The following is a 72,089-nucleotide window of genomic DNA, read 5'->3' on the forward strand; positions in this document are numbered from 1 at the left end:
TCTGGAGATCACTTGATTATGCTAAAGACATGGTTTGGATACTTGGTTTTGGTATTTTGGTTATTGGTCTAGGTTATGGACTGGCATGCATTATCTATTCTAGATCAGCATGACACATTATGGAGATGATTTATTGATTAGATATTGTTGTAAAAGTATTTAGCCAACATGTTGTATCACATCAAGACTTATTTGTAATTAATTTAATTGTAATATTCTTAGTGAGCTGACCTACACATTTGGTCTTAGGTTTTTGTATAAATGATTGTAAGATCTCATTTGTGAGAAAAAGTGTGGTATGATCATGGTGTGTGGGAATATTGAAGATCATATGAATAGATCATAGAGCGAATCAAGCAGACATCATTTGAAGGTTAAAGGAAGGTTTGAAGGTGTTTATCAGAGCTTAATCGGTATTGAATCCAACATTGGTGATGCTATTTTGAGTAGTACATTATTCTAGGATTTAACCATCCTGTTGTAGTCATTGCGACTCCCATTTGAGCAGTGTGCTCTAGGAGGTTGGCCTATCTGCATGTGTAGACCCCATTTGTATACACATACTATCTGCAATAGTATCATCTGATTGTGGGTAAGGTTTCCCACCATGGTTTTTCCTATTACAGGGTTTCCACATCAAAATATTTGTGTTGTGTTATGGATGTTGTTTCTCTTTCTGTTTCATGCATTAAGTTTCACCGGTATTGATATTAACTGCTAATTTGTTAACTGGCATTAAGTTTGGTTTACCAGTATTAAGTATTAAGTTTGATTAAGTTATAATTGGGTTGAAATTCATTGAAAATTGATTCACCCCCTCCCCCTCTCAGTTGTCCTTCAAGTTCCTAACACATTGGTCAAATCAATGATATCAGATCCCGAAAGATCTAAACAATGACTAGTTATGCACTCTATCTAATTATGTGCTTAGCCATGTATTAGTTGATCCCAATATGCATAAAAAAGGGAAAACCTGATCAACAATTATCAAATGCATGTTTTGTCTAACTTGTTGGCTTCATTGTGTAGATATAGAAAAAGTAGTTACAACATGTGGGGTAAAATATGGCTCCCACAAGGGTTGAGCCCAACATGCTACTAGTAATAGAGTACAATACTAAAAGTATTCATTTGTTTTATTTTGATAAAGAAAAGATTCATATATCTCAACAGTTATGAGATAAATCACCCTCATCACAAATGTCACAGAGAATGACAAAGATCTCATACAAAGAAGGAGTGTCTTATAAAAAAATTCATTCATATAAGTCAACAAGAACAACCTTATGAGCCAAAAATTAGATATGAGCCCATACCTAAAGATATAGTGTAGTTATCAAAGCATACATGAGCATCATCTTCAATAAAGTCATTAAAGGCAATATGAGTTCATGCACAATTGTTAGCCAATTCATAGTTCTAAATATATTTCCCAAACAGTGAATTAGTAGACCTCTCAAAACAATGTCAATGAAGGTACAAGTCTCTATCAATTTCAAAATAGTAATCATGGCTATTGTCCATGGAGTCAAGCATAAAGGAGCAATCATTGCCTTTTGATAGTCCAAGATTAACCAATGCAAGAAACATGGTCATCTTTTCATATTTATCAAAGCATCCTTTCATATGTAGAGATGACAGTAAAAGAATGGGTAGGGTCAAACTCATGATGCACAATACATTCAAACATCTTCATATTTACTAAGCATCAAATGCATTCATGAAATGGCAGGTCATCACAATTAAAAAATTCTTAGTGTTCTTCAAGCAACACTCGTATCAAATACAAAGCCTTAGGTACCAATGAGAAAGGCTACAAACATGTGTACTTACTATCCAAAGAAAGAATAGTACCTCTAAGAACTGTCCTCTTAGCATTGATTAGTAACCTGTGTCAGCAAGCAGGTTTATGCAATAACAGTTGTAAGAATGAAAGAGTTCAACATTAGCAGCCATTGATAATAGTATATATGAAGTCCTATGAATATTCAGAAAGTAAGAAGGATGAATGAAGGAAGGCATGATTCTGGAATAGTGTTCATGAAGCTTCCATGGAATCTTCAAGAGAAAGGTTTGAATGCAAAGATGGTATCACTATAAAGCCAGTCTTCAATAGCAGTATGTATGACCAGAGAAACTAACATATCATATTCACTAGAATGTCTTTTATCACTGAAATCAGTCAAAAGAGTGAATCACAAATGCATTACACAATAGGTTGATAGCATCTTTCAGTACCAAAAGCTTCAAGAAAAATAGTCATATAGTATTGATGACAGTTTTGATACATCAAGAATCCAATCACAAACAAATTATAGTGGAAGTAGGCCAAAGGGACTGTGATGGTAATAAGGGAAACATCTCTCTAACTTGTAAGCCTATAGAAGCTAATCACAATCAATAGAGTCACTTATCCAACCCTTAAACAATAGTATTTGTTGTAACAAAAATGACTGTTATAAAGAGCTTGATAGCAGTCTATAATAAAAGAGCAGAATTGTTGTCTATATTTTCAAAGCAATCTTCAATCACAATGTAACATTCATGTTTGTATCAGTATCTTCAAGCATCAAGGACCTTGGAAATAGACCTGGCATCAATATACAATGATGAGATCAAAAGCAATAAGCCTTCATTGTGACATGGAAGAAATGCACTAAAATCTCTTCATTATTTAAGGGTTCCTTTCATACTCATAAGATAGTTAACAAGTCATGGGCTCCAAACTCATTAAAGAGATTGTCACTGTCATAGTTTATTTGTCTTAGTTGAGGGGCATGGTCCTAGGCAATAGCATTTTGAGTAGTTTGAACAATCAATATATAGTGGCTATCTTTAAAAGCAATAATGAATTCAAATCTAAATCCATATTTACAGTCAAGATAGAAAGCAAGTGCAGTGATAATAGAAAAGATGACAGAGTAATGTACTCTTTGAGCATCTAAGACAACAAGCTCACAAAATGTAGTAGCATTCATGGAGGTCAAATATCAATAAATATGGCCACTATGAGAGTATTTCTGATCAATATAGGGGAAAAACCCTCAAGACAAAGGTACAAGTGAAGACAATCTTTGCAAATCTAGGTTGTCAAAACCTTACCCACTATTCAGAACAAAGGAGCAACATGGATACAACATACAAAAGGTGGAAGATACAGTGACTAAGGATTAAATACCAACAATATAGTAGAAAATAGAGAGCCCTCATGTTCAAACCCTAGTCCCTTCATTGCAACAACTTCCTCACATAAAACCTTCAATAATGCAATGAGAATCGTAGGGATTTTCAAAGAACCAATGACAAATTCATGAAAAAAGTATTCATCATTAAATGAACTACAGAGCACCAATGCTGAAGATCAAGTACAGTGACCAAGAAAAGGGCAATTATTACTTCATAGTAGAGAGGTCATTGCCATGAAAGTAGCATTTACAGTGAAAAGACCAAAGGATGGAACTCTTGATTATAAAGGAAAAACCTATAGCAGCATTGAACATTGAAGGTACAAAATCAATGCATAAGAGTCTTCAAGAAAGAGAAAATAAAGAGCAGTTTGGGCACAAGAAATGTACTTACCTCATAATTTCCTTGAAGAAAAATCTCTACAAGTAAGCATAGTAGCAACTCAATGGATTTCCTTAGGCTCAAACCTAGGGTTTCCTTATGGTGGGCGCTCTCAATAGAGTGGAGATGCAAATAGATAAAGATGAAATGTTTTCATCTTTTGATTTCTGAGTAGGGTTTAGAAACCCTAGGAAGCCTGATAAAACTAAAGCTTTCTTTTGAGTTTTAATAAAAGATTCTTTCATATTATATGTCGTGGCCTTTTAGGTTTTTTTTTTGTAATTATCTTTAAATGTTTGGCCTTTGTAAACTCCTTTGCATTTTTATAAACTTGTAAACATTTTATTTTAAAGTAATGGTTATAAATTCCTTTAAATAAAAGATCTTTTTGAAATGTAAAGTGAGCATTGAGTGGTTGTGTGAGATAAGTCAAAGGAAAGAGCTAGTCACCTTTTGAGTTTGGCATAAGTCTAGGAGATACTGGAGTTCTTTGGTCAACATGTGGAGATAAAATAGGTGATTTTTCACCTAATTGTGAGTTTAACTCCAATTAAAGAGTCCTAATGTGTAAGAGTTGAATCAAAGGAGTGTTTTTAGGGGTCTAACTTCTTGATACTTGCAGGTTCATCCCTAATTTTTAGGGATTTTTAGTTGCATCCACCCAAGGAGATTGTTTTCAATTTGGCTACTCCTTATGCAATTTTGGAGGAGTTTCTCTTTCAATTAAGTACCTTATTTTGAAGAGGGACTTGGGGGTTGTTGACATCACATTCATTTTGAGAGCCAAAACTCAAATTTAAATTTTGAGAGGCTTATTGTATAAGTGACTTTTGTCACTTAGTTTTCTTTAGGGGGTGAGAGTTCTAGAGTGAATACTTGTATAGCAACAAAGATACTTTCTTTTGTAACTCATTACTTATGAGTATTTTTCATATTTCTCATGAGTAATATTCAGATTTTTGTAAGCAGCTCTACAGATTTGGAATACAAATAGCTCCTGATTCTCAATAAAGAAGTTGTCTTCCTTCTCATTATTCTTGGTTTTCAAGTGTTGTTTGTGAATTTTATGGTAAAATATTGATTCATCATTTATTTCATCAGATTCCTTCAATGTTGAGTGCTAAGAATGTTTTGTCATAGTGCAGGTCTATGTTAGTGTTTTCGTTTCTTTTGCATCAAAACTATGAGAACTTCATTGTTCTCCTTTTTGTATACATCAGAGAGTCAGAGCCTTTTATAAGAATCATTTTTACAGGCATAAGTAGTAGAGTTATGAGATTGCATAGCTTCAATACTTGAGCATTTTTGTGAGTTTGTAAGAATTTTAGATCATTTTAGTCATTGGTGGATCAACTTTTTAGCAATAGTTTTATTTTATGCATATCCTTCTATCCCTTTTTCCAAGTTAGTTTTAAGTTAGTATTATGTGATCAAATAGGAAGCCGACCTATAATCCGGAGGTCTGCTCTCATAATAGGATACCCATAGCCTGAGAGCAGTCTAATGTGTCATGGGATTGCAGGAAATTAAAGATTTCCTCGGGTGCAAATCCTCATGAAAACAAAAACATCAATGGAAAACATTTTTAGACTAATCAAATCCACTTTTGAGAGACAACTAGATTGTAAACAAACAACAATCACTAACCAATTCAGCTACAACACCAAGAACCTAAAAAGATAGTAGTGCAACATCCACAAAGCATAAACATCATGTTCAAATCTTTGAGACCAAATCCTCATTTGTAGAGAAATGTGGAACATTCTTCCAACAAGACTCTATTTATATTCTTTTCTGCATATCACATCTCATCATATTATAAACATTCTCGAAACAACATTACCATGAACAAGAGTATCAGGGCCAAAGAAAACACATCCTAATCATCATCATCATCATCATCATCATCATGATGCTACAAATTCACAACTTATTATCATTAGCATCAACACCTCATACTAAATGTAGACATCAGACACCAAGAAAGGTGGAGATCCACAACCCAAAGCATCTACAACCATCAACCATCAGTATTGTATAAGATCTTCCTCAACAAATGATTATGGCACAACAATTATCCATCATTAGACAATACATATTGTTAGACATCAGGTTGACATCAATGACAACACATATTGCCAACAAAAATGACTTTTGCACCTTATGCTTCGAATTTTCTTGAAAGTTTTATGTTTCCAGCCTTGGGTTTGGACTAGAAAATGTAATGAATATAAAATATAATTTGTAGGATTGCAACACTTGAAGTAAGATTTCCAACGAGTATAATATTGAATATATTCTATTTGATTATTAAATTTCTTCCCTAATTTTTAGTGAAGATGAGATATTTTAACAATTGTGAAGGTCTTTTCTCCAAGCACATAAAAAAATATTAATATAGATTTAAAAATATGAAAAACAATCATCCTCTAGGTATTGATGTTCTTATTTCAACAAAAACAATTTCAAACAAATACAAAAAAAATTATGATACTCGAATGAACCTATGTTCGGAAATTATAACTAATCTCACTTCAAAAAGTTATAAAGTGAAATTATGCAAGACAAATTATTAAAAAAGATCCATACCCTATATATTTGTATTATGAATCTATGTTTAAAAACTATAATTTTATCATTCACACAAATAAATTTATGTTATATCATAGAAACATCAGTTTTTAAAATATCGTTAACTATAATTTAAAATAAATCAAAAGTTATGCAAAGAAATTACAAATTATTTCTTAAATTTTAATACATATATTTATAATTCACAAATAAAATATAAAAAAAAACTAGTTCATGTTGGCTTTAAATTCTTAATGGTTTAGTTTCTATAAGTGTCAAAAGGTGAATATTTGCTAAAATATGTTGATTTTAATGTCCCACTATGACCAAAAAGTGGGGTACACTATAATGGGATCACCTCCCACCAAGAGCATATAATTCCTTCTAATTTAGGGCATCACTTTGGTCTTATATACCTGGTGCATGACATCCATTGTTATATTAAATAGCTCTAGGTTACTAAACTCAAAGTCAACCTAGTGCATCATCATCCTAATCATGTTTATTTCATATATTCTATCAATCAAATCATCACAACCCTTTCCTAAATTGTCATTTCTTACCCAGCTAGGCAATATCATCATTTTATTCATCTTCTCTAATTTTTCTTTTTTCATATTTTCTAATTTTTCTCAACTACTTTATCTCATTTCAAACTTTTCCTCAAAGAGAAAAAAAAATGTAGACACTAAAATTAGTTCACCTAATTGTCAACCTTTAATTATCATTATATCACCTCATCTATTAATTATACTATCTATCACTTAATCTACCATTTAATATAGTTTATTAAAAACCATTTTCATTTATCCATTTAATTAAATATTTTTTTATTATATACTTGAATGGAAGCTAATTATCTATTTTCAAATTAGAAAAATATAATTTTGTCTCATTAGTTAATTCCTACCATAAATTGAATCAACCTCATTTTAGAAATTTCTTCAAATTAACTTTGTTTTCATTAAGAAGTTTCTTTGTCAGTCATCAGTCAGCTCTTGCCTTCAAATGAAAACTTGATTTCATTTATTCAATTATAAAATTAGATAATTCATTATTATCTTATCCTTAGTACAAAATAGAAAAAAAAGATAATTTTTTTGATTAACTTGGGTCTTTTATCTCATCCTCATATTCTAGTTTTTTTTTTCCTTGAAACGTCTAGATATTTATTCATTTCTTTCATCAATTTCATGATATCAATCTCAAGTCTTTATTAAATACTACTTTATTGAAATTGACATCAATCAAATCAAAGTGTTGTTAGGTCCAACTAGGAAAGCTAATGTACTAAGAGGGGAGGGGTGAATTAGTACTTCAAAACTTTTCTTCAACAATAATTTTACTGTTAAACATAAACTGAATACTGCTGATCTTATAATATATAATGCTGAAACATAATCACAGAAATAACATTCATACAAATTTTACTCCATAACACAAAGATTTTGGTTATGCAGAAACTCTTGGTTAGAGAGAAAAACTATGGTGGGGATGGCACCCACAACTTCACTACTGCAATAATCAAGATTACTCGGTTAGAGCTACATGTTTAGCTATTTCTGATAGCTTACCCTATTAGGAGTACAAAGATCTTTAGATCTACTTTGCTAAAGGATTTTACAAACACTTTTACAAAAATGTTGTACCTAGTTAAAGGCTTTACAATTTATATACTTTGTTAGAGTCTTTTACCCTGTTAAAGGTTTCTAACTTAACTCAAAATAATTCAATCAAAATCTCTACAAAATATCTGTAACTTTACATCTGAAATGTTATAGCAGACTCTATGTGCTCAATATGAAATTATCTTGCTCATAGCATACCTCGGTAATTGATAAATCAACTCGGTGACCACTTCTATATACTCTGTCACTTCAACTGTTCTCTGAAAAACCTTCTCGGTGACCTCTGAATATCTCTGTTAATCTTCACATCTTATCTTCTCTCAAGATTTTCATATTCAACTCATCATTTTTCCTCATAATTAGATACTCAAATCATTCTATATATATAGATCTTTGAGATGGTGATCTTTTTCATGCATCGATCATACAAACATGTTTTATCGAATGAATAAACATAGAAATTATTTCATTGGATAAACTCCCTCAAAATCATACAAAATCTTTAAATGCAATTTCCTATGTAATAACATTTTCATGTTCTCGAATCTTGTAGCACGTTTCACATGTGTGTCCAGGTTCATTGAATCTGGTAACATGTTTTCACTAGGTTCGGATTGACTCGGTATACCTTCTTTGCTGCTTGATAGACATAGAACTTAACTCGGTAGACAACTCGGTTTGTCTCATCTTGGTGACTAGCCTTTCTCTGTAACCAACACCTTAGTAATTATCGACTAGACATTTCGGTGGTATTTGTAGCATCCTAAAATTGCGACACTTGCAATTTCGACTGCATTTGGGTCTTCACGATGGTGATGCAACACAGAACTTGAATGGAGACCCCGAAACTTGTTCATGACATCAAAAACTGCATTTTTCAGCACCCTGGCCTGATCCTCCTTGCACCCTACTGTCCCTGGAGGTGGGACCATGGCGCCCAGTGCCCTGATCCTTCAGGACTAGGGCGCCCAGCGCCCTAGTCCCTGGCCCTATTTTTGGGCCTGGTCTCTTTTGGGTCTCGGGTCTTTATATTTGCAAATTGGAAAATAACATTTCCTGGTCGGCCTAAGGTCGGGAAAATCAGTCTATCAGCCCTAATTGACAAGTATATAAACTACATTTCCTCTCCCATTTTGGTAAGATGGAAAAAAGGCGGAAATGATATTTAAGCATTCAAGCATTCAAGCATTCAAGCATTCCTTCAAGCAATTGATCATTCTAAGTCTCCATTCAAGGCTAACTATTGCATTCAAGACAAGGATTCAACCATTGAAGAGGAGATCACATACAACACATTACATACTACATACATTACACCTTCGCATGTAAGAATACAAACATTCTTACAACAAGGTATCAGTACTTGTTTACATTACAAACATTTACATTTACAGCATTCTCATTTCTTGGTTAATTCCAAAATCGGGGTTTGACCTAAAGGCAAACCCCTCATCCCTAACCCCCCAATCGTCCTCTCTTTTCTGTGTGTAGGTTGCAGGTACGTATAATTGAAGATCTGGAATCCTTGTGCAGAGACGAATAGATCCCCCTTCATTTCGCAGATTTTTCGGAGGACCGTGTGCACGCCGGGCGCCATTGTCCCATCAACTTTCGCTCAAATTTGCAGAATAGCACCGTCTCGACATTTTACTGCTAATTCTAGGTCCGCAGCTTCATCCCATATCCCTATCTCTGTTTATAAGCGAATCTTTCCCACTTTACATTCCTAGTTCAATCTTTCTATCCACATTTCTTTACAAAAGAGGGTATCCTTGATGTCTTAACCCTTGAAACTCATTTAGAATCCAATCTTGCATTGCATGGGATTGGATCTGGTGGGTTTCAACCCCTCTTTTGAATGTAAAGTCCTTCCTAAGTGAAAACCATCAACCCTAGTGACTCTCCCTTCTCTCTCCTCGGAGTTGGGGAGGGGAGAATGACTAGGGTTCGATTTTTTCGCTTTACAGTATTAACCGACTAGAGTATATAGAATGACTTTGGGCATACAACTAATGACAACTTAGTAAATAGCAACAATCTCCCCTTTTGACATTAGTTTGGTATGTTTGACAAAACTCCTTTCAAAGTCATAATACAAAATCTATATACTTTACAAAATAAACTGAAATGACAGTATATACATTTGTTCAAATACATACTCAATTACATACTCCCCTTATCAATATGCTGAACAACTTGATGATCTATACTTTGTATTTCATTCTCTTGATGATCTATGCTCCCCCTGTCAATTTCAACTGTACACTCAGTATATATATATTATTAACTCTGTACACTCAGATACTCTGTATACTCGGTACATACTCGGTACACTCCCCCTTTTTGACAAACATCAAAACTAGTTACCATTTGGTGGGGGCAACTAGTCAAAAATAGATTTATACTTTGTACGAGCGTCTTTGAGAGCGGTGGTAAGTGCATCCTTGACACTTTCCATTAGAGAATTCTGAGTGGTGATATCAACGGACAGTGAGATCAAACCATCTAAAGTGCTTCCCTCTACTTGAGTGGACAATTAGGTAGCTCGGTTGATCTGCTCTTGAACTGATGATAAATGGGGACTAAATAATGTCTGAAGAGTCATGATATTCATCCTTATTTTGTGCTCTGCATTCTGAAGTTCTAACTATTGAGCCATAAGAGTTTGTAGCTTTGTATAAAAATTCTGAATAGAATTTGGCTCGGTAATCAATTTATTTGAGATATCGGTAATCTCTTTTTCAATGACTTCGGTCTTATTCTTGATATCTTTGATAAAGAATGAGAATGTACATAACTTCTAAAATAAATAAAGAATATGCTTGAGTTGAGGGGACAACTCAGCAATGAATCCAATAAGCTTAGTTTTACCTATAGCAATTGCTTTCTGCACTTCTTCAATCATCTTGGCAGTTAGCTCTTTTTCTTTCAATTTGCTAAGGTATTCTGATGCTTCTACCCCTGATGCTTCCAATTGAGTGAGTAGTTCATCCAGTTGCATATGGATGGCAACATCTTTATTTATGGTAGCTTTAGGTAGCATGTCTGTCAATAATGCTTTAACCTTCTGAAGCACTCAGTTCTTCTTTTGTATAGCTATCTATTTTTCCTACTTTGCTTTGGCTTTACAAAGCTCACAGAATTCTATCAGTGCTTTCCCTTTTAGTTTTGCAATGTCAACATTCGGCAACACAATAGGCTTTGATAGATCTATCTTGAAACCATGCTTCTTTCCTTTCTTCTCCTTTAATGATGATGCCTTCACTGGTTGAATGAGGACAGTGGCTTTGGAGGCTTGTCCTTCCTCGGTAAGTTGCTCGGTGGAGGCAACAATTTTGTCAGTTCCTGTAGCCTCTATTATATCCTTCAGTGTTTCCTTGCTTGGGGCCTTAGTGGCAATAGTTTCAGTGTTTGAAGGTTCTTGGGAAGTTTTCTCGCCAGTGGCCTGAGAGGTAGATTCACCTTGTGTAGCCTTTTTACCCTCTTTACCTTGATCTGTGTTCTGTGGTTCCTCGATTGAAACATGTTGGGTTATCGCAGGATAGGACTTAACTTGTTCCAAAACTGATTCACTTGATACTAGTTTGGCATAGTCATTCCCTTCTATCATTGCTTCTTCCGGTGCCTCAGTATCCATGACATCCTCATCTAACTGAATAGTTGAAGCAGGATCTTGCTCGGTGATGTCAACTATCTCCACTTCACCTTAAGGTTCTTCAGTCTGAATTCTGAATATTTCATGCCATTTTTCTTTAGTTTCATTTTCTACTTCAAGATAAAGACCATTCATCATTTTCAAGGCCCTTTGCTTAACTTGAAAATTTGTCTGGTAGTCTTTCAAATGATCTTTTATATCATCTACTGACATATCTGGAAAGAGATGTACCAAAACTCTTTATCTTATCTACTTCTCCGAGTCCATAGCATATTTCCATCTATTGTCAATATGAGAGTACAATGCTTTTGGAAGAAAATCAGTTAATTCCAATGGAACTACTTGGAACTTGAGAAGTGTACACACTACCGACTCTTCTATTTTCCTCTTCTCTTCTTCTGTTCTAGAGTCATACTTTACATATCTAAATGACCCAAATCCACCATATTGTTTTAAATTTGCACAAAAATTATCAACACTGTGTACATCTTCCTTAGTGCTTTTTACAATCTGAAATTTATTTGCATCTTCAGACTCTATGTCACTTTCCAAAATTAGTTTTCTGTTCTTCTTTCTATAAGTTTTTTTAACCTTAGGCATTTCAACATTTTTCTACCTCTTACCAGGTGACACAACAGATGATCTTGTGGTCGGTCGCTTTACTGGTGGGGTCGGTGATATCTTGGTTGTATCCTGTTTCTTCCTTTTCAAAATTTTGCCTTTTGGAAACTTGGTGCTCAGTGTAATTGCTGCTTCTTGAGCTTTAGATTCTTCCTCAATTGAAAGTTGATCACTCTTGGTAGGAGTGGAGGTAGAACCTTCTCCAAAATTTTTAGTTAAAACCTTTATCATTTTGGTGGCTTTTCTGGTAGCCTTAGGTACTACAATGCTCATTTTTACTTTTTCTTTTACCTCTTCATAGGTGCCATACCTTATCTCGGTAGAATGCCTTGGAAGTGCTAAGAAGGCATCTATCTGCTATTGAGCAATGTCAAAATCAATCTCATAACCCATAGGTGGTAAAGATTGAGTCCTGGGCTCTACTGCATTAACATAACAGTAGTCGGTATCCAACTCAAAACAGATGGTATCCTTATACTTTTCCACTAGCTGTGGTGGGATCCTGTACCTGCTATGCATCTTTTTCTGAAAACTGCTAAAGTAATCATCCATTATCACATTGAAATTATCACCTAGTTGATTGATGAAATCATTTATCTAATGGGTGATTGGTCGGTGTAATTCCCAATCAATGTTACCAACTGAAGGAAAGAATTTATGAAAATAGAAGAACATACACACTAAGAGTGACCCAAACTTTAGTGTGTTAGCAATATTATTCTTCTTCAGTTTCCTTATTGTGTTGAGATTTTCAAAAAGATTCTTCAACAACACTTCACATAAGTCAATTTTCATACCCTTTTTCACAATTTTATAGGCCAAATCTACAGCTGCACACGGTACACTTTTTTCTCTTGCCGACTGGAATAAACAATAACCAATGACTCTAATAGCAAAGTTAAGTTCTGCATCAGTTACATTGTTCAACTTAAGACCTCTGCAATCAGACTTAACCCCGGTTAATGTTATCAATTCTTTATGTGAAATCATCTTCTATGCTCGGGCATGGTCAAATATAGGGTATTCAATTATTATGTGAATAATCTCCTCGGTGATCTTGAAAGGTTGATCTTCTAACCACATAAAATCATCATGCACTCTGCTCAAGACAAATTTGACCCATTGGGGTTTGAAGACTCGGGGATAGGTTAGGGCTTCGATCAATCCCTTAACTTTGATGTGCTCAAACTTGCTATCCAGGATTCCATCGGTGCACAATTTATCATACATATCGTTAATTTTAGTATGACCTAGCTCTTCAACACGACACTTAGTATAAAATCTGACATCTTCAATCAACAGAACCCTATCAGGAATAAGAGAGAATGCAATTTTCTCATCGGGTTTGGATGCCACTTTGGGAGGTAAGGTGTATTTCACTTATGGCTTCTCAATGGTCTCAACTACAACGGGTTTTTGCACCTTGGGAGCCATTTCAAACTTGGAATTCTACTTACAGAATAGCTTAGGGTTTCAAATAACCAGAAAATGCTTCCAACTTAGTAAATACAATACAAATATTCACAACTAATTTTGATCGGTTAACTTGCTTGAAAATGCATTTAAGATTGTGTGAAATACCTTGAATTCACTTTTGGGAAAGTTTGATCACCTTTAATTTGCTTAGCTCTGCTCTTTGAAAAATGGTAAGTGAAAAATGACCGCGTAGAGTACTTTAAATACATCCTTTCAACCTTATCGGGCTTCGTGCTTTATTGATTAATTAGAAGTAGATGCACCTAACTCGGTAGGTAAGGTACTTTCTTCATTCGTTGTAGTTTTCTTGTTGTCTCCTCAGTATCTCCTCTGGGTTGATCTCTGCATTCTTTAGCCAAGTGTCCAACTTTGTGACAATGAAAGCATGCCATTCCAGGATTTCTCCATGATCTCCAGTTGTTCATTCCAAACCGTATCATACAGTTAGCACTTATATGTCTATATCTTCCACAACATTCACACCATATCCTTGTATTGTAATCCCATGGTACTGCATTATATTGACAATTGAGATCTGTGTGAGTTCGATCGCTTCTGGTATTTGCTTGGTTTGGAGACCACATATAGTTTTTCTGCTTAAACCAACACTTTTCGGTATTGTGTCCATATCTATTGCAATTTTTGCAAAACCCCTTGAATTTTTCCTTTTGATAATTGTTAACAGAATTTTTCCTACATTGTTTAGATGTGTGACCATACTTATTGCAATTGTAACAATAACCATCAGACCTAGTTACATTTGGTTGCTTACCTTTTCTGATCTGACAAACGTTGCAAGTATGTCCTTGTTTTCCATAGTAGTTGCAAATAGGCTTCTTGTCTTTCATCTTATCTTTGTTTCTGGCCTTCTTTGATGATTCTCCTTTCTCGGTGGTGTTGATCCCTTTCTCGGTAGAGTTATTTCTTTAATAACCGAGTCCGACAGATTTGTTAGGTGATCTTAAGTTTAGTTTCTCATCCAACATTCTTGATGCTTCATAACTTTTCTTCAGTGTTTCTTTGGACTTCTTTTTTTCTTCTAGTTCATCGATCAATCTTGACAATTCAAGTTTTAATGCTTGGTTCTCATTTTCTTATAGAGTTGCTTCACAATGTGCATAACCCAATTGATCAGACAGATTATGTTGAACTCCAGTCATCCTTGATATTTCATCATTCTTTTCAGACACCATTGCTTCTAGCTGTTGTTTTTCTCTTTCTACATTTCGAATATTATCTTCAGCTATTCTCAATGCATCAAGATTTTTAGTCATTTGTGTGCTGAAATACTCATGTTCCCTTTTCATTGCTTTTAGCTATTCATTCAGTGCTTTGTTCTTTTCTCTCAGTTCTACAATCATTTCTTCAGACTCTTTTGATATGCTATTCTTAGATGATGTCTCAATTTGTTCCACCAATTCTTATGAGTCCTGTAAATCATTAGACAACCTTCTTCTAACTTTCAGTGATCTTTGCATTTGTCTCTGCATATCTGCAATCACTTGATTAGCATGATCGAATTCTTCTTGAAGATTCACAATTCTGCTAGATTGTTTGTAGCCTTCCATTGATAGGATCTTTCTCTTCAGGCTGTTAAACCCTTTACCAAGAGTAGAGCTCTGATACCAATTGTCAGGTCCAACTAGGGAAGCTAATGTACTGAGAGGGGAGGGGTGAATCAGTACTTCAAAACTTTTCTTCAACAACAATTTTACTGTTAAACATAAACTGAATACTGCTGATCTCATAATATATAATGCTGAAACATAATCACAGAAATAACATTCATACAAATTTCACTCCATAACACAAAGATTTTGGTTACGTAGAAATTCTTGGTTAGAGAGAAAAACTGCGGTGGGGATGGTACCCACAACTTCACTACTGCAATAATCAAGATTGCTTGGTTAGAGCTACATGTTTAGCTATTTTTGATAGCTTACCCTATTAGGAGTACAAAGATCTTTAGATCTACCTTGTTAAAGGATTTTAGAAACACTTTTACAAAAATGTTGTACCTAGTTAAAGGCTTTACAATTTATAGACTTTGTTAGAGTCTTTTACCCCGTTAAAGGTTTCAAACTTAACTCAAAATAATTCAATCAAAATCTTTACAAAATATCTGTAACTTTACATCTGAAATGTTATAGCAGACTCTATGTGATCAATATGAAATTACCTTTCTCATAGCATACCTCGGTAATTGATAAGTCAACTCGGTGACCACTTTTGTATACTCTATCACTTAAACTGTTCTCTAAAAAACCTTCTCGGTGACCTCTGAATATCTCTGTTAATCTTCACATGTTATCTTCTCTCAAGATTTTCATATTCAGCTCATCATTTTTCCTCATAATTAGATACTCAAATCATTCTATATATATAGATCCCCGAGACGATGATCTTTTTCATGCATCAATCATACAAACATGTTTTATCGAATGAATAAACATAGAAATTATTTCATTGGATAAACTCCCTCAAAATCATACAAAATCTTTAAATGCAATTTCCTGTGTAATAACGGTTTCATTTTCTCGAATCTTGTAACACGTTTCACATGTGTGTCCAGGTTCATTGAATCTGGTAACACGTTTTCACTCATTTAGATTGACTCGGTATACCTTCTTTGCTGCTCGGTAGACATAGAACTTTACTTGGTAGACAACTCGGGGTGTCTCATCTCGGTGACTAGCCTTTCTCTGTAACCGACACCTTAGTAATTACCGACTGGACATTTTGGTGGTATTAACCGACTAGAGTATATAGAATGACTTTGAGCATACAACTAATGACAACTTAGTAAATAGCAACAAGTGTCACATTACATCCACATCCCACTAGGTAAAATTGACTTTCAATCTTGAGATTTGTAGTGCGATTATTAGATAGGATTTTATTTGATTTCTTTTTATGCTATCAAGTTCTTTTCTTTTATTTCTTGTTCTTAATCTCATTATTTACATAGTTAATAAAAAATTACCAAATAATAATAATAATGCACTAGACATTAGAGTTAGTGATCTACATCAATAAATCATAAAAAAATATTTGTAATAATAATTATGCATCCTAGAATGCTATCAGTCAATTAAAAAAAAAAGGAAAATACAAATGAAACAAAAAATAAAAAATAAAAATGATATAAGTAATTTTTTGAATTTTTTGTTGAAATTATTTGTTAAATATACATATAAAATACCACAACTTAAATTCTTAAATTCTTATTAGTTTAGTTCATTCTTAAAATAAACTTATTAGTTTACTTCATTCTTAAATTCTTGATTGCTTCTACCCTATGATTGACACAAATTGAAAATGTTAAAAATATTTTCAATGTCTCAATTTGGTCCAAAAGTTGGACACTATTATGGAATCACCCTTATTGGATACTTTCCATTAAGAAAATACACTTAAATCTTTATTTGCTAAGGGTAACCATTCCCACTGATTTCTTACACCCAAAAAAATCTCAACATTCATATGTTTTGGCAATGAATCGACAACATTATTATTTATATCAGTTTTTTTTCAACAATATTTGTTTACTTCCTATTGACACTTAAATTCACCACATCAAAATAATGAATTAGTTTCATTCATTTTCACTCAATGATCTACATTATTATTTATATCAACATTATTGTTATGATCAACATTATTATAGTTTCATTCATTTTCACTCAATGATCTAATAATGAATCAACAACATTATTGTCATGATCTACATTCCAATTCTCATAACATAAATATATATGTTTTGATTCCACATGTTGAGTAGAAGTTGTCATTGATGTCAAATTATTGGACAAAATTTTTCATTGGTGAAGAAGGAGAGTGTTTCAACTTTGCTTCCTACTTCTAGTGTACTAGATAGTTGAGGAATTGAGTTACTACCTTTGTCATGTTTTGATTAAGTAAAAGCAGGTATTTGAAAGGTACCCACACCTTGTACAAGCCAGGAGATCAGAAGACCATGAAAGAAACGTGCCCGATCACTTCAAAAGATAGAAAGATCCCACCCGAACAAAATAGGGGATCAACATACATAACATAAAAAACTAGAAATAGACAACTAAAGGACAACACAACAACATCAAAAAGACAGGACCTAGAACCCCTGCAGAAACAAAGACAGAGACCTAAATACTTTTCATGATATCCTTGGCATGGACAACCATTTGTTTCATGTTGTTTGCCGAGGTCTTTAATTCCTCTAGCTCATGACCCTTCTTGTTCGGTTGATCCTTGTCACCATCCTTCTTTGCATTGTTCTCAAATCTATTGATCAGGATGTTCATGTTATCCACCAAAGCTTTCAGGATCTGAAAATTTTGTTCTGCAATCTTCTTAACATTGAGTTCCATTCTATCGATTTTGCTACCTAGATTGTTCATTTTATTTTCCATTCCTTTAATCTCCTTGTTATCTTCCATCTCTTTGACATTTTTTTCCATAGCTATGATTTTACCCACCATAATTTCAATTGCTTCCGCATTGTTAAGTACAACAACCAATTCCTTAACATGTTCTGCTAGGGGTTTATCACCAATCGTTACTCTTGTAATAGCCATCATATCAGTCTTCAAACTGTTAATATCCTTCACCATGGTTCAAATGGTATCACAAAAAGCTTTTATAGTATCATGATCACCGATACCACTTTTATCCCCTTTATCCTCCTTTTGCAGACTTATGGTGTTCAAACCCTCAATGTTGCCCATCATTGGGTTTTCCTCCCCCTCTTTATCTTGATCCTCATCCTTCTTGTTCTCAACTTCCTCCTCAGAATCTACCAGAACATGGCTAATGTCTTTATTATTTCCCTTTTTAGTGTTCTTCCTCTGAATCTGCTTTCCAATTGCTTTCCCTTTCTTTTTTTTAATAATTTTTTTCTCAAAGGATTTAGTTTCAGACTCCGAAATGTCTAAATCCACCACAATCCTTTTCCTCTTAGCCTTATTCCTCCCTTTTTTACTAGTCTCTTCTGAATCTCCCTTAGTCTCTGAATCAAATTTGAATCCACTGGCTTCACTCTCCATAGTCTCATCTCTTGCATTTTTGCCTTTGATAGGATTTTCAATGCATTTCCCCTTAATCATTTTATAAACCAGAACCATAAGCCCCTGGTGGAGGGCATGGTCACCTTTGGGATCTTTCTGAACCTCCTTGATAGTATGGTCCATAGAAAAAGTTAGGTAATAAGGCAAGCTCACCTTTTCCCCATGGGAGAAATGGTTGAGTAGGACAAATTGATGACCATAGGCTCTAGTAAACCTACCATCCAAAGTAATGTAGGTGATAGAAGCAAATAAAACAAACCTCCATGGCTTGCATATCCTCTTTGGGGAATGGTAGGAATTGGAGATTTTCACCATCTTTCTCCTCTCATCATCCTTGAATGGGAACTTGTCCATTGCTTTATTAGATATGCTGCGATCCCTATAAAATTTCATGCCCTCAGTAATCATCCCTATATCCTCAGTAATGACCTCCTCATCAACATTCATCATCTAGGACCCGACCAGGATTTTGCCATTTTTCCAGTTCTTGATGAAATAGTGGTAATTGTGGGATCTTTCCCACTTAGCCTCTCCATGAACACATTCAGACCCCCCTGCTGAAGGATATCCCACACTTCATTGTTCTTTCTCTAGTCTGAGCGGGAGGTGGGTTTGAATCTTTTCTTATTACCTCCCATTTTTTCTGCACTTTCCTTAAAATCCCTTCTCTTGGCTTCAAAACCTCTTCTCTAGTTTTTGTGGATGCCCTGTAATAATGCCCAGAATCCATGCCAGATAATTATGAGAAGATGCCTATATAAATGCTCATTACCTCCATAATATCCCTGCATCAATAATAGTGGAAGAGGCATTAGAAACTATGATTAAAAGTACCACATTGCCTAGCCTGGCTGCGGTCTAGATTAAGCAGGGATTTCATTTCACTTGCGATCTCACTCTCGCTATAACTAGTAATAATGTCTTCCGATTATCATGCCAGGTTGGTAGCCCAATCAGTGCAAGAGTTGGCTTCCCTATACACATGTGTAAAAACACACATTTCAAATTCCTCACTAATTTTCTTAGTCACTTTAACAGCATTTCTAATTGACAAAGAAGGTGAGAATTTCATATTTAAACAGTTGATTATGTTAAATGAATCTCCTTCACACCAGATTCTAGTGCATTTGGCTTCCTTAGCAAGGATCATCCCATGGTAAGCCATCATAGCTTTAGCTACATGGTTTGTCTGATTTCCTATGGGGATGCTTTTTATGATTTTTCATGTTCCCCATTCATCCCTAAGGACCACTCCACACCCCGCGACACCCGGATAACCCTTTGAAGCACTATCAAAGTTAATTTTCATCCACCCGTTGGGTGGGCTGACCCATATCACACCCTCTCTAGGATTCATATGAAAGTGCTCTCAACCCTTTAATCTCCACTTATTGTAGATAAATTGATCATCCTTGTCTTGAGGATTATCAATGCCCCCTATGATATTCATATTTTCCACTATATTTCTTTTTGTTTTCTCAAACATAATTTTAGCCTTAGAAACCTTCTCTCTGAAAACTTTGTCATTTCTCTCTTTCCATATACCCAAACACATATGAGGTAAGACAAGTTTCCACAATAAAATAGTAGACTTATTCCTTGAAGGATGATGCCAAGAGTTGAATCCCTCCCGAATCGACTCTGGGAAGCCCCAACTAATTTTGAAGTGGTCCAGACATCTTCCCCAAACATCAGCAGAGAAAGGGCAATGAAAGAGCATATGATTAATGGTCTCCTCATTCTACTTACATAGTGTACAAACACTAGGCATACTCATACCTCTTTTTTTGATATTCTCAATTGTTATAATTTTATCTTGAAGGGTTGTCTAGAAAAAAATGTTAATCTTAGGGGTGAGGCCTTAGCCCAACATGGGATTTCCATGTTAGAGTACTGCTGATAATAAAGAGAAGCCACTTTGAAATTACCATTAGTTGTGAGTTTCCAAATTAATTGGTCTTCCTCTTCAACCCTTACCATAGAGTTCATAACTTTGTTTAGACTTCCCAAGGACTGATCCACCTGAGACAAATCCTTCCACTGTCCATCTTCCTAGTAATCACCCACCATAGATCCAAATCTTTCCTTACACTAGTTCTGAAATCTACTCCACTTAGGATTTTCAGTCAAAGGGGACTCCAACAACCATGAATCCTCCCAGAATTGGATAAGATTCCCTTTCCCCATTTTCCATTTTGCACCTCTGGCAATTGAGTCTCTTGTTCTAGAAACATTTTTCCAAATGTTGGAGCCAATTGCAATGTTTTCCACTTTAAGGAAGCTTTGAAGAGTTGGACATTGTCTTTTATACTTGTTGTCCCATATCAGTTTCCATTCTCTCTAATTTTTATACCCTCTCCAAATCTTCTTGGCCATAAGGAACTCATTTATGTCTCTTATTATTCTAAGACCCATTCCTCCCTTTCTTATTGGCTTGCATACCTTATCCCAGGTAATCAGATTCATCCTCTTCTTCTTCTCAACCCTTGTCCATAAAAAAGTTCTCTGAATCTTTTCAATAGCCTTCGCATACTTGGTAGGAATTCTAAGGAGACTAATGGCATAAAGAGGGATACTTTGAAGAGTATATTTCAGCAGTTGGACCTTACCAGCTTGGCTAAGAAGAGCACCCTTCCAGCCAGTTAGCTTCTTGTGGAATTTATCCACCAAATCTTCCCAAAATGTGTCAGGTGGATCATGGCATAAGGGAAGCCCCAAGTAGGAAGCATGAAGACTCCCTAAATGACAACCCAGGATATTACTTATTTTAATCCTCCTTCTCTCCGGGGTGTTGATAAAATAAACAAAACTTTTAGACCAATTAATAAGTTGTCCAGTAGCTGAACCATAACTATCCAGAGCATTCTTTAAACTTCTAGAGTCCTGCACTGTAGCTTTCCCCATTATTATAGAATGATCAACAAACTACTGATGGGAATGAATTTGATCTACTGAAGATGGATTCAAACCACAAAACTCCCCTTTCTCAACCAGCTTCCCAATACATCTCCCCAGACACTCTGCCATTATAATAAAGATAATCGGGGAGAGGGGATCTCCCTGCCTGAGTCCTCTAGAGGCTTTAAAGAAAGGGGAAGGAGATCCATTCATTAAAATAGAGAAGGAAGCTGAGGAAACTAATTGTCTAATAAGATTAATACTTCTAGAGAAGAAGCCAAAAGTAGAGAGCACATCCATCATAAAATCCCAATCCACTCTGTCATAGGATTTAGATAGGTCAAGCTTCAGAAAAAAAGCCATCTTTTTTAGAGTTAGACAAAGAATGATTATTTTCATGGACAGAGATGATCGAGTCCAAGATTTGTCTACCAGGGACAAAACCACTTTGCTAAGGAGATATGATAGAGGGAAGCAACTTCAGGATTCTAGAGGTTAGAACCTTGGAGATTATCTTATAAAGAGAGTTGCATAGACCTATAGGTCTGAAGAGATCCATAGAATCAGCCCCCATCTTTTTGGGGATATGAGCAATAAAAGTACCATTTACCTCTTTCAAAATTCTTCTAGCACCAAAAAACTCTTTCACAGCTCTGGACACATCATCTCCAATAATATGCCAGTACATTTGAAAAAAGAACATGGGAAAACCATCCGGCCCTAGAGCCTTGTTGCCTTCAAAGGAGTTGACAACTTTTAGAATCTCATCATAGGATGGGATAGTAATCAGGTGAGAATTATGATCATCCCCTAAGATTTTAGGAATGTATTCTAGAAGATTATTTTGGGGTTGCATATCCAAATTCTGATCCTTAGCAAGTAGGTTGGAGAGAAAATCCATAACAGCCCTGCTCATGGATTCTTCTTCTTCAACACTTCTTCCATTCACTTTAATCTAAGATATTTTGTTAATGGCCTTATGTCTTAGGGTGGACATGTGGACGTATTTAGTATTCTTGTCCCCTTCCTTCAACCAAACATTTCTTGATCTTTGTTTCCAGTAGGTTTCTTCTTTGGCTATTATGTCATGATATCTCATAAGGATAACATCTTCAGCATCTCTTGAAGTGTTAGTCTAACCATTATTTTGTATCTCATCCTGAATATCCTTTAGCTTTGAGAGGATTGTGGCTTTCTAGGCAAATATATTCCCAAAGCAATCCTTATTCCACTTAACATTTTCTTTTACAGTCTTCAGCTTTTTAACCACTCCGTACATAGCATTTCCTTCAATATTGACCTACCACCAATCCTTAATCTTGCTTTCCATATTCAGGTGTTTAGTCCACATTATTTCAAATATGTAAGGGAAATGTATCCTTCTATTCTTTGCCTCCGTCGTAAAGGTAATTGGGTAATGATCCGATCTTGCCCTTATGTGAGAAGATAAAGAACAAACATGAAGGTTAAACCAATATAGGGATAAAAGAGCTCTATCAAGTCTAACCTAAATTAAATCCTCGCCACTCCTTCTATTAGTCCAAGTAAATTTAACTCCTTGCAGCTCCAGAACATGGATAGAATTATTGTTAATAAAGTCCATCAAGTCCAATCTACTATCTAGATTAGCTTGACTCCCTCCCTTTTTCTCATTTTCCTTCAAAGGGGTGTTGAAATCTCCTATAATAACCCAGCTATCATCAACAAACCTCCTTCTTAACAAAGTAAGATTTCTCCACAAATCACTTCTGCTGATCTTAGTGTTAGGAGCATACAAATTAGTTAAGACCCATGAAGTGCAATTTTTAAGATGCTTAAATTTGATACAATCCAAGTTGTTGTCCTGAATCAACACCTCTCCTTCTACATTGTTTTTGTTCCAGAAAGTAACAATACCTCCCGAAGCACCTTCTAAAATCCCTCCACTAACTCCTCCATTTTTTAACATCTTCAAACTTTCTACTTTATCTTTTTCCATCTTGGTTTCTTGAATCAAAAAAATATTAGGGTTTTTGTCTCTAATCATACTTTTAACTAAATCATGTTTGTGAGGGTTGTTCAGTCCTCGAATATTCCAAGAGATGATCTTCATGGTTTTTTAGAAATACCTACCTCAAAGATGGTTCTTTGAGTCCCATCTACAATATTCTTTCTTGTTTCCATTGACCTCTTTTTAGCATTTGAATATCTTCCTGGAGAAGTATGTTGTGCCCCCACATCCCCAAGCCTGCTTTTGGTGTTTCTAGTCAATATACTATTATTAATGTTATTGTTATTCTTTTTTTTTTCTTGTTCTTTCTTTTGTCCTCTGCTACTTCTTCTTCCTCCTGCTTTGATTTACTCTTCCCTAGTGCCTTTTTTATGTCTTCCTCATCTCCCCATTTTGGTTCTTTTTCCTCCAGAAAGGTCAACTTTACCTTTACTAGAGAGGCTAGTGAGATCTCCGACAACCCTTGATCTAGAATGTTATCAGGTTGGGCATCCTAAATCTAGTGTGTTTATTTATCTAATTCAAGAGAATTAGATACTAGGTTAAAATTTTCTCCTTCATCTTTGTTGCCTTTGGATTTTTAATCTCCATTACTCTCATTCTTATCTGAGATTAACTCTGTCTTATCCTCTTCTGATTCCTCGTTCTGTTTGTTATCTATAGATTTTATTTCTTCATGCCCTAGATACTTGCCACTCTACTCCATCTCCTGATGATCTATTTTTTCACTATCTCCTTTGTTCAATTCATTTCCCATTTCACTGATGAATTCTACCTATGTCCTTCCAACCTGAGACTATTTTTCCTGATCTAGATTATTAGAATCCAAAGCTTTCAAAAAGCTATCTACTTTTTTCCAAACCTTAGATTGGGGATGAGATTTGACCTCATTATTTGGGAATTTTTTATCCTATTTTCCTACTTTTTTACAATGAAAGTAGGCAAAAGGGATTGATTCATAAACAATATTTTACCTCCACTTCCCAAGTTTAGATTCTATCTCTATCTCCTCTGGCATGTTCGTGTCAGGTCCAACTCCTACACAAATCTTGGCATAAATAAGCCTTCTTCTAGATGCCATGACCTAATCAATAGCAATAAGCTCCCTAAAGGTATTGGCTATTCCTGCAAGCATATCTTCCTCCCAGTATTCCATTGGGAGCCCAGGGAGTTTAATCCAAACCAGAACTTGAACCAGAAATTTTTTTTCTCTTCTCGCATTAGGGTACCACTTCTGGATGTACATGATATATTTTCCTATTGCCCAGGATCCACTACAGAGAATGTTTCTTCTATCCTCCTCACAAGAGAAAGAGAAGGACAGAAAACCTTTGTTCATTGCAACCACATCTACCTGACCTTTCAAATTCCACTTTCTTTTAACAAATCCACGGATGATCTCTATATTTGGTCTCGTCCCAAAAAAATTACCAATCAAAGTATTTTCCATTCTAGCAATATTATGGTCTATGATTTAGTCTGGAACAGAGATGGAAAACTTTCCCTGAGACACATTCGAGGTATTTTTGACTGGGGGCAATGAAGACTTACCTTTGGGTTTGACCCCAAACAGAGAGGACCACTTGCCAATATGTCCATTCAAACTGGGTCCCCCCTTAAGATTTTCTAGGATCGTCGAATTCTCGAGGTCCCTTCTAGAATATTCTTTACCTTCCATCGTGTTCTCTAAACTGCTAGCCGCTTCCTGTCCTAGAGTCCCTTCCAAATTGTCATCTTCTAATTTTGAAAATTGAACCCGACCTTTCCCGCTGTCTTCTGCTATCTGCTCTTCACATGGTCTTGGTCCTCCCCCTGGGTCCCTCGAATCCAAGGGAACATCAGGATCCTTACTACCTAAGCTCCCCCCTTGTGTGGGACTCTTTGAATCTTCTGCAATAAGCTGTCCTGACATAGAACCAGAACTCCCGCTCAAAAAATTTGAATTCTGGACCCAACCACTCTCCATCCCACTCTTTATCCCTCTCCTGTGAAAAGTGAATTGTTAACATACTACCTTTGTCATGTTAATTCAGTTTGGGTTAAGGTATTTTAGTAATGCAGTACCATTGATTGATATGATTGTAAAATTGATCAAGGCATGTTTGTATTATCATGAGACATTATGTCATGATGATTGAAGTATATTCTAGAAACCTTGTCTAAAATCTTGCTTTGGTAACTTGCAAAGACTCATATTTTTTAATGATGAAGAGTTATGACTTTTGGTTTGAATGGAGAGTATGCCCACACAAATATTATTAGTATCCTAAGTTTATGGGTTCCTAGTATGGTTGAAGATAGTGCTTGTCTCACCAATTTGTTATTTTGTTTTTGACAAACTCAATTTGTATTCTTGAATGATGTGATAGTTGTTTTGAGTGTGGGCTACAATAAATTAAGGGTGAATGTTCCCATTGATTAGAATGACCCTCAATAGATCTTCATATCTAGTTTCCTTATGTGGATGACTTGCAGATGAGGTGTAGCATGTACCTCTACCAGAGATTACACATGGACATCCTTTAGAGTCCAATTAAGCTATTCCATGAAGTCTGTTATGAGATTATTTGCATCGTCTTGTGTATGGTATAATTTAGGACCTATCCTACTACACATTTGGTGAAATAATCCATGAGGCTGACTTGTAAAATGTTTAACTATGTATGTGGTTGACTTATGTTTGTAATTGTAGATGGAACACATATATATGAGTTTCCTAGATCCATTATGTAGTGTGTTATTTATGAGGCGATGTACTTTTGAGGCTACAAGTTCATATCATGTAATTTAGAGAATGAGATAGATGGAGATTTCTTGATCCATGTGTGCAATTATTAGAATATTGTAAATGACAGAGGAGAGATTGCAATAGTTGATTCAGTTAGAGGAAACTTATATTTTTGAAGGTCCTGACTTTATATCTTTCATATTATTGAGATTGAGGTCCTATCTCCTGAGTTGCTGCTCACACCTAAGCATTTTAAGATTGGTGTCTCTAGTGGGTTGGTGTTCATTGTGCTTCAAGGCAACTAATGTCTCTAATAGGTTGGTTCCTACAAATCTATGTAAATGACTTACTTGTGAGGGTGGATTTCGGCAATAGATCCAAGCAGTTATACTCATTGTAGTTTTTTCCTTTAGATATTTCCACATATATCTGGCGTTCATGGTGTGAATGTGTGTTGGTTTACATGTTTATTTGTTGTACCATTGATATTTTTTGTGAAGTAAATTTGGAGATTGTGTAGAGATGTTATTTGAAGTAATTAATGTTGGGAACTAAGTGAAAATTACATATATTGATTCACCCCCCTCTCATATATTGTGTGCCCTTCACCACATTCAACTAAAAATTGCTTCAAATTATAACGATAATTTTTTAACTTACACCCTAAGTCCTTCTTACCTTCCATACTATACATTTATCTTTTTCCATTTAATTTTTTCCCTCAAGCTTGCCATGTAAAAATGTTATTTTTATATTCGGGTGAAAGTTCAAAGTTGTCACAATTTGATAAATGAAATAGCCAACACCACTCTAAATTTGTATCTTGAATCACTAAAAAGTGACATATTTTTTTTAATTTTGAAATGATTTAAATTAATGATTTTTAAAAAAATTATTGTATTTTATGCTTGTATTTTTCAATAAAATTGATATTATAATTTAGTTGTTGATAAATTATATGAGATTTCACTCTTTATATAAAAACTATTTTATATTCTTCAACCTTTTTTTTGTATTTATAACCTGAAATTTTAGTGCATGGATTAAGTTTTATTCATATTTGTAAATGTATTTAAAATAATAAAATCTTAAAAAGCATATGCATTGAAAACACAAATATTTTGATAAGATGTCTCTTTAGGTAATATTTTTGTTCACATCAACACTCGCCTTAAGTGCAACTTAGGGATAATGAGAAAATGTGCAAATATGTAAAGATGAAAGGAAAGGTCTCAAATACAAGGTCATGTGTACCTGTATACATATGAATCTCTTGCAAATAGAGAAAATGAGAAAACCTAGTGAGAAAAAACTCCTTCCAAAAAGAGAAAATAAAATATCATCAAAAGTATGAAAAGAACAAAAAGAGAGAATAAGAGAGATCATGTTTCCTCTCTCAATATATAGTCTCTTGTGCTAATACTAGATGCTCAAAATTAAATGTTAAATATGATCCACAATCATTGAACAATGTTCCTTCCCTTGGGAAGAAACAAAACAAAAGGTGTATGTAGGATATCCTCCCATACCTAAAAGGAATATCAAAGAATAAATCTTAAAATGTATGAAGTCTCTTATGTGTTTCCATATCAATGCTAGAAGGTGCCATAATCAAGCTAGGTGTTCCAAGGAATTTTGGTGAAGGTGACAATCTAGAATCTAGTATAGATGAATGTAGAATAGGATCCAAAGATGAAAATGGATTTTCCAAATGCTACTCAAAATTATCCAAGCTAATTCCAAACTATCACAAGTGATTATGTGGAGTAAGAAAAAGAGAATCTAAATGTACTCTCAAAGTTTTTAAAGAATGTGATACAAATTCTATGAAATGCCATTACGAAGGAGATTAATGCCCTTAATATTGTCATCAATATCACATGTCTATAAATTAAAAAAATAATAATGTATATATTGTTATAAATAATCTTGATTGTCATTAATATATAGATCTATCCTTCAATATATTAATAATCTATTCATGGTTCAAAGAGATTTATTCTACATCTCTTGGAGCTCTTTTTGACAAGGTATTGAAGATCATTTTTTGATCACCGAGCTCGAAGATATGACCTTTTGAAGTTAGGGTAAAATTAAGGACTAAATTGGATGACATAAAATTTCATGTCAGGGTTTGCAGGTCATGGATACACCTTACCTTTTTTTCAACAAGGAAACTCAACTAGTGGATACCTGAAGTTTTCTTGATGTTTGGAGAACAATTGAGGGTTCAGGGGTTGGGGGTTTGACATACCAAAGGTCAAACAAGGAAAACATGGAATTAAAGAGGCCCAACATCCAACATCTGAAAAGAACGAGACCTCCAACATCAAACATCCAAAAAGTTCTCATCAAGGATTGAGGATTAGGGGTCCAAATTGACATTGAGTTAGATATCGACATCAATGTATCATGTTCAAGGAGAAGATCTCAATTTTAAATAGATTTTAATTTGAAATAATATTACACATATTTTAAAAAAGGTGTGTGGATATAAAATCATATTTTTAGAGTTCAAATAAGGTCATTGTTTGGATCATGAAACAAAACAAAAAAAATTAATAGAAGAAATATTTGTAGAGGGGAGAGGAGGTGAGTCTCGATCACTTGGTTTATCATATACATTAGTGAGGTCTAAAATATCCACAAGAGAGTCCCAATCCTTACCATCTTTATCTTTATCCTTATCTTCTTCCTCATGAGAGAATGAAATTGCAAGATAAAACTAAAGAAACTTGCAAGAATCAAATCAATTAGAGGATCCAATAGAAGGCCACCTAGAAGTCCCCCTAATGAGAGGTGAAAAGGTAGAGCATTGACAACTAGGTCACAACTATAGTGCCCTTCCCTGATTCATCATTTATGAGAGGTTATGTTAGATGCTTATGGAATTGTTTTTGTTCCTGATACTTCTTGCTTCTTGTTTGACTCTTTATATTGGTATTCTCTTTAATATTAGTGGATTTATTATGATTACTATGATGATGTTGATTCTATTCTCTAGATTAATTATTGAAGTTAGGTTTGTGATTAGCTTCATGATTATTCACTATTTAGGAGATGTGGTTCACGTTTATTGCTTATGATGATTCATCTTGTGCTAACCCATATTTTATATCTACAATAGATGTGAAGATTTTATTAAAAATGCTATATTTGATAGATATTTTAAAAATGTATTTAGTAAATTAATAAATAGTGTTATGTATGTATATATATTTATTGTGAGCATATAATATTATATTAATGATTATTTTATGGAATTATCTTATTTGAACACTTATCTTTATTTATGATTTTAATTGTTTATTTTATGTTTAATGGATATTTTGGAGATGTAATTTGTTAATTAATATTTGTTTCCTTTTTCTTTTCTTTTGAATGAAGATGTGGAGTGATTTTTGTACTCTCATGGAAAGTTACTATTTTGAGTCCTCGGTGTTTTGGAAAGGCGTTTTATTTTTTTATTTTTGCATGGGTTTTGTTTGAAGGGTGGTATTTTAGTTAGGAAGGATTTTTGGTTTTTGAAAAAAAGGGTGGTTTTTCAGAGAATTTTCATGAAGATGGTTTCTGGGTTGCTATGGTTTTGAAAAAATGGGAGATGGTGGATTGATGAGTTGAAGGTCTGCGATTTTGGATTTGAAGATTGTTTCTCTTGGATTTCTATATAAGTTCTTTTGTGTGTGTCTGAGCATGGTTGAAGGAGCTTCTTGGAGTTCTTAGTTGTTGTGTTTATGTTGGAGGAAGCTAGTTGTTGTGTGTTGCTCATCGTGTGAAGAAGTTGATTGTGTGGATACATCTTCCTTTCAAGTTTTTGTTTCAAATTCTTCTTTTGTCCAAGTTGGTTCCTTGATCCTCTTTTGTTGTGAACTTTTACTTCAAAATGAGGAAATATTGTTTCTTCTATGTTTGCATTTTGCCTTTGAAGTTTTAGAAAATTTTTGGTTATTGTTTTGTGTATTTGGATATAAAATGTTTTCGTATTACTTGTGATTGTTTGTTGATTATACTTTTGTGGATTAATTTTTGGTCATAGAGTTTGTTGAATATGTTTTTAGATATGAAAATACCACTGTTTCTTTTGGGAAAGAGTTGGATTTTGTACCCAAAGTCATTTTGGAATTTGTTAGTGAATTTTAAGTCTTTTTTTGTCGTATTTCATTTTTTTGTGTAATTGATGCATGACTTTGTGTAATTGATGCATTGTTCTATGTTATTTATGCATTGTTCTATGTTATATATGTGTTGTTATGTGTTATTTATATGTTCTATGTTATTTATACATTGTTTTGTGTTATATGTGTATTGCTATGTGTTATATAAGTGCTAATTCATAGTCTTGTATTCATGGCTTAGATTTTGAGTTTCATGTCAGTTTGGGATAAATTCAAGGCTTATTTTAGAGTTTGTGATTTGATATGGTAATTTCCTAGAGGCTAATTTGATTGATTATGAGGAATTTATGTGTTATTTCTTCCTTCTTATGTACTTAAACATTTTGGTATATTCATGTGTCAACTTGATGTTGCATGAGATCTATTTGATGAGTAAAGTGTTATGGATTAGAATTGTTAATGTGGATCAGATTCTGTTATGGATCCAATGTATCAAGTTTTATGTGGAATTATGAGGTCTTTTCTTATGAGATGTGGTTGTGATGATTTAGTATGCGAACCATGGATGTTATGATATTATTGTGGTCTTCTTGTTGTACCCTAGGTTTTAGGAGAATATTAGGGGGAGTGGCTCTGAAGTGGGTGCCAAGGCCCTCAAGTGGCCACCAAGGAATCTCATTGAAAGTTTGTTAATCAAGTGAAAATATTAAATTAAATGAATTGGGTTCATTTGAACACACATTAATAAGATAATTGCCGGTGTCCCAGACATGCCTCATGTGCATGTATAGACAGAGGATGGGATCTTATGGCTTGGAGTGCTCATTTAGACTCAAGATGAGATTGGGAAGCCCTATATGGAGAATGAATTCCTTACCTCCACAGAAATTTTTTTTGGTTCTGTATGTGCATCAAATGGGCATCGGGGTCTGCAGTTCGAAGAGGGGTTAGACTACCAGAGAAACCCATGTTGATGGCGTGTGATGATAATCTTCCCTATGTGTTTCTATTGATCAGGTTGGAAGCACTAGAGTACTGACAGGGGGGTGAATCTGTATTCCCATATATTAAAGAAAAACAACTTTCACCAATCATAACTATCCACATAAATTTCAAATAAACTTGATTGATATAAAGCAGCTAATATAGAATAAACATGAAGAACACAACCACAAGATAAACACCATATTTTATATCTGGAAAACCCAAAATGGGAAAAACCATGAGGAATGTTTACTCTTAGGAGAATATAACTAGTTATAGTTGTGTTTACAAAGAGGTGTCTGACTATCAGACTGCTCACTACAGATATACAAAGAGACGACTAACTATTGGAATGCTCACTGCAATTGAAAAGGTTATCATCTACAAATGCATGGGACTAGTTCCAAGGTTAAGCTCAAATTACAAATCTCAAACTCTACAACATATCCGGCTAGAGATATCTGCACAACTATCCTGTAGAAGGTCCAGTAAAGGAAGTTATTGTACTACTACAACACTATCTGCCTTTGTTGTCCACAACTCAGACTTCACACACATTGCTATCTTTGCTACCAACTTTCTTTCACATATCACACACACCTTCACAAACACATTATCTTGTTTGATTCACCTTATGCTACTACATATAAATATGTATATATACCAAAGGGCACAAAAACAAAATAGTGTGTCGACCAATCCCAACATGTTATCAATAAGCTCATGTTGGCCTCTGCAAGACTTTTACATGGTTACTTTGCATACTCCTATTACCAATGCATTTATTGAGATTACTGGAAAGGGATACTTCTAGCAATTACCAAGACATCTAACACTGGGACACATAACTGATACCAACATCATTGAGAACTCCTAACACTGAGATACTAGGATCAATGAGAACTCAATGAAACCTCTAAAGTCATCATCTAGGACTATACATGTTGCATATTATGTTCTAACCAAAATTGCGACATCTGAACTGCACATCCATATTGACTGCATACAATCCTTGCATACAATATTCACAACCATAACATCTAAACGAATATCCATAACATCTAGACCTCATACATTGTCTAGTCCAAAACTAGAGTGCTAGTTTGATATCAATGATAATATTATTCACACAAGTCTAACAATATCCCCCTTTTCCATTGATGGCAAAACATATTCAAAACATAACTATACAACTCCCCCTTACTCATGCAATTCCTCAAATCAATATTCCTTGAAATCATATTCCTTTCTCCCCCTTTTGACATCAAGGACAAAGGATGCCTCTAGTGAAAAAAAAAGGAAAGAACAAATATATACTGTAATACCCTAAAAAAGGTCATCTAAACCATGGGCCCCTAATCTTGACAACATCACCAAGGTCCTAACCAAAGGCAATTAAATCAATCTTGAGCACATTATTAATTCTTTAATCATCAAAAATCACATGACAAATCAATTACTCAATATTAATTAAATATTCATTTAATTAATTGAATCATTTCCAAGAATATCTTTTTGATCAATTATCTTATTTAATTTATTAAATATCTTTGCATATTTAATTAATTAATAAAATTGTCATTTAATCATGCAAAAGGAATTAATTTATTACAAAAGAGGAATTAATTACAAAGCAAGAGTTGAATTGAAATTAAAATAAAAGAATTGGATTGAAAGAGAAATCAAACTTGAGATATTATTTCTTTTTCTAAATTTAGAACTTGAAATCATAAAAGCAATTAACTTGAATTATTGAATTATTCTCCAAAATTGGAACTCAAAGCTTTTCAGAGAAAGAAGTTTAGTCGCATTGAAAAGACTCCTTTCTTGAATAAATAAAAGAATTATCTATTTTTATCACAAATACATGGAATTAATTTATTATTATTTCCAATGCAACTTGGACTTCTAATTTGAATGCATTTCAATTAAACTATAATTGGAATCTATCTCAAGGTTAAGTAAACCCAATTTCTCAATTATTTTCAATTAATCCTAAATTGAGCTTTTTCTTTTGTAATTCTCTATAAATTCAGTCTTTAGCTCTCATTCCAATTCACCCCATAGATTTTTGAGAACACACTTGGAGATTATTATCACACTAATTTCGCTCTGGAGTCATTGAAGATCATTGTGCTTTTTAGATTATTTGCATCCATCATTGCTTGAATCCATATTGCTTGAATTCCTTATTTTCTTGAATTATTCATCCATTTTGCATCCATATAGTTAATATCATATAGATTAAATCCTTCATCTTGGTGTAGTCTAGTCACTGGTATTGCTTATAAAAAATATGAGAGCAATCTTATAATCACATCTTTTAGAAGGCAAATAGTCGCTTTGTTATGGTTTATTATTGATTGATTATTATTTACTAACCATACATATAATGACTTAATTGAAGTGTTGTGCTTGCAGCTACAGACCCTTTTGCACACACATATTCAAGAGTTAGGTCCTATACTCGATAGAAGGGAAAGTTCAAACTCCGGTTAAATACAAAGAAGTGTGCATTCAGAGTGACATCTGGTAAACTAATTGGCTACATCATTTCAAAGAAGGGAATCGAGGTTGATCCTGAGAAGGTCCAAGCCATAATGGAAATGCCACCTCCGAAGAACATCAGTCAAATGAGAAGTCTATAGGGACATCTCCAATCCATCAGACGATTCATTTCTTAGCTAGCAGACAAAGCTCAACCTTTCACAAAGGTATTGAGAAAAGGAGTAATTTACAACTGGGATTAGCAGTGTGAACAATATCTTTAGCAAAACAAAGAGTACCTATCAAATTTACTGATATTGATGCCACTGATTCAGGGTAAACCACTAATTTTATATATATCGGCAACTGATTCATCACTGGGGGCACTTCTGGCACAACAAGATCACAACAAAAAGGAATGAGCTATTTATTACATTAGTAGGACATTGGTGTCTTATGAAATGAACTACACTATAATAGAAAAAGCATGCTTGGCATTAGTCTTTGCATCATAAAAATTGAGACACTACATGCTAGCACATTCAGTCAAGTTGGTGGCCAAAATTGATCCACTCAAGTATCTTCTCAATAAGGCAACACTTACAGGAAGATTGGCAAAATGGGTCATGATCCTTACAGAGTTTGACATTGAATATGTGGAACGCAAAGCCATAAAAGGATAGGTAATTGCTGATCAACTTGTTGAAGCTCCACTTGAAGACTCTCAACCACTACACAAAGAGTTTCCAGATGAATCTATAATGCATCTTACTCAGCAACCTTGGAAAATATTATTTGATGAGTCCTTTACTCAAAATGGTTCAGGTGCTAGCATATTATTCATTACTCCTCAGAAGTATTCAATCCCAAAGTCTTATAAGATTCTATTTGCTTGTACAAACAACATTGGTGAATGGGATAAAACTAGCTATTGAATGGAAGGTTGCAGAATTGTATATCTATGGAGATTCTCAGCTAGTGGTTAATGAAATCAATGATACACATCAAACTCGAGATAAGAAATTGATGCCTTACAAGAGGATGGTTGATGATATTAAGAACTATGTTACTTTTGTAAAATTCCAATAGATTCCTAGATCTGCAAATAGAGCAGCAGATGCTATGGCCACCTTGGCATCTATACCTGAGTTACAAGATTCCAATTTTCGCTTTGATTTCCTAGTGGAAGATTTATATTACCCTGCTTCTGATTCTCTTGAGACCCAAATAGTCTATGCTATTATTGGACATGACTCATCTCGATACAGCCACATATATTCCTATCTATGTGACCAAATTATCCCTGGAAATCTTACCCGAAATGAGAAAAGAAACCTAACCTGGAACGCTTCACGGTATGTTATCATAGCTAATGACTTATTTAGATGAGGTTTGGACAGTACATTGCTTAGATGTCTAGAAGCTGAAGAATCTAAACATGCATTATCGGAAGTCCATGAAGGTATTTGTGGATCTCATTCAAATGGCCTTACTTTAGCTCAGAAACTACTACAGGCTAGCTACTACTGGCTAGACATGGAAAAAGACACCATAAAATTTGCTAAGACTTGTGAGAAATGTCAGCTTCATGGAAATCTCATACATGCCCCGGCAAGGGACCTCATACCATTTATTACACACTGGCCTTTTCAGCAATGGGCCTTTGATCTCATTGGTCAGATATATCCTACATCATCCAACAGACATAAATTCATCATAAAAGCCATTGAGTATTTCACCAAGTGGGTAGAGGTCGTTCCGCTCATCAAAGCAACCGGTAAACAAGTCACCTTGTTCATCCTAAACTATATCATTTGCAGGTATGGGATACCTTCATCCATTGTGACTGATAATGGAGGACACTTTAAGAATAAAGATCTGGATGAGCTTTGTGAGAAATTGAAAATAAGGCAACATTGGTCATCGGTATATTACCCTCAAGGTAATGGACAAGCTGAGGCATCTAACAAAAACCTACTGACTATCTTGCATAGAACAGTGAACAAATCTGGGAAGGATTGGCATCTGCAGCTCAATCCTGCACTATGGGCTTACAAAACAAGTATCAGAACACCTACTGGGGCTACACCTTTCTCTTTGGTGTATGGGTCCGAAGCAGTACTACCTATTGAAATAGAAATACCATCTCTAAGAGTTTCTTTGCAAGGTCTTATTACTGATGAAGATCATAGAATATCTAGATTGCAAGAACTCAAATTGCTGGATGAGCGTCGGCAAGTGGCGTTTGATCATCTCAGAGTGTATCAGAAGAGAATGCCCAGAGGATATAACAAGAAATTTAGACAAAGAGAATTTCAGGTTGGTGACCTAGTTCTGAGAGAAAATCCTAAAAATCAGCAATTTCAAGACAATAAAGGGAAGTTTGAACCCAACTGGCTGGGTCCCTACATTGTTACTGTAGTATTTGGCTCTAGTGCCTATCAACTTTCAAATTCAGAAGGAGAACAACTCTGTGAATTGATTAACACCATCCAATTGAAGAAATTCTTCGCTTAGCATTTTTTGTGCCACCAATTTGTACAGTTGAAAAAGTCCTAAAAAAAAATCCTAAAAATTGAAAGTCCTGAAAAAAAAAACCCAAAAAATCAGAAAAAGAAAAAGAAAAAGAAATATAAAGAGAGAAAATGCCCTGGTGAAAACCTGGTAAATAGGCACCTTGGTAAAAAAAGAAAGTGAATCTTTGCCAAGCAGGTGAAAACTTGGAAAACAGGCGCCTCTTGTACTCAAGCGCTCCATCTATCAACGCAATGTTGGCGTTTCCTGCTTTCATGCATCTTTTGATTTCACTTGTACATCACTTTTGTTACATCCTGGCTCATTGGAACCGTCATGACTTGAAACTGATCAACGTCCTAGTCTTATGTTACTTGACAGAGCAATTTACATATCCTAAGCAGTGTCAAACAAGTCATCTTTCTGTCAGTGAATCGTGGTCGTCCACTCTGAGTTAGTCACCTATCTCCTAACTACCAAAGAGTTTTCTTTATCACTGAGGAAACAAGCAAAACAACATAATGGAAAACAATTACTAAATAGTTTGAGCCATGAATGAAAATTTTCTTTGTGTGCTGTCTTTTATATTGGTTTTCGATTATTATCCCTTTGAGTAACTCGAGGAAGTCTATTGTGACTAAGAGGAGCAAGGATTGGGGGCATAATATTTTCTTTGTTTTCATCTTGTAGGAATGATCCTAATGATCTGGAAACATATAAATTAGCTGGGTGTCTATGATAAGAGCCTTCACAACAAGGTGAAATCACCTCACATACCTCGACTCCACTTATTTGTATGCTACAGGGAGGTCCATATCATTTCTTTGTTTGTTTTGAGGGAATTTCTTTATTATGCAATTCGGGTCCTTGCGAAATCTATCCAAGGATATGACCAAAAAAAAGGGTCATTGTAGACAAGATAATATATATTGCACATTAAAAAAGAAAGGAACTCTAACCTGCCTGTTGTGTTCGTTATGCTCAGTGATGAATTTTAAGTATTTTAAATCCAGTGACTAGGTTTAGGTTGCATTTCGCATATCATTTTGCATATCATTATGCATTTTTGTGAATTTAGAGTGATTTCGGTATGGTAATAATCTCTTTATCTTTTGAATGAGAGCTTAAAGCATCATCATTTCTTATGCTAAGTGGTCTATTTATCATCATTTCTTCGATCGAGTACTTGTGTTTTTGAGATGTTAGCTGTATACATAACATTTAATATAGATTCATGCATTTCATTATTCACTCATCTGCATTCATCTTATTGCATAGAAAATTTTTTAAAAAAATGTATTATTCATTATTTAGTTGCAGATTCATTTATTTGTTTATGAAAAGAAACAAAAATAGACATCCATAATCATTTGCATTACATATATTCATATTGAAAACAAATGCATACATATAAAACAAAACATATAAAAGACATCTCATAAACGAATCAACACAAGAACGATGAAGTCAAATCGGATCTCATATATATATATATATATATATATATATATATATATATATATATATATATATATATATATATATATATCATGTCAAGTCTAAAGGTACAAAATGATGTCGAATGACATATACAAACTCTCATCGGACCAAGAATCGTATAGGCTACAAAAAAATGGGTGTGTCTACAAAAAGTATATCTAAGCTACAAGATGAATATCTAGCTCTAAGCCTCTCCCTCATCGCCTGGTGGAGGAGGAGGAGCCTGATGACTGGGATCCTGTCGAGGTGCTCAAGCTCCCTCAGAACGTGCCATATATTGAGAATAAGGAATCACCTGCTGCGCTACTAGAACTGCCACACTATATGTTCTGACATAGTAGGTTGCCCTGTTGTTCTGATGCAAAACCTCTTGTTGGAGATGTCTCGCTCCGCTCTCATCGCTGCAACCTGATGATCGTGCTCTACTCTCAGCTTCGTAAGCTGATGATCTCGCTCCGCTAGTTGATTCTGAGCCACTATCAACTGTGACTACATCTCTGCAAGACGTGCTCTCATCGACCGTCCTATGTCTGTCCCCTGCTCTCTTTCCATCTCTCCACCCCCATCTCCACCTCCAGTGCCACCCTGCTCCTCTCGCCGCTACCAGACCTATCTTGGAGCTACTCACTCCTCCTCAGCTCCACCCAATCTCACTCCTACTCTCCCAAGGGATCCGCCCTCACCCCTCTACTATCCACCCTCAGCTGGAACCCTACTGCTACTAGCAGCAGGATCACCACCTATCTGCCTCGGAGCCTCAGCTCTCTATCCCTGTCCCTATCTCTGACCCTGTCTCAGACCTTGTCCCTATACTTGTGCAGGAGCATAATCCTCAATATCCTCAATGCGTGGTGCCTGCTCACCTGGATCAGTAAACCTAGGAAAAGGATGTTGCTGGAACCAATCTCTATACTGGGGCAATACCCCTGCATCTGCTACATCATCCATATAATCCCATCTGAGGCGCTCTAGAATAGTTAGCTCCTGCATAGCTAGGGCATAAGATAATCGTGGAGACCATCCCTGTCTCTCCTCATCTACGTAACGCGCATATGCTGTATACTCCTGTGAGATCCCTTGAGGCTGGCCATACTGCCTCATCACTCGAGAAACAACGAATCGCTCCACAATGGTCTGTGATATCCCAATAAGTGGATGCATGACAAAAAGGTCCCTGTGGACTAGCTGCCAATCATCCCAAGGCTCCAAACCTCTATACAGTCTCCACACTATGGCTATCAAATCATCTAACTGTGAACGCCAAAAATTTGTCTTGCCCAGATGGGGCTGCGTAATATAACCGGCATACCTGTATATAATTAACTGCCCAAGCTCTCTACTATCATCTACAATAGGTCAACAAATGGGAAGATGCTCCCAAGCCCAAACATATAAAATATTTAAACTTGTGGTCGTGCTTTGACCATCTCTATATACGATCTCATGCATCTCACGATACATGTGAGCCAGCAAACAAGAACCCCAGCCAAGCCTCTGAGAGGTCTCCATCAATCTCATCAACATACTACCCCAACCACACTAGAAACCCTGCGGCCCTCTATCTGGCATCAGAAAACATCCTATAAATCTTGCTAGAACAAACACCAGAGGAAAATCCTCGTTGTATTTGCTCATCAATATGTCCCAACTAATGGAACGGGTCAAAATGTTAGGATCTCTAAAGACATGCCTCACTTCCTGTAATCCCGGAAGGTGTCTTGAATCGTAATCCACCTTATCCCCAAGAAAAGGGATACAAAGGATCCTATATACATCCTCGAGAGTGATAGTCAACTCCCCCACTGACAAATGAAACATGTTATGCTCTAAATAGAAATTCTCTACCAACTCCATGAGCATACCGTGATTCACACGAAAATCTGGTAAACCAAGAAGATGAGTCAAACCACATACATCAATATGAGCCTGCTCAACCTCAGATAAATGTCAAACTAATGCCATAGTAGCAGGATAAACGCATCTAAAGAGCATAGGAGGTAATCGAGCCTACAAAATAACCCAACAACGAAGCATCAGAAAACATTTCAAATGAGCCTACAAGGGAATTAAAACATCAAGCAAATCCAACTAAGTCAAATGTAAAATCAAACTTTCACGTTTAGACCTTCAAAAATGCTCACTGTCTCTCAAACGATAAAATGTTGGCAATATTACATTATTACAGACAATGAAATATTGTTGACATTTCAATAAGGATATTGAGAAGGTTGTTGATGATTATGGACATAACTGATTAAAGATGTTTTACTATCTTGATATTATTATTTTGTCATTGATGTCAAGAAATTGATTTTCTAATTCAGTATGATGTTGCCATATCTTGAGAAGTATTATATGAAGATTATAAAGAAGTCAGTAAAGACACAGGAAAGTATATGATGAATAAGGGGATAAGTTATTCAATGGGCAACTACTACCGAGTTAGACAATGATGAGATCTTGATGTTTTAGATTGTTTTAACATCATACATATGTTGTAAAATGTAAAGGTTAATACTATACTATGTTATCAGGCAAAGAACCTAGTCGGTAAACCCTAAGGAACCTAGTTGGTAAGCCCTAAGGTTATTGCTATCAGTTAATGAAGGCAGAATGTCTACCGAGTGAAGTTTAGTATTCACCGAGTTGTAACCGAGCTATAACAGAATGCATTAAATGTTTACATGTGATATTTAATGAATGATGTTGATGAGCTAGAGCGGATCAATGATTGGTAAGCCATGGAAGAAGTTTGTTAAATGAATCTAAGCCAATGGAAAGTCGGCAGGAAGATCTACAGCTCAGATTGAACCACATTACCCTAACACAAGTTCCAAGGTGAATGTGCAAGTTCCAAGACGGGGTAAAACATTTTCAGATCGAAAGATACAATGAACCTAGACAAGATTGAAGATCTGATGGCTATGATTGATCATGGGAAATGTGATCAAGGAGATTAAGTGGTTAGAAGATTGTTTATAAATAGGAAACTGTTGATAAACAATGCATGTAGGTAAGTGTATGCATAGGGATGCTACATAGTGATTACTGAGCCCAAAAGCTTGAAGACCTATTAGAATAACAAAGTATTGATGCCCAGCAGATACACAAGATTAGTTCTATGTCTATATTTTATTGAACAAATAGGAATCTTCTTTAGCATACTAGATGTGAAGTTGCAGATAGATTTTATTACTGTTATTTTGTGAAAGTGATAGGAAATCTCCTAACCGAGTGGACTTAACAGTCTTATATGTAAATCCTCTAACAAGGTGACATTCTAATTGAGTGTTTGAAATCCTTTGACAAGGTCACTTCTAACAAAGTGAAGATCCTAACAGATCTGAGGGAAATCCCTTAACTGGGTCACATCTAGCAATGTGTTTGTAATCTTTAACAGGATTTGCTTTTAACCGAGAATACTCTAGAAGAGTATATTTCTTAGTGGGTCCAAAATCCCACAGTGGTTTTTCCCTATTTGGGTTTCCACGTTAAATTTGGTGTTATGAGGTTTATATTGTTCATATGCTTTTGAGTTTGCATGTTCGACAGTTTTTGGTTATATGACTGATATATGTGTTACCGAGGTTGAATTTAATGTTTCTATGGATGATTAAGTTTGTATGATTCACCCCCCCTTCTCATCTTGTTAGCTATTGGATATGTACTTATATTAAGTATCATAACTATCAATTGGTATCAGAGCCTTGGACTCCGAAAGGAAAGTTTAAAGGCACTTGAGTTAAAGATCCAAAGATGTATAAGAGGGATGCACCTAAGCTGAATAAGTCAAGTTTCTCTACATGGCAGAAAAGGATGAAGCTACATCTATCAGGAGTTGGAGAATATGCTATATACTATCTAGAGAATGATTTTGTTGCACTGATCACCTATCCATTGACTATGGAAGAGATAAAGGTGAAGCAAGAACATATTCAAGCAATGATTGAAATAACATCTACATTGACCGATTCAGAGTTTAATGATCTAGAAGGCTGCAATGATGAAAAGGCAATGTGGACTAAGCTCATATCTGTATATGGAGGAGATGAACATGTTCAAAGAACAAAAGTAGATAGTCTAAGAGGATAACTTGAATCTATGAGGATGAATGAAGGTGAGAACATAACCCAGTACAGTAGAAGACTAAAGGAGATTGTAAATCAAATCAAAGGAGCAGGTGGAACTATTGAAGAAAATGATGTAACAAGTAAGTTGTTAAGAACCCTTCTACCTGCCTATGCAATCCAAGTCTCTACAATCAATGAATTGAGGTCTGTACCTAACATGCCAGTTTCCTTGGATGCTACTTTTGGTAAGCTACATGCATTTGAGTTAAGTAATTTTGATAACAGTGGGTCATTGGTAAATAAAGTTGAATCTGCATTTAGTTCTTTTCATCTGGATGAATCTAATCATTACAATGAAAGAAAGTATAAGTACTCTGAAGGAGATCACAGTGGAGCAAGTGAAATATTTTGGAAGAACATGGAGGAGGTACACAAACTGTATGAAGAAATCAGAAAGCAAGAAGAGTTTGAAGCACTATTGGCCAAAAGGTTACTAAGAGGCAAAGGCAAGTATAAAGGAAAACTGCCTTTGAAATGTTTCAATTGTGATAAGATTGGACATATGGCTTCTAACTATCCTTACAAATATTTCACTGAAAAGAGAGATTACCGAGATGACAGACAGAAAGGTAATCATTACAGAGGAAACTAAGACTTCAAAAGAAGAGATAGAAAGACATGCTTAATAGCTGATGAGGAATCTAATGATGATAAATCAGATGAGACTGATACAGAGGAAGTTGATTATGTGGCTATCAAGGATGGATCTGATGAAGAAAGGTATGAAGATAAATCCCTAATATCTCACATAATAACTAATGATTCTTGGATTATAGATAGTGGATGCTCACATCATATGATAGGAGATAAACACAAGTTTGTTATGTTAGAAGATTATGATGGAGGCTATGTTAGATTTGGTAATGATGCACCATGTCTGGTAAGAGGTAAAGGATCTATAACACTTCTTGATAATGCAAGATGCAATGATGTTTATTGGGTTGAAGGTTTGAAATACAATTTGTTGAGTGTAGCACAGCTAAACAACACAGGTTACCAAATAGAATTTCAGAAAGGAATTGTCAAAGTTCATGACAAGAATGGAAAGTTAGCTGCTACTGGGACACAAATAAAAGGTAATACATTTCACCTTGACTCAACTCAAAATAAGTGTTTGCATGCAACGATTGATAATACCTGGTTATGGCATAAAAAGTTTTGTCATGTTAATTTTGATAATCTGATAAAAATAAGTAAGAAGCACCGAGTAAGAGGTCTACCGAGTCTTGAAAAAACTGAGAATGCTTTGTGCCAAGCATGCCAGATGGGTATAATTACAAGATCAAGCTTTACAAGTAAGTCCTACATTTCTAAGGGAATTTTAGATCTTGTGCACACTGATCTTTGTGGTCCTATGAAATTTCAAACTCATTATGGTGATAAGTATTTCATGTTATTTGTGGATGACTATTCAAGGATGATGTCAGTAATGTTTCTAAAAGAAAAATCAGAAGCTTTTCAAATGTTTAAATGGTACAAGGCTAGAGTTGAAAATGAAACAGGAAGACAACTGAAATGTCTTAGATTAGATAGAGGAGGAGAGTTCACATCTGATGATTTCAACCTATTTTGCAATGATCATGGTATAAAAAGACAAGTCTCTGCACTGAGAACTCCACAACAGAATGGAATAGCTGAAAGAAGAAATAGATCTATTGTGGATTATGCTAGAACACTGATGATTGAGAAGAAGGTTCCACAAACATTTTGGAGAGAAGCAATAAGCATAGCTGTTTACACTTTGAACTGAGTTCAATTGAAGAAAGGTACTTTGAAGACACCTTATGAAATCTGGTATGGCAAGAAACCTAATGTAACTTATTTTAAGATCTTTGGAAGTAAATGCTATGTTCATAAAGATGATAGAAATGGAAAGTTTGATCATAAAATTGAAGAAGAAACATTTCTAGGATATTCTTCTAGAAGCAAAGCATTTAAATGTTTGATCAAATCATCTAACAAAATAGTAGAAAGTGCAAATGTGAAAATTGATGAATTTTGAGAAAGAACTGATGAAGGGAATTCCAAAGAATCGAAAGACCATGATGAATTTGTCTATGTGCAACCAAGAAGTCCTACCGAGATAACTGTTGGAGAAAATGAAAAAAATATCCAGTTACCCAGTGATGAAGAAGATCATACAAAGCTTACCGAGCCTTTATTAGTCAAGTATGTCAGAAGACACCATGCACCAAGTCAAATTGTAGGAGATAAGGATGATCCAGTGATGACAAGGAACAAACTGAGACTGAACACATGTTTGATATCTGAATTTGAACCGAGAATAGTGAAAGAGGCATTTAACAGTGAAGATTGGATAAATGCTATGATTGAAGAGATTGATCAAATCAAGAAGAATGACACATAGACACTGGTCCCAAGATCGAAGGACAAAAATGTAATCGGTACAAAGTGGATCTTCAGAAAAAAGCTAAATGAAAAAGGTGAGGTCATTCGGAACAAAGCAACACTAGTTTGCAAAGGTTATGCCCAAGAAGAAGGAATTGATTATGGTGAGACTTTTGCACCTGTTGCTAGACTTGAAGGAGTAAGAACATTGTTGGCATATGCTGCTTTCAAGAACTTCAAGGTATATCAAATGGATTTCAAATCTGCATTTCTGAATGGAATATTAGAAGAATAAGTTTTCATTGAACAACCTGAAGGATTTGTTGAAGACAATAATAAAGATCAGGTATGTAAATTGAACAAAGCTTTATATGGTCTGAAACAAGCACCTAGAGCATGGTATGAAAGATTGCACTCTTATTTGATTAAGATTGGTTTTATAAGGACAAGTGAGAACAACAACATGTACATGAAGAATGATGAAAATGGAATACTAATCTTAGCCATATTTGTTGATGATATTATATTTTGTGGAAATGACTCTTTATGCAAGAACTTTGGAAATGAAATGAGCAAAGAATTTGATATGTCATTAATCAGAGAGATAAAGCATTTTATAGGTTTATAGATACTGCAAATGAAAAATGGGATTTTCATTACTTAATCCAAGTACATAAAGGAAATCTTGAAGAAATTTGGAATGGAGGATTCAAAACTAGTAAGTACTCCTATGACTACCAACTATAAATTATCAAAGAATGATGAATCTACATCTGTTGATGAGACACTCTACCGATCCATGATTGGAAAACTAAAATATGTTGTTCACAGTAGGCTAGATATAGCACATGTAGTAGGTATTGTTGCAAGATTCTCTGCAGATCCTAAGGAAATACAAATGACAACAATCAAAAGAATTTTTCAGATACTTATAAGGCACTGAAGATTATGGCTTAGTATATCAAAAAGGAAATGATTTTGATTTAAAAGTTTATACTGATGCTGATTGGGCAGGCAACATTGATGACAGGAAAAGAACAAGTGGAGGAGCTTTCTTCTTAGGAGAAAGACTAGTGAGTTGGCTTAGCAAGAAAAAAGGATGTGTTTCTCAGTCAACAGCCAAAGCTGAATATGTTGTAGCAGCACCGAATTGTACCAACATTGCATGGATCAAACAACTATTGGAAGGTATAAATGAGAAAGTTACCGAGCCAGTAACTATATTCTGTGACAATACTAGTGCCATTAATATTTCAAAGAATCCTATTATGCACCCTAAGATAAAGCACATATCTATCAAATATCATTATCTTAGAGAAGAAGCTCAAGAGAGGAAAGTGGTGTTGGAATATGTTAGTACAAAGGAGCAAACATTAGATATCTTCACCAAGCCACTACCAAAGGACACTTTTGAATATCTCAAAAGTAAGTTAGGGGTCCTACCCTTATCTTTTACTCACTGACCGAGTTTGGTGAAAGCATCACTTCGATGACTCTATTGAATATCTTTTGGGGAGTTGATGCTAGAGTGATACACTTTAGAATGTTTTTCTGAAAGTGTACTTGAAGTAATACTGGAATAATACAGAGAATGATACAGGGAACAGGAATTAAAGACAATTACTCTGACCGAGACTCAGTTGATACACAACAACAGGCAATAACTTCTTACAGAAAAAAAATTATGTTTTAGTTATTTTTCTTTTTGGCATTGTTGTCAAAGGGGGAGAAGACCTAAGGGGGAAAAGACCTAAGGAGGAGAAGATCTACCAAAGGGGGAGAAGACTGAGAATATATGGGAGAAGACTGAGAGAAGACTAAAGATTGAAATAAAGACTGAAAATAGAAGAGAAGTCTAATGTATGGGGGAGATTATTTCAGCATTTTAGAATCATAGCAATCCGAATCTTTTAAAGGTCAAATCAATTGGTTTTGGCATCAATGCCAAAGGGGGAGATTGTTGGCAATATTACATTATTACAGACAATGAAAGATTGTTGACATTTCAATAAGGATATTGAGAAGGTTGTTGATGATTATGGACATAACTGATTAAAGATATTTTACTATCTTGATATTATTATTTTGTCATTGATGTCAAGAAATTGATTTCCTATTTCAGTATGATGCTGCCATATGTTGAGAAGTATTATATGAAGATTATAAAGAAGTCAGTAAAGACATAGGAAAGAATATGATGAATAAGGGGATAAGTTATTCAATGGACGACTACTACCGAGTCAGACAATGATGAGATCTTGATGTTTTAGATTGTTTTAACATGATACATATGTTGTAAAATGTAAAGGTTAATACTATACTATGTTATCAGGCAAAGAACCTAGTCAGTAAACCCTAAGGTTATCGCTATCGGTTAATGAAGGCAGAATGTCTACTGAGTGAAGTTTAGTATTCACCAAGTTGTAACCGAGCTATAATAGAATGCATTAAATGTTTACATATGATAGTTAATGAATGATGCTGATGAGCTAGAGCGGATCAATGATTGGTAAGCCATGGAAGAAGTTTGTTAAATGAATTTAAGGCAATGGAAGGTCGGTAGGAAGATCTACAGCTCAGATCGAACCGTGTTACCATAACACAAGTTCCAAGGTGAATGTGCAAGTTCCAAGATGGGGTAAAACATTTTCAGATCAAAAGATACAATGAACCTGGACAAGATTGAAGATCTGATGGCTATGCTTGATCATGGGAAATGTGATCAAGGAGATTAAGTGGTTAGAAGATTGTTTATAAATAGGAAACTATTGATAAACAATGCATGCGGGCAAGTGTATGCACAGGGATGCTACATAGTGATTACCGAGCATAGAAGCTTGAAGACCTGTTAGAATAATAGAGTATTGATGCCCAACAGATAGACAAGATTAGTTCTATGTGTAGATTGTATTGAACAAATAGGAATCTGCTTTAGCATATTAGATGTGAAGTTGCAGACAGATTTTATTACTGTTATTTTGTGAAAGTGATAGGAAATCTCTTAACCGAGTGAACTTAATTGTCTTATATGTAAATCTTCTAACAAGGTGACATTCTGATTGAGTGTTTGAAATCCTTTGACAAGGTCACTTCTAACAAAGTGAAGATCCTAACAGATCTGAGGGAAATCCCTTAACCGGGTCACATATAGCAATGTGTTTGCAATCTTTAACATGATTTGCTTTTAACCGAGCATACTCTAGAAGAGTATATTTCTTAGTGGGTCCGAAATCCCACAGTGGTTTTTCCCTATTTGGGTTTCCATGTTAAATCTGGTGCTTTTGAGTTTGCACGTTTGATAGTTTTTGGTTATATGACTTATATATGTGTTACCAAGGTTGAATTTGATATTTCTATGGATGATTAAGTTTGTATGATTCACCCCCCTCCCTCTTATCTTGTTGGCTATTGGATATGTACTTATATTAAGTATCAGAACTATCAATTGGTATCAGAGCTTTGGACTCCGAAAGGAAAGTTTAAAGGCACTTGAGTTAAAGATCCAAAGATGTATAAGAAGGATGCACCTAAGCTGAATAAGTCAAGTTTCTCTACATGGTAGAAAATGATGAAGCTACATCTATCAGGAGCTGGAGAATATGCTATATATTATTTGGAGAATGATTTTGTTGCACCGAGCACCTATCCATAGACTATGGAAGAGATAAAGGTGAAGCAAGAACATATTCAAGCAATGATTGAAATAACATCTGCATTAACCGATTCAAAGTTTAATGATCTAGAAGGCTACAATGATGCAAAGGCAATGTGGACTAAGCTCATATCTATATATGGAGGAGATGAACATGTTCAAAGAGAAAAAGTAGATAGTCTGAGAGGACAACTTGAATCTATGAGGATGAATGAAGGTGAGAACATAACCCAGTATAGTACAAGACTAAATGAGATTGTAAATTAAATCAAAGGAGCAGGAGGAACTATTGAAGAAAAGGATGTAACAAGTAAGTTGTTAAGAACCCTTCTACCTACCTATGCAATCCGAGTCTCTGCAATCAATGAATTGAGGTCTGTACCTAATATGCCAGTTTCCTTAGATGCTACTATTGGTAAGCTACATGCATTTGAGTTAAGTAATTTTGATAACAGTGGGTCATCGGTAAATAAAGTTGAATCTGCATTTAGTTCTTTTCATCTGAATGAATCTAATTATTACAATGAAAGAAAGTATAAGTACTCTGAAGGAGATCATAGTGGAGCAAGTGAAAGATTTCAGAAGAACATGGAGGAGGTACACAAACTGTATGAAGAAATCAGAAAGCAAGAAGAGTTTGAAGCATTATTGGCCAAAAGGTTACTGAGAGGCAAAGGTAAGTATAACAAAAAACTACCTTTGAAATGTTTCAATTGTGATAAGATTGGACATATGGCTTCTAACTTTTTTGACAAAGATTTCATTGAAAAGAGAGATTACCAAGATGACAGACAAAAAGATAATCATTACAGAGGACACTGAGACTTTAGAAGAAGAAATAGAAAGACATGCTTAATAGCTAATGAGGAATCTAACAATGATAAATCAGATGAGACTGATACAGAGGAATTTGTTTATGTGGCTATCAAGGATGGATTAGATGAAGAAAGGTATGAAGATAAATTCCTAATATCTCACATAATAACTAATGATTCTTGGATTATAGATAGTGGATGCTCACATCATATGACAGGAGATAAACACAAGTTTGTTATGTTAGAAGATTATGATGGAGGCTATGTTAGATTTGGTAATGATGCACCATGTCCAGTAAGAGGTAAAGGATCCATAACACTTCTTGATAATGCAAGATGCAATGATGTTTATTGGGTTGAAGGTTTGAAATACAATTTGTTGAGTGTAGCACAGCTAAACAACATAGGTTACCGAATAGAATTTTAGAAAGGAATTGTCAAAGTTCATGACAAGAATGGAAAGTTAGCTGCTACTGAGACACAAACAAAAGGTAATGCATTTCACCTTGACTCAACTCACAATAAGTGTTTGCATGCAATGATTGATAATACCTAGTTATGGCATAAAAGATTTTGTCATGTTAATTTTGAAAATCTGATCAAAATAAGTAAGAAGCACTGAGTAAGAGGTCTACCAAGTCTTGAAAAACCTAAGAATGCTTTGTGTCGAGGATGCTAGATAGGTAAGATGACAAGATCAAGCTTTAAAAGTAAGTCCTACACTTCTAAGGGAATTTTAGATCTTGTGCACACTGATCTTTGTGGTCCTATGAAATTTCAAACTCATTATGGTGATAAGTATTTCATATTATTTGTAGATAAATATTCAAGGATGATGTCAGTAATGTTTTTAAAAGAAAAATCAGAAGCTTTTCAAATGTTTAAATGGTACAAGGCTAGAGTTGAAAATGAAATAGGAAGACAACTAAAATGTCCTAGATAAGATAGAGGAGGAGAGTTCACATCTGATGAGTTCAACCTATTTTGCAATGATCATGGTATAAAAAGACAAGTCTCTGCACCGAGAACTGCACAACAGAATGGAATAGTTGAAAGAAGAAACAGATCTATTGTGGATTATGCTAGAACACTGATGATTGAGAAGAAGGTTCCACAAACATTTTGGAGAGAAGCAATAAGCACAACTGTTTACACCTTAAACCGAGTTCAATTTAAGAAAGGTACTTTGAAGACACCTTATGAAATCTGGTATGGCAAGAAACCTAATGTAACTTATTTTAAGATCTTTGGAAGTAAATGCTATGTTCATAAAGATGATAGAAATGGCAAGTTTGATTAGAAAAGTGAAGAAGGAACATTTCTAGGATATTCTTCTAGAATCAAAGCATTTAAATGTCTGATCAAATAATCTAACAAAATAGTAGAAAGTGCAAATGTGAAAATTGATGAATTTTGAGAAAGAACTGATGAAGGGAATTCCAAAGAATCGAAAGACTATGATGAATTCATCTATGTGCAACCAAGAAGTCCTACCGGGATAACTGTTGGAGAAAATGAAGAAAATATCCAGTTACCGAGTGATGAAGAAGATCATACAGAGCCTTCCAAGCCTGTATTAGCCAAGTATGTCAGAAGACACCATGCACCAAGTCAGATTATAGGAGATAATGATGATCCAGTGATGACAAGGAACAAACTGAGATAGAACACATGTTTGATATCTGAATTTGAACCGAGAATAGTGAAAGAGGCATTTAACAATGAAGATTGGATAAATGCTATGATTGAAGAAATTGATCAAATCAAGAAGAATGACACATAGACACTGGTCCCAAGACCAAAGGACAAAAATATAATTGGTACAAAGTGGATCTTCAAAAACAAGCTAAATGAAAAAGGTGAGGTCATTCGGAACAAAGCAAGACTAGTTTGCATAGGTTATGCCCAAGAAGAAGGAATTGATTATGGTGAGACTTTTGCACCTGTTGCTAGACTTGAAGGAGTAAGAACATTGTTGGCATATGCTGCTTTCAAGAACTTCAAGGTATATCAAATGAATGTCAAATCTGCATTTCTGAATGGAATATTAGAAGAAGAAGTTTTCATTGAACAACCTGAAGGATTTGTTGAAGACAATAATAAAGATCAGGTATGTAAATTGAACAAAGCTTTATATGGTCTGAAACAAGCACCTAGAGCATGGTATGAAAGATTGCAGTCTTGTTTGATTAAGATTGGGTTTATAAGGACAAGCAAGAACAACAACATGTACATGAAGAATGATGAAAATTGAATACTAATCTCAGCCATATTTGTTGATGATATTATATTTTGTGGAAATGACTCTTTATGCAAGAACTTTGGAAATGAAATGAGCAAAGAATTTTATATGTCATTAATTAGTGAGATAAAGTGTTTTATAGGTTTACAGATACTACAAATGAAAAATGAGATTTTCATTACTCAATCCAAGTACATAAAGGAAATCTTGAAGAAATTTGGAATGGAGGATTCAAAACCAGTAAGTACTCCTATGACTACCAATTGTAAATTATCAAAGAATGATGAATCTGCATTTGTTGATGCGACACTTTACCGATCCATGATTGGAAAACTTTAATATGTTGTTCACAACAGGCCAGATATAGCACATGCAGTAGGTATTGTTGCAAGATTCTCTGCAGATCTAAAGGAAATACACATGACAACAATCAAAAGAATTTTTAGATACTTAAAAGGCATTGAAGATTATGGGTTAGTATATTAGAAAGGAAATAATTTTGATTTAAAAGCTTATACTAATGTTGATTGGTTAGGCAACATTGATGACATGAAAAGCACAAGTGGAGGAGCTTTCTTCTTAGGAGAAGACTAGTGAGTTGGCTTAGCAAGAAACAAGGATGTGTTTCTCCGTCAACATCCGAAGCTGAACATGTTGCAGCAGCACTGAATTGTACCAACATTGCATGGATCAAACAACTATTGGAAGGTATAAATGAGAAATTTACCGAGCCAGTAACTATATTTTGTGACAATACTAGTGCCATTAATATTTCAAAGAATCCTGTTATGCACTCTAAGACAAAGCACATATCTATCAAATATCATAATCTTAGAGAAGAAGCTCAAGAGAAGAAAGTGGTGTTGGAATATATTAGCACAAAGGAGAAAATAGTAGATATCTTCACCAAGCCACTACCAAAGGACACTTTTGAATATCTTAGAAGTAAGTTAGGGGTCCTACCCCTATCTTTTACTCATTGACTGAGTTCGGTGAAAGCATCACTTCGATGACTCTATTGAATATCTTTTGGGGAGTTGATGCTAGAGTGATACACTTTAGAATGTTTTTCTGAAAGTGTACTTTAAGTAATACTGGAATAATACAAAGAATGATACAGGGAATAGGAATTGCAGACAAATGCTTTGACCGAAACTCAGTTGATACACAATAGCAGGCAATAACTTCTTAAAGAAATAAATTATGTTTTAGTTATTTTTCTTTTTGGCATTGTTGTCAAAGGGGGAGAAGACCTAAGGGGGAAAAGACCTAAGGAGGAAAAGATCTACCAAAGGGGGAGAAGACTAAGAATATATGGGAGAAGACTGAGAGAAGACTAAAGATTGAAATAAAGATTGAAAATAGAAGAGAAGTCTAATGTATGGGGGAGAGCATTTCAGCATTTCAGCATTTCAGAATCACAGCAATTCGAATCTTTTAAAGGTCAAATCAATTGGTTTTGCCATCAATGCCAAAGGGGGAGATTGTTGGCAATATTACATTATTACAGACAATGAAAGATTGTTGACATTTCAATAAGGATATTGAGAAGGTTCTTGATGATTATGGACATAACTGATTAAAGATAATTTACTATCTTAATATTATTATTTTGTCATTGATGTCAAGAAATTGATTTTCTAATTCAGTATGATGCTGCCATATCTTGAGAAGTATTATATGAAGATTATAAAGAAGTTGATAAAGACACAGGAAAGAATATGATGAATAAGGGGATATGCTATTCAATGGGCAACTACTACCGAGTCAGACAATGATGAGATGTTGATGTTTTAAATTGTTTTAACATCATACATATGTTGTAAAATGTAAAGGTTAATACTATACTATGTTATCAGGCAAAGAACCTAGTTGGTAAACCCTAAGGTTATCGCTATCAGTTAATGAAGGCAGAATGTCTACCGAGTGAAGTTTAGTATTCACTGAGTTGTAACCAAGCTATAACAGAATGCATTAAATGTTTACATGTGATATTTAATGAATGATGCTGATGAGCTGGAGCAGATCAATGATTGGTAAGCCATGGAAGAAGTTTGTTAAACAAATCTAAGGCAATGGAAAGTCGGCAGGAAGATCTACAACTTAGATTGAACCGCATTACCCTAACACAAGTTCCAAGGTGAATGTGCAAGTTCCAAGATGGGGTAAAACATTTTCAGATCGAAAGATACAGTGAACCTGGACAAGATTGAAGATCTAATGGCTATGATTGATCATGGGAAATGTGATCAAGGAGATTAAGTGGTTAGAAGATTGTTTATAAATAGTAAACTATTGATAAACAATACATGTAGGCAAGTGTATGCACAAGGATGCTACATAGTGATTACCGAGCATAGAAGCTTGAAGACCTATTAGAATAATAGAGTATTGATTCCCAACATATAGACAAGATTAGTTCTATGTCTAGATTGTATTGAACAAGTAGGAATCTTCTTTAGCATATTAGATGTGAAGTTGCAGACAGATTTTATTACTGTTATTTTGTGAAAATGACAAGAAATCTCTTAACCGAGTGAACTTAACAGTCTTATATGTAAATCCTCTAACAAGGTGACATTCTGATTGAGTGTTTGAAATCCTTTGACAAGGTCACTTCTAACAAATTGAAGATCCTAACAGATCTGAGGGAAATCCCTTAACTGGGTCACATCTAGCAATGTGTTTGTAATCTTTAACAGGATTTCCTTTTAACCGAGCATACTCTAGAAGAGTATATTTCTTAGTGGGTCCAAAAATCCCACAGTGGTTTTTCCCTATTTGGGTTTCCACGTTAAATCTGGTGTTATGAGGTTTATATTGTTCATATGCTTTTGAGTTTGCATGTTTGACAGTTTTTGATTATGTGACTGAAAATATGTGTTACCGAGGTTGAATCTGATGTTTCTATGGATGATTAAGTTTGTATGATTCACCCCCCCTCTCATCTTGTTGGTTATTGGATCTGTACTTATATTAAGTATCAGAACTATCATAAAACACAGAAAAGCAGTATTTTGTACGAGTCGAGAATAGCTATTGTACGATAAAACAACACAAAATGATAAATTATTGGACCTCGCATGACAAAATGGTCTTTTTACAGACTTGTTGTACGATACAAGGGTAGGGTCCGAACGAAAATTCTAATGAATTCAAACGACAAAAGAAATTTTAACAGTTACTCGTACAAGACAGAATCCTACCTCACATGATAAAACGTGAAACCCAACCCCAAACATGCGAAAAAGTTGAAAAATGAGCAAAAAAACTCAAAATTGAAAACATAAAGAGGCTTAAGATCGATCACTTACCGCTGGCTCATAGTTTCGGGGTTGATTATGACATCTCTAGTGCTCGAATCAATGCTGATGAGTAGGGACCACCATTTTCTTCGCAAGTGGCTTTTTGAATTTTCAAACTTGGAGGGTTAAAATGATTTGAAAATGACACTTTCGTCTCATATATAGCCAAAAACCTAATTTTTCAACTTGCTCCGATGTACATGAAAATTGTATTCTTAGCTAATTCACCTGCTCTGATTCCATTTTCGGGATTGAAATCAAAATTTGAGATCATTTTTCTAGTCAATTTCACAATTTGGATCACTTAACGCTCTTTTCATCAAATGCTTATTCTTTCTTCCAATTACGCTCAATTTTAACGCTGAATGTCAATTTCAATTCTACACATCAACTTTACGATCAACTCTGCACTCAATTTTTCATCAATCAACGTCGATTCTTCAAATATTCCTCACAATCAATTTGTGCTCAAATAACTTATTTTCGCCACACAATTGCCTATGATCAAGTACCCTCGCTATTTTTTTTATAGTTCATTCCCGAGGGGGCATACTTACGACCTTATGACCTCACATCTCACATGTCGAGAACATTTTTTTTTCAAATCTCCATCAAAAGTTGAGCAAAATCTTTTCAACTAAAGAAAATCAATTCTTATTGCTAAGGGGCATCTCAGCTTCATCGCTTCACATCAAGGTGAGATCTCTCGATCATCTGAATCTAAATCAATTGCTAGGGGCATATCAGTTTCATTGCTTCAAATCAAGCTGATATTTGTCTTTCATCTAAATCAATCTCTTAACGTTAATCAATTTCATCGCTTTACACCAAACTGATTATTCGTTTAAACTCAATCAAAAGTTTAAAGAGTATCTTTGATCACACTCAATCTAAGAAAGTGTTCAGTATTCATTTCTTGATCAAGCTAGATAGTTTATCTTCATCATGTCTTGATCAATCAAGTTCAAGATCGATTTTTATTATCACTCACCATGTCTAGATCAATCAGGTTCTAGATCAGTAAGATCCGCTTCTTGATCAATCAAGTTCAAGTTTGGTATCTTTTGTTTCTATCGTTCCTCAGTTCAATGAAGTTCGGGATCGGTATCGCTTTAATTAGACTCCATTCAGCTTTGTCACTTCAAATCAAGCTAAACACCTTGCACTTCATCTGGTTCGTGATCAATCAAGTTCAGAACTAGTATCTCCTAGACATCACACATTCTTTGAACCAATGCGCTGCTCGTACATTAATTCAAAGAGGGGCAAATGTAATACCCTAAAAATGGTCATCTAAACCATGGCCCCCTAATCTCGACAACATCACCAAGGTCCTAACCAAAGGCAATTAAATCAATCTTGAGCACATTATTAATTCTTTAATCATCAAAAATCACATGGCAAATCAATTACTCAATATTAATTAAATATTCATTTAATTAATTGAATCATTTCTAAGAATATCATTTTGATCAATTATCTTATGTAATTTATTAAATATCCTTGCATATTTAATTAATTAATTAAATTGCCATTTAATCATGCAAAAGGAATTAATTTATTACAAAAGAGGAATTAATTACAAAGCAAGAGTTGAATTGAAATTAAAATAAAAGAATTGGATTGAAAGAGAAATCAAACTTGAGATATTATTTCTTTTTCTAAATTTAGAACTTGAAATCATAAAAGCAATTAAATTGAATTATTGAATTATTCTCCAAAATTGGAACTCAAAGCTTTTTAGAAAAAGAAGTTCAGTTGTATTGAAAAGACTCTTTTCTTGAATAATTAAGGGAATTATCTATTTTTATCACAAATGCATGGAATTAATTTATTATTATTTTCAATGCAACTTGGACTTCTAATTTGAATTCATTTCAATTAAACTATAATTGGAATCTATCTCAAGGTTAACTAAACCTGATTTCTCAATTATTTTCAATTAATCCTAAATTGAGCTTTTTCTTTTGTAATTCTCTATAAATTCAGTCTTCAGCTCTCATTCCAATTCACCCTAGATATTTTTGAGAACACACTTGGAGATTATTATCACACTAATTTCGCTCTGGAGTCATTGAAGATCATTGTGTTTTTTAGATTATTTGCATCCATCATTGCTTGAATCCATATTGCTTGAATTCATTATTTGCTTGAATTATTCATCCATTTTGCATCCATATAGTTAATATCATATAGATTAAATCCTTCATCTTGGTGTAGTCTAGTCACTGGTATTGCTTATAAAAAATCCGAGAGCAATTTTATACTCGCATCTTTTAGAAGGCAAGTAGTCGCTTTGTTATGGTTTATTATTGATTGATTATTATTTACTAACCATACATATAATGACTTAATTGAAGTGTTGTGCTTGCAGCTACAGACCCTTTTTCACACACACATATACAACCAAAAATGTCAGAAACTAAATCTCACACAAGAACTTTCAGCTGCTCTTCTTTGAAAATATATTGTATTTCTCCTGCAGATCTCGAGGAAGAACTTCCCAAGAATGTATAGCCAGTTTTATACTGACTAAAAGACTTCTGCACTCAACCATCAGATCAAGGAATTTGAAAAATTATCTAGAGCAGTTAGATTCTACTCATACTCAACTGCATTCTCAAGCAATACCGAAAAGTGCTCTAGCTTAGCTTCAACAATTTCCTTAACTTTGCAAAACATGCTCACAAAGTCTTCTTTCTGCCTTTGCAGTAGAAGGAGCTTGGCTTGAAGAGAATTAACTCTTTTCATTTTCTCACCATCCTTATCATTCAAAAACTCAAAAGACTTGCCTATACTTCTTAGTTCATCTTCAATAGCATCAATCTTACCTTTACGATTTGCTGCAACTATTGGCCAAGAGATACAATATTTGTAGACTAGGCTAGCACTGTGGATATAGTCCCTCAATTCCTCAATACATGTTGACAAGTTCTTTTAGGAAACAATACATTCATTCAGTAGATACTGCATTTCGAAACCTTTTTCCCTAATTGTCTGATCAAGCATTCTTTCTGTTAGAACCTCATTCAAAGATTCCAAGAGCAAATTACTGATATATTCAGGGCTCATATTGTTCTGGACCAAATGCTTCATTAGAATGCTCTCAATTCTATTTGACTTGACTAAAGTCAGCCATTTCACACCAATCTTCTTGACTCCATCTATACTGTCAACCAATTTTAGCAAATTACATTCATCATCTGAGTCTCCAGCTTCCAAAAATCCTCTCGCTACAGGGGATTTTGGATCTTCAATCACCATGAAATTTTCCACCTTGCTTCTCTTTTCCTTTGAAACACTAACAAGAACAGACTGTCTCCTTTTCTTCTTTCTAGAGAACAAATCTCCAGAACCATAAGAGAAAGACACAAAAATCGGGTGAACACTCCACATCCACAAATGATTTGAAATAGCCATCACAAACTTCTTCTTTGTTAGCCAAATTTATCAAATATATAAATATCCATCTTGCAATAGGAACACAAGACTCCCATATGACATCATCATTTGCCAACTTTACATAACCAAAATTACAAGAAATGACCCAAACTAGAAAGCATAATCCTTCTATTTTGTCATCTTAATATTCTCTAACAATTCTTTTAGTAATTCACACAAGTCAAATGATTTGTTCTCCATTACAAGCATATGTGTCATATATACTGCAATTGCTAAGGTGGCACCTTCCTTATTTTTGAAATAGATTTGATAAGAAATGCCATAGGAAGCATACCTTACCATAGGGTTGATGATTGTTTTAATGATTAGGGGTCACTTATCACCCTTCATGTCTGTTAGGGCTTCCACTTCTCTGTTCAAGATTGACTTCTTTGCTAGAACTTCTCCACTATCACACAATACGATGACCATAGAAATGATTTACTTCATGATCGGATAGGGTTTATCCAACACGATGCAGTTATCTCACACATGGCTAAGAATTACCTTGATAACCTCTACATTGTCGAACCAAGGGAATTATGTCCATAGGTTTAGACCTTTGCCTTCCAATTCTTTGAACCTATCCAATTCATGATTATTCAAACCAACTTCAAAAACTTTGATCTTCTCTGGGCTAAACTCATCTAGGAGCACGTTGTCCACAATCTGAAATTCCTCGCTACTAGGTTCTCCGACGATCAATTTTCCTTCCATGATTTCTCTCGCTACTCACTCTACTACTGCTCTACAATTTGCAATGTTCTCAAACACAAATGTCCGATATGAAAGAAATGAACTCAAAGAGTGATACTCATCTCGCTAAAGATACTTTATTAGGGATTTTCCACCAAGAGCTATCTTATCAATAATGTTATCAAGACTCATCTGATTACCAGATACCACTCAAGCACTGTCATGCCAGGTTAGCGACATGATCCACTCAGACGAGGAGGATATAATTTTTTTCTTTAAGATCAAAACTACCCATAACCCAAAAAATATAGAATTAATTACCAAAGGACAAGGTGCCTACTGTTGGCATTATAACAGACAAGGGGAGATTGTTGCCATTTCAATAAGGATATTGAGAAGGTTGTTGATGATTATGGATATAACTGATTAAGGATGTTTACTATCTTAATATTATTATTTTGTCATTGATGTCAAGAAATTGATTTTCTAATTTAGTATGATGTTGCCATATCTTAAGAAGTATGATTTGGTGAGTATAAAGATGTCGGTAAAAGACACAGAAAGAATGTGATGAATAAGGGGAGGAATAAGTTATTCAATGGGCAACTATTATCGAGTTAGACAATGATGAGATCATGATGTTTATATTGTTTTGATATCCTACATATGTTGTTGATTGTAAGGTTAATACTATACTATGTTACCAAGCAAAGAACCTAGTCAGTAAACCCTAAGGTTATCGCTATCGGTTAATGAAGGTGGTATGTCTACCGAGTGAAGTTTAGTATTTACCGAGTTGCAACCGAGTAATAACAGAATGCATTGAATGAATAAAAGCATTATTTAATGAAGGAAGCTGATGAGCTGGTTATGATTAAATGATTGGTATGCCATGCATGAAGTTTGTTAAAGAATCTATGGCAAAGGAAAATTGACAGGAAGATCTACAGCTCAGATTGAACTGCATTACCCTAGCACAAGTTCTAAGAAATGTATGCAAGTTCCAAGGCGGGGTAAAACGTTTTCAGATCAAAGGATACATTGAACTTGGTCAAGTTTGAAGATATGATGGCTATGACTGATCATGGGATATGTGATCAAGGAGATTAAGCGGTTGGCAAATTGTTTATAGATAAGGAACTATTGATAAACAATGTATGCGGGCAAGTGTATGCATAGGGATGCTACATAGTGATTACCGAGCATAGAAGCTTGAAGACCTGTTTGAATAACAGAGTATAGAGCCCAGCAGATGGACAAGATAAGTCCTATGACTAGATTGTATTGAGCAAATAAGAATCTGCTTTAGCATTTTAGATGTGAAGTTGCAGATAGATTTTTATTACTGTTATTTTGTAAAGTGACAGAAAATCTCTTAACCGAGTGGACTTAACAGTCTTATTTGTAAAACCCTCTAGCAAGGTGACATTATGATTGAGTGTTTGAAATCCTCTAACAAGGTCACTTCTAACAAGGTGAAGATCCTAACAGATCGGAGGGAAATCCCTTAACCGGGTCACATCTAGCAATGTGTTTGTAATCTTTAACAGGATTTGCTTTTAACCGAGCATACTCTAGAAGAGTATATTTCTTAGTGGGTCCAAAATCCCACAGTGGTTTTTCCCTATTTGGGTTTCCACGTTAAATTTGGTGTTATGAGTGTTATGATGTTTATATGCTTATGAGTTTGCATGTTTAGCAGTTTTGGTTATATTGCTGAAGTATATGTTACCGAGGTTGAATCTATTATTTTTATGGAAGATTAAGTTTGTATGATTCACCCCCCCCTCTCATCTTATTAGCTTGGCATCTCTACTTAACATTAAGTATTAGAACTATCAATTGGTATCAGAGCTTTGGACTCCAGAAGAAAAGTTTAAAGGTACTTGAGGTAAAGATCCAAGGATGCATAAGAGGGATGCACCGAAGTTGAACAGGTCTAGTTTCTCTACATGGCAGAAAAGGATGAAGCTGCACCTATCAAGAGTTGGAGAATATGCTATATATTATCTGGAGAATGATTTCATTACATTGAGCACCTATCCATTGACAATGGAAGAGATAAAGGCAAAGCAAGAACATATCCAAGAAATGATTGAAATAACATTTACATTGACCGACTCAGAGTTTAATGATCTAGAAGGCTGCAATGATGCCAAGGCAATGTGGGACACACTCATATCTATGTATGGTGGTGATTAACATGTTCAAAGAGAAAAAGTGGATAGTCTAAGAGAACAACTTGAATCTATGAGGATGAATGAAGGTGAGAACATAACCTAGTATAGTACAAGACTAAAGGAGATTGTCAATCAAATCAAAGGAGCAGGTGGAACTATTGAAGAAAAGGATATAACAAGTAAGTTGTTAAGAACCCTTCTACCAGCTTATGTAATCTGAGTCTCTGCAATCAATGAACTGAGGTCTGTACCAAATATGCTAGTTTATTTAGATGCTACTATTGGTAAGCTACATGCATTTGAGTTAAGTAATTTTGATAACAGTGGGTCATTGGTAAATAAAGTTGAGTCAGCATTTAGTTCTTTTCATATTGGTGAATCTGATGATTACAATGATAGAATGAGTAAGTACACTGAAGGGGATCACAGTGGAGCAAGTGAGAGATTTCGCAAGAACATGGAAAAAGTACACAAACTGTATGAGGAAATCAGAAAGCAAGAAGAGTTTGAAGCACTATTAGCCAGAAGGTTACCAAGAGGCAAAGGTAAGTATAAAGGAAAACTACCTTTGAAATGTTTCAATTGTGGTAAGATAGGCCATATGGCTTCTAACTGTCCTGACAAAGATTCTACTAAAAAGAGAGATTACCGAGATGACAAACAAAAAGATTATCATTAAAGAGGACACCAAGACTTCAAAAGAAGAGATAGAAAGTCATGCCTAATAGCCAATGAGGAATCAAATGATGATAAATCAGATGAAACTGATACAGAGGAAGTAGTTTATGTGGCTATCAAAGATGGATTAGATGAAGAAAGGTATCAAGAAAAATCCCTAATATCTCACATAAGTACTAATGATTCTTGGATCATAGATAGTGGATGCTCACATCACATGACAGGTGATAGACACAAGTTTTTTATATTAGAAGATTATGATGGAGGTTATGTAATATTTGGTAATGATGCACCATGTCCGGTAAAAGGTAAAGGATCTATAACACTTCTTGACAATGAGAAATGCAATGATGTTTATTGGGTTGAAGGTTTGAAATACAATTTGTTGAGTGTAGCACAACTAAACAATACAGGTTACCGAATAGAATTTCAGAAAGGAATTGTCAAAGTTCATGACAAGCATGGAAAGTTAGCTGCTATTGGGACACAAACAAAAGGTAACACATTTCACCTTGACTCAACTTGGAACAAGTGTCTGTATGCAAAGATAGTTGATGCCTGGTTATGACATAAAAGGTTTTGTCATGTAAATTTTGATAATCTGATCAAAATAAGCAAGAAGCACCGAGTAAGAGGTCTACCGAGTCTTGAAAAACCTAAGAATGCTATGTGCCGAGGATGCTAGATGGGTAAAATGACAAGATCAAGCTTTACAAGTAAGTCCTACACTTCTAAGGGAATTTTAGATCTTGTGCACACTGATCTTTGTGGTCCTATGAAAGTTCAAAGTTATTATGGTGATAAATATTTCATATTATTTGTGGATGATTACTCAAGGATGATGTCAGTTATGTTTTTAAAACAAAAATCAGAAGCTTTTCAAATGTTTAAATGGTACAAAGCAAGAGTTGAAAATGAAATAGGAAGACAATTGAAATGTCTTAGATCAGACAGAGGAGGAGAGTTCACATCTAATGAGTTCAACTTATTTTGCAATGATCATGGTATAAAAAGACAAGTCTTTGCACCGAGAACTCCACAACAAAATGGAATAGCTGAGAGAAGAAACAGATCTATTGTGGATTGTGCTAGAACCCTGATGATTGAAAAGAAAGTGCCACAAACATTTTGGAGAGAAGCAATAAGCACAGCAGTTTACACCCTGAACTGAGTAAAACTGAACAAAGGAACTTTGAAGACACCATATGAGATCTGGTATGACAAGAAACCTAATGTAAGTTATTTTAAAATATTTGGAAGTAGATGCTATGTACACAAAGATGATAGAAATGGTAAGTTTGATCAAAAAACTGAAGAAGGAACATTTCTTGGTTATTCTTCTAGAAGTAAATCATTTAAATGTCTAATCAAATCATCTAACAAAATAGTAGAAAGTGCAAATGTGAAAATTGATGAATTTGTAGAAAGAAATGATGAAGGAAACTCCAAGGAACTAGAAGATTATGATGAATTTGTCTATGTTCAACCGACAAGTCTTACCGGTAGAACTATTGAAGAAAATGAAGAGAATATCCAGTTACTGAGTGATGAAGAAGATCATCCAAAGCCTACCGAGCTTGTATTAGCCAAGTATGTCAGAAGACATCATGCATCAAGTTAGATTATAGGAGATAAGGATGATCCAGTGATGACAAGGAACAAACAGAGACAAAACACATGTCTGATATCTGAATTTGAACCGAGGATAGTGAAAGAGGCATTTAATAGTGAAGATTGGATAAATGCTATTGTAGCTAGGAAATTGGAAATCATCAAAGCAAGTAATATTAATAATAGCTCAATCACAAAAGCAGATTGCAATGATCAATCCTAATTACACTCAATAGAGACATGAAAAGCAAAACATTCAAAACTAAAGACTATGCAAACCAGATGTAGATCTAAATGCTTCCTTCATGCGGCTCCATTGTCCTTCTTTCTTCTCCAAATAGATTTGTTTGTGGATCTCACCTTCAAGTGCATAAACCTAATGTGAAAGCAAGATTTGACATTGGCACAAGAGTACTCGAAGCGTGATTGACTCGAAAAAGTGATTATTCTCATTCTCATTAGTTGGGATTGAAGAAATTCATCCAATTTATAGACAAATTGGAGAGATGGATCAAATTAGCATGAAGAGATTCAAATGGAAATTGCAAATTAATTATGTCAATTATGACAATTTATGACAAATTATGCACTTTCTATGCAAAATTTGATTGATTGATAATTCATGACAATTTATGACAAATTTCTATGTCAAGAATTGATTGATTGTCAATTATGACAAATTATGACAAATTTCTATGTCATTCCCATGAAATTAGGAGAAAAATAGGAGAGAATTGAAATTAGGAATTAGAAAAATAGAAAATTAGAAAATTGATGAAAATTAGGAAATAGGTAAATTAATTAATAATTTGTCATTTATTAATTAATTCACAAAAAGAGGAATAATTAGCCAATTAAATGAACATTTAATTGCGATGAGAAGACTTAGGATAAATAAATAATTTATTAATCCTAGAGAGAGAAATGACAAACAAGGTTAAATGATTAAATCATGAAACCCTAAAAGATGAATTAACAATGCAAGAACGACAATTAGGTCTTGATGAAAGATAATTGATGTTGATTCGATTATGATCATGATTCTGACTGACAAAGGACCAATTTGATAAATGATTTAATTGATAAATGTGCCAATTGACGAGGAACAATGATAAATTGATCTAGATTGACATAATTGAGACAGACAATGGTCGATGGCAAATTGATCGCAAAATGACAAAATTGACAAGAGAACAAGGATCGATGACAAAATAGATTGCAAGACAACAAGATTGAAAATGACAATGATCAATGACAAATTGATCACAAAATGACAAGATCAAACATAACAACGATCGATGACAAATCGATCGCCAGATGATAAGATTGATAAGAGGACAAAACCCTAATTAGGATTGACGATGTCCAAAATGATGATAAATGAGCATGCACATTGATATGATAGGATAAAATCGATCAAAATCATAACTGGATAGTGTTGTTGACAACACCAAATTTGAGAGCAAGACGAATGAAGAATGTAGAAGAATGACTCAATGCTCGCAAATGATAAAAACCAAGTGCGTGACATAGGAGAAATGTTAATGTGATGCAAAAACCTAAAATGAGGCAATGCACAAATGTTAAAGTATGACTTCGCAAGCGTTGACCATTTTTAGGTGTCTACAGCTATTACATAAGAGATTGATCAAATCAAGAAGAATGACACATGGACACTGGTCCCAAGACCAAAGGACAAAAATGTAATTGGTACAAAGTGGATTTTCATAAACAAGCTGAATGAAAAAGGTGAGGTCATTCGAAATAAAGCAAGACTAGTTTGCAAAGGTTATGCCCAAGAAGAAGGAATTGATTATGGTGAGACTTTTGCACCTGTGGCAAGACTTGAAGGAGTAAGAACATTGTTGGCATATGCTGCTTACAAGAATTTCAAGGTATATCAAATGGATGTCAAATCTGCATTTCTTAATGGTATATTAGAAGAAGAAGTTTTTATTGAACAACCTGAAGGATTTGTTGAAGACAAGAATAAAGATAAGGTATGTAAATTGAACAAAGCTTTATATGGTCTGAAACAAGCACCTAGAGCATGGTATGAAAGATTGCATTCTTATTTAATCAAGATTGGTTTTATAAGAACAAAATAAAACAGTAACATGTACATGAAGAATGATGAAAATGGAATACTGATCTCAATCATATTTGTTGATGATATTATCTTTTGTGGAAATGACTCTCTATGCAAGAACTTTGGAAATGAAATGAGGAAAGAATTTGAGATATCATTAATGGTGAGATAAAGTACTTTATAGGTTTACAAATACTGCAAATGAAAGATGAGATTTTCATTACTTAATCCAAGTACATAAAGGAAATCTTGAAGAAATTTGGAATGGAGGATTCAAAACCAATAAGTACTCCTATGACTACCAACTGTAAATTATCAAAGAATGATGAATCTGCATCTGTTGATGAGACACTTTACCGATCTATGATTGGAAAGCTACAATAAGTTATTCACAGCAGGCTAGATATAGCACATGCAATAGGTATAGTTGCAAGATTCCCTTTAGATCCCAAGGAAACATACATGATATCAATCAAGAGAATTTTCAGATACTTAAAAGGCACTGAGGATTATGGGTTAGTATATCAGAAAGGAAATGTTTTTGATTTAAAAGTTTATACTGATGCTGATTGGGCAGGCAACATTGATGACAGAAAAAGCACAAGTGGAGGAGCTTTCTTTTTAGGAAAAAGACTAATGACTTGGCTTAGCAAGAAACAAGGATGTGTTTGACAGTCAATAGCAGAAGTTGAATATGTTGTTGTAGCATTGAATTGTACCAATATAGCATGGATCAAACAACTGTTGGATGGTATAAATGAGAAAGTTATCGAGCCGGTAACTATATTCTGTGACAATACTAGTGCCATTAACATTTCAAAGAATCTTGTTATGCACTCTAAGACAAAGCACATCTCTATCAAATATCATTATCTTAGAGAAGAAGTTCAAGAGAAGAAAGTGGTGTTGGAGTATGTTAGCACAAAGGAACAAATAGCAGATATCTTTACCAAGCCACTGCCAAGGGACACTTTTGAGTATCTCAGAAGTAAGCTAGGGGTCCTACCCCTATCTTCTATTCACTGACCGAGTTTGGTGAAAACATCAATTTGATGACTCTACAGAATATCTTTTAGGAGTTGATGCTGATTTACACACTTTAGGATATTTTCTAAAGGTGTGCAGGAAACAATAACAGGGAACAGGTATTGAAGACAAAATGCTCCAACTAAGACTAAGTTGACACATAACAATAGGAAATCACTTCATACAAGAAGAAATTATGTTTTAGTTCTTTACTTTTTGGAATTATTGTCAAAGGGGGAGAAGACTGAAGAAAAGGGGAGAAGACTAATGTATGGGGGAGAAGATTGATGACAGGGGGAGAGCATTTCAACATTTCAGCAATCTGAATCCAAATCAATTAGGTCAAATCAATTGGTTTTGCCATCAATGCCAAAGGGGGAGATTGTTAGCATTATAATAGACAAGGGGAGATTGTTAGCATTTCAATAAGGATATTGAGAAGGTTGTTGATGATTATGGATATAACTGATTAAGGATGTTTACTGTCTTAATATTATTATTTTGTCATTGATGTCAAGAAATTGATTTTCTAATTTAGTATGATGTTGCCATATCTTAAGAAGTGTGATTTGGTGAGTATAAAGATGTCGGTAAAAGACACAGAAAGAATGTGATGAATAAGGGGAGGAATAAGTTATTCAATGGGCAACTATTACTGAGTTAGAGAATGATGAGATCATGATGTTTAGATTGTTTTGATATCCTACATATGTTGTTGATTGTAAGGTTAATACTATACTATGTTACCGAGCAAAGAACCTAGTCGGTAAAACCTAAGGAACCTAGTCGGTAAACCCTAAGGTTATCGCTATCGGTTAATGAAGGTGGTATGTCTACCAAGTGAAGTTTAGTATTTACTGAGTTGCAACCGAGTAATAAAAGAATGCATTGAATGAATAAAAGAATTATTTAATGAAGGAAGCTGATGAGCTGGTTATGATTAAATGATTGGTATGTCGTGCATGAAGTTTGTTAAAGAATCTATGGCAAAGGAAAATCGGTAGTACATCAAGCTCAATTCCTTTGTTCTCACTCTTCTTTCTCCAAACCAAATTTTGTTTCTTCTTTGATTCACCATTATTCATCACATTCTTCTCAACAGATTTCTCCATATTTTCATTCCTGCATTGATTAGCATAATGTTCGGTCTGCTTGCATTTGAAACAACTAACAATATTCCTCTTAGATCTTACCGAATGTGATCTGTATCTGCACTGATTGGCCTTATGTCCATAGTTATTGTAAATGTAACAATATCCATGAAATTTGTAGCTCGTCTTGTTTGTAGCAACCGGATTATAATTTTGATTCACAACATTATTTCTACAGAGACTTGCTTTATGTCCAAACATCTTGCAACTATAACATTGAATGCTTCTACAACTTATTGCCTTGTGTCCAAATTTTGCATTAAAAATAATAGCCATTAAAAGATGGGTACCTTTGTGCATTAGGATTTTGAACTGGTGGTCTTCTTGCATTTGATTTTTGATTCTGAGTTTTCTTCTCATATTTAGATTTCTTCTCTACTTCAGCTTTGACCTCTTCTTTTTATTTATCATTTTGATCTGGGTACATACCAATTTGGAAACCAAGTCCAGTTTTATCTGAATGAACTCTTTGTCAAGGATCTTATTCACTACCTTTAGATTCTTCACCTCTTGTTCAATCTTTTTGCATTCTCTAGACTTCTTTTTTGTCTCTTTTAGGAGCTATTTTGTCTTCTCCTTTTCCTCAATCTTTTGCATCAGATCTTTGATAGTCTCATTCACTTGTTTCAACTGATTGTGAACTTCCTTATGCCTCAGCTTGAACTTTAAGATTTTATCTCTTAGCTTTTACACACATTCATTTTCTACCTTCACATTCTCCTTCAATTCTTCATTCTCTTATTCAACACTTTCCAAATATTCAAGAGTTGTCTTCAAATCTTCATCCATTTGAAAATATTTTCCCAAGCATATAGGTGACATGACTTCAACCAACACAGATCTCCCTCAAGTGGTTAATTTTTCCAAGCAACAAACCAAAGCTCTAATACCAATTGTTGATCAGGTTAAAAGCACCAGAATACTGAGAGGGGGGGTGAATCATTATTCCCACAGATTAAAGAAAAATAGTTTTTCACCAATTATAACTATCCACAAAAATATCAAACAAACATGACTGATATAAAGTAGCTAATGCAAAATAAATATGAAGAATACAACCACAAGATAAACGTTATGTATTATATGTGGAAAACCAAAAATGGGAAAAACCAAGAAGAGTGTTAACTCTAGGATAATATAACTAGTTATAGTTGTGTTTACAAAGAGATGGTTCACTGTCAAATTATAAAAATGGCTCACTACTAGACTACTCACTGCAGATATACAAAGAGACGGCTAATTGCTAGAATGCTCACTACAATTGAAAAGGGTGAATTGAAAAGGTTTACATATGCAAATAAATGGGATTAGTTCCAAGGTTAACTACAAATTACAAATCTCAAACTCTATAGAAGATTCCAATAGAGATATTTGCACAACTGTCCTGCAACAAGTCTGGTAAAGGACTACTGCACTACTGCAACACTATCTTTCTTTGTTGTTCGTAACTCACACTTCACACACACATTGTTATCTTTGCTACCAACTTTATTTTGCATATCACTCACACCTTCATACACATAATCTATTGTGTGATTAACCTTATGTTACTACATATGTATATTTATGTATACCAAAGGGCACAAATGCAAAATGGTGTGTCGACCAAGCCCAATATGTTATCAATAATCTTATGTCTACCTCCACGAGACTTATACATGCTTCCTTTGCACACTCGGATTGCCAATGCATATATCGAGATTATTGGAAAGGGATAGGGTCATCTGGACCCAAGAATATCGACCCAATATCACAAGATCAAGCCCAATATCTCCAAAATGTAGACTCCATATGTACCAAGAAAACCTCAACACAAAACTCGAAGAGATACTTCTAAAAATTACAAAGACTGCTAACACAGGGACACATAATTGATACCAGGATCAATGAGAACTCCTAACACTGGGATACTGGAACAATGAGAATATCATCTATATCCATACTACACAATACCTTATGATAGAAACTGCTACTTCTGAACTGCATATCCATATTGACTACATACAATCCTCACATACAATATTCACAACAACCATAACATCCATAGCATCTGGACCTCATACAATGTTCAATCCAAGACTGGAGGGCTAGTTTGACATCAATGACAATATTATTCACACATGTCTAACAGTCTCCTAGGACCTTACCATTTGTATTATACAGAAGCCTTTGGTGAGTTTGTGATTTGTGGTTGAACCTATGCCTTGTGGTGTTTTGATTATTGTATGTGTATGTTCCTTATGTATATTTTTATTCCCTTGTAGGTTTCAACCTAGGTCTAATGTGTGTGGGGGGCCTTATGTCATTCTCCAGAGCATGGAGGGTGGACCTTTTTGGTTCCACATGGTTAGGTTATTTGATGCCTTCTTCCAAGTGGATTTCTCATTGGTTTTCATGTGCGTGAAGGATGGTTCTTCGTCTTCTTAGTTCTTGTTCTATGGATCCTTGGAGCAAATGTGATATATTCTTTATGTTCATGAGATATCATTGTAATATGTCATTTGGATATTATTCATGTGGGCTGGGTATCATGACATTCTATATGTAATGATTGATGTATATCTGTAATGTAAACCATGCATAAGATGTAATATGTAATGTAATGATGTTTTCATATGTACATTCTATGTGGAATTGGTACTGATTATATTTTAGGAATGGTTATATTTATCATGTTGAGTGATTTAATAGCTTAGGAACATTTGATAATTGGGTATTAAAATGGAAATAATGTGTTAGAAGTGTTAAATATGATATTATCATGATTAAGTAGTATTCAATAGGTTAAATGGTTACTTTCCTATATTTTATGTAATGAAATGAATATTAGTTTAAGTAGGGGAAAATCATGTATCAATGCTAACTAATTTTACACATGTTTTTACTTATGTTGTATCTAAGTAATGCCATTAAGATACCCTAGGGAAAGAAATTTAAATGTTATAAGTTAGTTCTTCTTGTAAACTTAAGCTAATGTAATTATATTGATTTAATGTAAGTATTTAATATATAGTTTATGTGTTGTTGTAACCATTTTAAAAAAAGAAAAATCTCTAGTTTTCTAGATAGCTGGTTAGTTTCTCTAGGGTATTCTTGGTAGGCATTACATCTGGTATCAGATCCCATGTTTTTGACATAAAAATTAGCCAAAAATAAGGGGACTGACCCGTAGGAACAATTAAAAGGACAATGGCAGAACCATTGTCCGCATATAATCAACAAAGTAGCAGCCTTTTACCTCTATAAAAAACAAAAACCATACTATGAGATTTTATCAACAATAAAATAATACTAGTTAGAGTATTATTTATTTGCCACGTAGGGCAGTAAACAAAGAAGTATAAACAAAAGCATAAACTAGCCTTATCCACCCAACGACTACGCAAAATAATAAAAAAAACCAGAAAACCTCCATGTGCAGAAAGTTATTTATTTTTCCCTTGGCTCTTCTTAGGGAGTAGCTTTCTAGCCCATTCCTTAGTGAGGAATTTGAACAGGCCTTTGTAGCCGTCGTCCTCCTTACCTTTCCCTTTGGTCATTCTTTTTAGCATTAGGCACAACGTAGTAGTTGAGCATCTCATAACATTCAGAGCAAACTTGGAAACATCGTGCATCTTGGACTCCGCCGCCTCCACTCTGCTGGTGATCACTTGCACATTGTCAGAGAGGGCCTCCATCTTCTTCTCAAGCTTAGCTAGGTTGGATTCCTCCTCCTTCACGCTGCTGGCCTCCTCGACGACCATCATTTTTTCCATCCTAAAGGTTAGGGAGGGGAAATTGGATGGCTCCGGACTCTTGGAGGATAAGGGGCTTTCTGAAACCAGGGTGGAGCTCATAGAATGAGGGGTCGGATTATGCTAGGCTGGGGGCATTTTATCCATTGGAATGGAATTGCCAGTATTGTGCGAGGAGGGGTCTCTCAGGGATTTATCCAATGGTTTAGAGGCTAGTCTGCTAGACCAATGAGGGGTATTGGCTTCTTTAGTAATTTCCAAATCAGAGTCAATCTCTTGGATTTTGACTCTTTTGGGGGTTCTGATCTACTCCGGGTAGTGATTCTTGGTTTTCTTGCTGGAGGAGCAAATTTTCAGGAGCTGAGAGCTTGAATCAATATTGGCTGGAGGGTGGGTTGAGGGACTGACATTCTGCACAAAGATGGAATAGGGAAGGTAGAGGGCAAGGTGAAAGTTATATAGGCAGAGAATAAGGCCCTGATGTAGGATGGGAAAGTCCTTCCCTTTTTTATTAGCTTTGGCTATGTCTTTAATATTAGCATCCATAGAATGCAGTAAAAAGAATAGAATGGAAATGAGGTCTTTATTCCTCAAGTGGTTAAGGAACGGGAGATGGTAGTAGTAGAAAATGCCATACCTTCCCTCCAGTGTAAAATACTTCATCACGATATAGCAGACCTCATCCCATGGGTGAGGGAGCCCCTCCCTATTGAAGTCTCTCACCCTCTTGATAGGGTTTTTGCCCTGGTGGAAGAACTGGTTAAGGTTGGTAGAATCCACAATACGGCTCTATTTTTTCCACTTTCTGCCCTCCATAGAAAGGCTCGTCGCCTAAGCTATAACTACTTCATTGATTTCAAAAGAGATTCCCCCCATGGTCACCCTTCGGTCTTCCCAAGAAGTCACAAATTGTTTGTAAAATCTTTCATCATTTCCCTTCATGCTCTCCATGAATTTGTCAATGCCACCTTCTGAGCAGACAAACCAGGCCATCGGTTTAGCTTTGAACTCATCCACTTTATTGGGTTCCAGTCTGAGCCTGTCCCCCCCCCCTGTTCTTGAATCCTCCAGCTTAACAGATTGAGAGTGACTTTCAGAAAAAATGAAGAGCCGAAGCACGCTTAAGGTGGCAATAGTTCTGATACTTAATATAAGTATAGATCCAATAGCCAACGAGATGAGAGGGGGGGGTG

The sequence above is a fragment of the Cryptomeria japonica genome, chromosome 2 (genome assembly GCF_030272615.1).
Source record: "Cryptomeria japonica chromosome 2, Sugi_1.0, whole genome shotgun sequence".
NCBI lineage: Eukaryota > Viridiplantae > Streptophyta > Pinopsida > Cupressales > Cupressaceae > Cryptomeria > Cryptomeria japonica.